A 72089-nucleotide genomic window follows, 5' to 3' on the forward strand; every position below is an offset into this window, starting at 1 on the left:
TAACTCTTCTGGAGCATTCAACTAATTTTGTACTATCAAATATTGGAATAATATTTTTTTTGTTTTAGTACAAAATCATATAATTTTTTTTTATTTGTAATGATAGAATTCATTACTACATTCTCATATTTTTCCTCAAAGAATATTAACATAAACAAAATATTTGACCAATAATCTTTCATATCACATTGATAACATAAGTTATCTTTACCCTTTAAAGAGTTATCTTGAGAACTCTCATTGTTCTCTTATTTATTAATAAGTTCTCACTTTTAGTTGTTTATGATTATATATTTTATTTTCTTTATGTTGGCATTCACTTTGGGGAATGCAACAAATATGGTAGGACAGACTTCTAAATGTCTCCATTGATTTTTTATTTTATAATCACCATTGCAAAACATGCTTGGATTTCAAATCAAAATCTATCTATCATGATTAGTCTCCAATTATAATAAACATGATATAATAAATAAATCATTGTAAAATATACATGACATTCTTTAACATTATTATTATTATTATCATCCTGACTATTATCAAGAGTACTATTATAAGTAGTAAAACAATTTATTTTCGTAATAACATTTATAATACAATAGTAAAAAAATCATTTAATAAACAAAATCAAAATTTTCGTGTACGATGCTTGAAAGTTATCCTATACACATTGTACCAAACTTCAATACCACATATATGTTATAAAATCTTATGATGCTCTAATCAAATATTTATAAATTCAATTTAAAAGATATAATACAATAATTTTAAGCATATTTAATAATAATAATATAATCATTTAATCATCCAAATATCATACATACTATAATTTAATAAAAAAATCTTTAGTTTAAAAGAAACCTTAAAGTAATAATATTTTTTATAAAATAATTTTACCAAAAATCAATCAACAAAGGAGAAAAACATATCATGTAATGATTTTATAAATTTCTTTGCATAATGATTACCCATAATGCGTAGGCCTTAAGTGAAGGTCGAAATAATAGTAGCTCTAGAAGGCAATAGACAACAACTTGAGTAGCAAATTTGAGTGACAGGTTATTACATTGGTTGTTGCTTGAAAGGGGTAAGGCTTGGTGAAAGGGAAAAAAATTGACTTATGGAAAAAAATAATTAAAAGAGAATCGTGCTAATAACGTTTTATAAAATAAAAAGACAGAAAGTAAAGAATAAAGAAAATAAGAGAGAAAAAGAAAGAGCGTATTTATTAATCAATGAAAATATTTACAAAGCTTCTCCAAACTTATCTTGATTTTGATGAACATCCACTTAATAAGATATTTATATATTCATAACACTATCAACCAACGAGTTGTTTTTTGGGCAAATCCTTGATACCAATGATTTTATTTTGAAACTTTATTTCCTTTTCATTTTCTATCAACTTTCTTCTAAATATAATATTTTATAATCCTTTAATTGATAAAAAAATTGACTAAATCAATGGAAAAAACTTTAAAAAAAACTTTACATTTATTATTGTTGTTAACAATATGATATTTCCTTCGAGGTACATAGAAATAATCCTCGAAGTTGGTCCTTAAAATTGAAATTAAAATTAAATCGAGAGTTAAAAATATTACTTTGAAAAATTCAATTGTTTAATAAATAATTATATAAAAAATTATTAAAATTTATTTTTAATAAAAAATTGAAAGAATTAATTGAATTTCCTTTTGTTACATTGGTAATGAATTTTTTTAAAAATTTTATAAGCTAAATACAAGATTATTAAGTTTTTATTTATTTTTATTTTTTTAATTTTGAAATCCACAATGAGCAATACGTATCACTGATGACCTGATTTAGTGTCAAATCATTTACTAAATTAATTAAAACTAAAATTATGCTACCCAGAGTGAAAAATAATTTTTTAAAATATTAAAATATTTATATAATTTTATTATATATTGTATTTTTAAAATTTATATGTTCTATTATTTTTAATGGCATTTAGTTAAATTCTAACACTAACTTCTTACAAATATAAACAAAAAGGGTTATGTATCGAATTGAATAATTTTAACCATAAATAAAACAATTAATAGATATGAAATACCTCTATTTTAAAAATTGAAAGCTTTAGTTAGGAAGTTTGAAAATCAAATTGATAGAATTTAAAAATTTTAAGGGTTAAATTTATTGAATTATTTAGAATTATAATTAGATTGATAGAATAAGTAAGTATTGAAGACTAAATGTGTTATTATACCAATTAGAAAAAGACTTTATGTAATCAATTTGATGGTAGGTGATCAAAATAAAAAAGAATTCAAACATTAGTATCTAAATTTAAAATTTTTAAAATTAGTTGATCAAAACAGGAATACAAATATAGTTGAGTGAAGTTTTCTATAGTTTACCCTATTTTCAATATATTTTTTATTTTATTAAATAATTTTTTTAAGTAATTTTCATGGACTGAATTTGTCATGGAGTTTCGAGTTCTCGTGAAATCATCTCACCTAATAACAACTAACTCCTGTAAGAACTAAATAGTGAAAAAAAATTGCAGCGATGTACTACCAAAGAAAAAAAAAATTGCTGCGATATGGTGTTATGATATATATGAGAGTACGAAATGAACAACAAACGATAACAGTAAAAATATCTTTTAGGACTTTTTAAAGACAATGTGGGACTTTTGTTGGAAGGATTCTTCCCTGTTCTTCTCCGTATCTGTTTTTCTTTTCTTCCTCTAACCATAATGTCTCCAAATCTCCTCATTTCCTCATCGATTCTTTCTTCTTTTACTTCAGGTATTTGTTTACTTTACCTTGTTTTTTTCTTTTACATATGCTGCCATTTTATTTCTTCTTAGTTGTGTCCTCTACCCCAACAAAACAACACTAATCTCTGCTCTTTCCTCAGATCTTCCCAATTTCTTGGTTTTTACTCCAAATGGAGATCTGGGTATCGTTTGTTTTTGTGGTTCAGCCTGTAAATTTGCTTCTTTTATTGTTAAAAATGGAAGGTTTTGATATTCTTATACTACAAAAGTTACAATCATTTGGTTTGTTTTTGAAAAACGTTAAAAATGTAATCGAAATCTTATAATTTGGACTCTAGGTAGAAAAGAGAAGTTCCTTTAGGTGAGCTCATTAAGCTTGTAATATAAGTTTCCTTCTTAGATCTGCTCCATTTGATCAATTCTTGGTGAACAATTAGAATAGGTATCCGTTGCTTCTTTGATTTGGACTGCAAAATTGGTTCTCCAGATTTTAAGTGAATGTAGCAGGAATGTCTTCTTTATTGTATGATGCCTTTCTTAGAGAGTTGTGAAAGTCTACATCTTTTAGTCAGTAGGAATTCCATTTTGGGCTGTGTTCTTTTTTCAGAAAATACTGTAAAAAGAATAACTTTCTAATATTGGATAAGAATTCTCATAATTTTGGAGCTCTTTATGGCCGGTTATTGGATCTTGTCCCCTTTCCTTGATTTTGTTTGAATGTTGATTTGGGTGATTGATTTTGATTCTTTATGTTGTTGATGACTGGAATGGTACTTGGTACATACTTTTATGGAAATTTGAAATGGTGATTCTCTATCAAAATATGAGTACTTTGACTTAATTGATCCTGTTAATTCCGAAGAAACTGTGCAATAGGGGGATAAAGACGGCCTTCCTTTAGCATTTTTCTCACAGCTTTGGATTCTTATTCTCCTCCATGCCTTCAGATCCTTTTCTTTCTATTGTCTTCCGTACAAAATCAAGATGTGTTTATATTTACCCGGGTTTGAATGTGGTTGTTAGATAGATGTCTGGTTCGTGAACTTGTTTTCCTCTCTCACTGTCTGAATTTACAAGCATGCATATCTATATATTGAATGCCATATGCTTTCTGAGTTACAAGGAATACATTCCTATTGGCTAAGACTCCACTAAATTATGTCTAATAAGAATTTAACAATGGAAGTATGTTTGTATTGCTTTGCTTTCATTGTTTTAGTGAGTAGGGATAATTTTACCTTTTTACTTGATTTAATTAAAGCTATGACATTTATTTCCTTTCCTTTCATGAGTTTCACAACTTTCTAGTGGTTATCTTTTCTTGAATACCTTCAGCTTTTATCTTGAGATTTAATATTTTCTTGTCCTTCTGCCAGATTTTTTAAACCATGTTAGCCAAAGGGGTAGGGGCTTCAAGCCTTGGTTCTTTGTTTGGTTGTAGGTTACATTTTGAAGCCCTTTCTGTCCTGATCACTAATATTTTCGAGTCATAAGCTTTCTGGGATTCATTGAGTTAAGCAGTTCTTTATCCAGTTTGTGTAGCTGTGCTGAAATGTGAAGTCAGCCCGTCTAATTCAAGATTTGGAGTTGGTCCCTGTTTTGGATTCTTTGTTCAAGGACATGTTTCTGTTGTGCTTTACTTGCTTGGTTTGATAAATAAATTTGTGTTGCCTTTGTGACGATTATACTGTAATGCAATAATCTCAAGTAAATTAAATCTAACAAGCTGTTGAGGGACATCGTAGAACCTTTGGATTTTATAGCGTCAAATGAGTGATCTTAATTTCTATTTCTGTGTGTTGATATTTAGCAAGCAATGGTATATCTAAAAAGCTGTAATAATGGAAGTGTTATTGGTTAATTGCTATGAACTGGAATTTTCTTGGAGTTAGTTTTCTTTTTTACAATAAGACTCTGTTTATGTGATTCTTCCTTGTCAAACTCTTGTCAAAGATTCTAGCTTTCAAGTCTTATCCTATATTTGGCAAAAGAAGTCCTATCCTTAAGAGAAAGTGGTGTAATCATTTTGATGTTTGTTGTAATTTGTCTAATCTTCTTTGAGATCCTGCTAATTGAATTTGCATGTTTCTGCCATTGAATGCTTTGATCATCCTCCAGATTTTCATATTATTATTGTGTTTCGCCCTTATACAAGATCCTATCTGTTTAGCTAAAAATCTTCCTGCACTAGCACAAATGAAAATCTTAGATAAAATCTAGTTATGAAACCCTGATGCTGCTTTCATATATGTTCAAGGAATTTTGCTTGAATAATAATGTTTTATCATGCATGATATTCATCTATGCTCTCCTTTCTACTGCGATACATGTTTTGTGTTGTTTGCCTCATTCGTGTCAATCAGCTAGTCACCTTTTGATACCTATGTGACAAATCCCATATGGACCAACCCCTTTCTGCTTTCTGTGTTTCCAGGGTGGCTTTGAGTTTCTTATGTGCGCAGTTATTAGCAGTAGTTTTTGTGTGATATTTTGGTACCAGCATTTTACAGAGGAAGCTAGATGGGTTCTAGATTCCCATCTCATAAGCTCCGCAATGGGCTTTATGTATCAGGCAGACCAGAACAGCCTAAAGAAAGGACTCCAACCATGAGTTCAGTGGCCATGCCCTATACTGGTGGAGATATTAAGAAGTCCGGAGAACTGGGGAAGATGTTTGATATCCCTATGGATGGTTCTAAGTCCCGGAAATCTGGGCCTATAAATACTGTTCCTTCAAGGACTGGATCTTTCGGGGGTGCTGCTTCAAATTCTGGACCAATCATGACTAATGCAGCGCCTCGGGCAGGCTATACCACATCAGGTCCTGGTGCCACTGGAGGCATGTTCAGCTCAGCATCATTAAAGAAGTCGAACAACTCTGGACCACCGAATAGACATGGAGATCCTGTAAAGAAATCATCAGGTCCACAATCCGGTGGAGTAATGCCGAGTGGACGTCAAAATTCTGGTCCTATTCCTCCTGTTCTCCCTGCAACAGGCCTTATTACGTCTGGACCCATCTCTTCAGGCCCATTGAATTCCTCTGGGGTTCCTCGGAATGTATCTGGTCCCCTGGAATCTTTTGGATCAATGAAAGTAAAAGATTCTGCTGTTCATAATCAGGCTGTCAATGTTCTTAGCCAAGATGATGACTTTTCTTTCAGGAGGAACTTCCCGAAACCAATATTTTGGGCACTGATACTGCTTTTCGCAATGGGTTTCATTGCTGGTGGTTTTATTTTTGCGGCAGTTCACAACGTCATTCTCCTTCTTGTTGTTGTGGTTCTTTTCAGTGCTGTCACTGCATTATATGTTTGGAACTCCTGTTGGAGGAGAAAAGCTATTACAGATTTCATTGCTCGTTATCCGAATGCAGAGCTTAGAAATGCAAAGAATGGGCAATTCGTAAAAATATCTGGGGTATGTAATTTAACTTAATTATTTGATGTGATATTTCCATGATCCTTAATATTTTTTAACTAATCAAGATTGAAAGGACTAAACAAATTTTCACGTAATTGATTCCAGGTTATTCAATATAGTTTATCTAGTTGTAATGTGCATGCAATGTAGCGATTCCATGTGATTGAGCCTTTAGTAATTCCTGGGATCTTATGTTAATTCTTTAGCAATCACAAAATCCACTTTAAGACTGTTTAACCTAAATTGTGTAAAGCATTCCTTTTATTTTATCTATGTGGTCTGAAGTTTGGTATTAAATGAAGAAATATAATTCAAGTCAATGCCAAGCTGTTGACTCAATGTCCCTACTCCAGCTCTTTATTTTCCTTATGTACCTGTATCCAACTAATGTCCTGACATGGATGTGGGGTATGATTCTCTAAATATATGGAAAAACTCAAAAATAATTGACCATACCTGTTTGTCCACATAGCTTTATCTGACACTTACCCTCGAGCTTGAGTAATATAGAAAGGCCCTATTGTAATTACCATGGGCCTAAATCTGTTGGATGAAAAACATGCACGTATGGGCATGAACAAGCATTTATTTTATGCACATATGATCCCCTGTAACTGTTGCACATCTTCAAACTAGTGGAAATCAAATTACCGGTAGTTTATGCTTGTGCAGTTCATTGAAATAATTTGATTTGAACTGCTTGTTTGTGTAGATGACATTGATTAAGTGCTTGGTTGTGATTTTTGAAGGTGGTAACATGTGGTAATGTACCTCTTGAGTCATCCTTCCAGAAAGTTCCCAGATGTGTTTATACATCTAGTCGTTTGTATGAGTACCGAGGATGGGATTCCAAAGCTGCGAATCATACTCATCGTTGTTTTACTTGGGGACTTCGGTTGCTAGAAGTGAGTAACTGAATTGTTAAATTTTTAAGAGAATTTGTTATTTTCCCTGTTTCTTTGAATTTAGAAGTCATAAAACAAGTCACGGTACTTCACTAGGCTTCTTTCATGTTTGGAATTATCAGATTTATCAGCATGATGCTTCACCAAGTAGTTAAGAAGCTTTGTCAAATAAGTTTTGCAATATAGTTGGGCAAAAAAAATCTCTTTTTGTTGTTTTTGAGAAGCTGGATAATTGTCGTCATATTCTCTTTTCTGTATTCTAAATTCAAATTTATCTAATTGTTATATTAAGAGGGTATTGTTTACTCACTCCATCCTGGGATTTTAGTCGTTGGAAGATGAAACCTTTTTATCTGAGCTTGAATGTCATACTTTTGAATGTAACATTTGTTTATGTCATTTCAACAGAGGCGTGCAGTAGATTTCTACATCTCGGATTTCCAGTCTGGGTTGAGAGCATTAGTGAAAGCAGGCTATACGGCTAGGGTGACTCCTTATGTGGATGATTCGATTGTTATAGATGTCAACCCAGCTAATGAAGCATTATCTCCGGAGTTTGTCAGATGGTTGGGGGAAAGGAACCTCTCAAGTGATGACCGTGTAATGCGAATGAAAGAGGGGTAAATGTTCTATCCAATTCACAGTTTCACCATAATATTAAGTGCCTATGTTGCAGGAAGCTTTGTTATTCAGACTTGGGTGTGAGTGTCGGCGCGAGTATGTACCTGACATGGGTATAATCAGATTTTTTAAAAGTTCTTTTTCCATGTATTTGAAGGATCCTAGGAGGTTACATCCCCATATTCATTCCTGGATACGAGTATTAGACACAGGCACTTAAAAAAAAAAAAAAAAGACAGGAACAATAAATGGTATCTTGAGAGTCTATTAGATTGTTGGCTGATAGGGCTTATTCTCGAGTTTTTAAATTCTTAGAAGTCATTTCCTAAAATTTGTTATTTTCAAGATGGGAGGTCTTGTGTTCTTCTTTAGTTGTAAGGATTAGGTGACTTATTTATTTATTTCGGGTCTTAAGCTGGGATGGGCGAATGAAGCTTGATGTAATATGGCCTGGATAGAGGGGGCAAAAATCTAATTGAACCTGAAAAACTGTTTCGGCGGATCCAAGACTGAACTTGTTTCTTTCCAAATTGAATGAAAAAGTCAGAACAGAATCCGAAACATTTTGAGCCAAAGGCAATTTGAACACTAGAACAGCTTGAAGTTGAAGCAGTTTGAACCCAAAGTAATCCAAACCTGCAATGTCTGATTGAAAGTTGAGACTGATCCTGTTAAAACCCAAAATGACTTGAACTGTAATCAACCTAAGTTTGACCAAATTTGAAACAAACCATATCCAAAATGGTCCACATCTGAATGACTCAAACATATGCTGTTCAAACTCAAACTGCTCAACCTGAAGTGGTTAGAACTCCAAATTGTCAAAACTTAGACAATCCAGACTTGAATTAGCCTGAACTAGAAGATAGATAGATTGACTCAAACCAGCGCAATTGCCACCTCTAGCCCTAACACAAAGATGTACATTTAGCTTAGATCAATGTGGATTGTTAATTATCAAGCTTTGTTATATTGGGCTGTCTTTTGCATCAGCATGGTACTCATTTATGGCTGAGCTGACCCAAGTGTTGCCTGAACTATGAACTAAATGATACTAAATTTAGGGTTGTTTAAGAAGGAAGTGTGGAAGGTTGTTCAGCTTGAGGCTGAGTGGGAAGGTTAAATGCAACTTAGACCAGGTTGTGGTTTTCGCCTAGTTTACACTGTAATAGTCTGTTGAATGTGCACTTATTCCTTTTGAAAATTTCATTTCAATTAAATCAAGGAAGCCTTGGGTGCTCGAGGCGTGGCTCTTAGTAGTTGTAGCTGTAACTTTTAATCATATGAGATGCTATTTTGTTTGTGTTGTAGATAATTTTTTATGAGTTGGCAAGTAAAAGCATTTAAGCTTGGTCAACAACCTCTTTGCTGGGTGGCAAGAAAATGAGCTGTGATGCATGTAAGCTTGGGTTCAAGCCTGAGCAGCCCCACTCCCATTCATAATACTGAAAAATGAAAAGCATTTAAGCTTGTTTATCCTGAATCTTACAATAATTTGGTTTGAAAAACCATGAATCATGTTGTAAACTATTTTGAAATTATGATTTTATGTTTTTATAGGTATATCAAGGAAGGAAGCACTGTTAGTGTAATGGGAGTTATTCAGCGAAACGACAATGTGCTTATGATTGTTCCTCCACCGGAGCCAATCACAATCGGATTCCAATGGGCCAAATGTATCTTCCCTGGGACCCTTGAGGGAATTGTATTAAGATGTGAAGACACGTTGAATAACGATGCCATACCGGTTTAGTAGCATGTGCATTGTAAACTTTCTCAAGTAGAATTCTTTTAAAATTTATGCACTTCCTTTTCGATTCTTATATGGCAACGGTGGTGGCTTTGGTAAAGGTCGGGGCAGGCATTTTCTTATCCTTTGAACTTTGTATAGCTTTTCCAAGTTTCTTTGTTGCTATGCAGTTGAGTATTTGGTTTTTGAGAAGGTTTGTTAGATATTATTATATCGAGAAAGAAAAACATTACATTAAATGTATTATAACGTGTTCAATATCTTTGTGTTTATATGACAGTTTTGGTGGTGTTTATTGGCAAGGGAAAAATAACTAAAATCCACGACAAGTATATTCTTGATACAAGATTTGAGTTTGAAGGTTGGGGATGGTTCATTTGGTTCGATGTAAGGACAAGCAAAGAGCCGTAAGACTGAATGGGGTTGGAAGTATAACGGAAAAAGGATAGACTTGTAACTTATTTGAGAAGATAAGTGAAACAAAAAAGGGGAGTTCTCCCATAGAAGAGAGGGAAAAAGGAGAGGCTTTTTTTCCTTGGCCCTTTTACTCTATGTATAGAGGTTTTTTTGTGGGATTTATGTAATGATGCTCTCTTAAGTGTAGAGTGGTTGTGGAGAATTCAATATGTTTATGCATAACAATTGCTTCTTATTGAAGTGAAGGTTATATTGTTTAGAACAAAAGTATGGATGAAGTTTCTGTCATGGGTGAGGTTTTTTTATAAGAATTTCTTTTGTATAATTTTTTTTGTAAAATATGAAAAGGTAAATTGTAGGAACGAAGTAGATGTTATTTTTAGTTCGTTGCTTTTGAATAAGGACACATTGTACAAGTGTGAGAGTTTCTTAGGGCAAGGTATGAACGTGCTAGGTGTGAATGTGCGAAGCCTTGTAGGTAAAGTACAAATATGTGAAGTGTTTTTGAAAAAGGCTTGTAAGTTTGGAAAACTTACAAATTCCGCTTCATCCCATTTTTGTCTATCCTCTAGTCGTGAAGGGAATGGTACCTCGGTTAGTACAGTTTTTTTGTAACACGCTCACCCGTATTCATCGCCAGAATAGGGTTACAGAGCATTACTAGACTCACAATACAATTAAACATACTTTTCACATACCTTTCATCAAAACATACAATCTTTATTCAATCTCAATCAATGTCCCTAATAAGGGCCTATGATGCTTTAAACATGCTTTAGGAGTGGTTCGGGACTAAACCGATAACTTATAAAGCTTTTACGAAACTTAAATTTTTTTCTCAAAACAGGGGACACACACCCGTATGGTCAGGCCGTGTGCCTCACAAGGCCACCAGACGTGCCCGTGTCACGGGTCGTGTAGACATTCAAAATAGGAGTACATGACCGTGTCCCAGCTTATGTTCGACCCTGTGTAACTCTCTGACTTGGGTCACACGGCCAACACAAACGCCTGTGTGGCAGCCCATGTGCCCTAAAAATGGCCACGCATGCCCGTGTGCTAGGCCATGCCAAACTTGTAAGGTATACTGACTTATGCCACACGGCCAAGTCACACGCCCGTGTATGGGGCCGTGTGGAGCATGCTGACTTGATTTCTAAAACCACACCAAGGGGCACACGGCCATGTACTTCACCGTGTGTCATACACGACTGAGACACACGCCCGTGTGGATAAAAATAGGCTATTTACCAAGCCATTTTGCCACCCACATATGCATATACCTACACAACCAAAATTGCACCAAATCTGTAACATCCTAAAATTGGGCCTAGTCGGAACAGTAATTTCGGGACCACAAATCTGATGTCAAAATATTTATTTTAGGATTATTATGAGGCCTAGAATATGAAAGCAAGCATGTGTTAAAGTTTCATGAATAAATTCTTAGAGTAAGGTGTCCAATTGGAAATTAGGGATCATATTGAATAAATTGCAAAACTTGGATTCTAGAAGAAATTTGCATGAAATTGCTTTAGATTATTAATTAGAAGGTCTTAAAGAGTAATTTTCCAAAATTCTAAGTTTTTCGACAAAAATGGGCATGCATGGAAAATTTTGGAAGTTTAGTAAGGAAGGGTATTTTGGTCATTTGGCAATTAAATCAATAAAAAGGGAAAATGAAGGCAAAAATCAGCCATTCATCTCTCTCTTGCTGCCGAAATTCCAAGGGACACCATAGCTAGGGTTTCTTCACTTTCCAAGCTCAATAGTAAGTGACTTTTAACCCCGTTTTTAATGTTCTTTTTAGTTTTAAGATCCTTGTAACATGTTCTCTCCATTTCCACCCATATTTTTAGCTAGGGTTCATGCATTCAAAATGACCCATGTGGGAAATGTTTGTTCTTTGATGATTTATGGGGGAATATCAAAGTTAGATGTGTGTTAAACATATTTTCCTAAGTGATTTTCATGAAAAACCCCTAAAAGGACCTTTTTGTAAAAGGTACAAAAATATGTGGTAGAAATGTGAAATAGAGGAAAATGTGGGCTAGTATGAGCTTATAATACATTCGGCTAGGCTTGGGTAACTAAGAAATTTGCATGTATTTCATTTTACGAGCCTAGGGACCAAGTTGTAAACTTTTGAAATGTTAGGGGCAAAATGGTCATTGTTCCCGAGGGTGAATTTTAGGTTCGAAATAAATAGTATGAGGTATTAATAATTTATTTTTATTGATACAGACCCCGAGGAACCGATTTCCAAGATCGATCGTGGAAAACGAAAGGTTTCAGAATTACTGAAATACGAAACCTAAGCAATTACCAAGTAAGTTCGTGTAACTCGAATGTAAACTATCTTTAAATACATTAAAGATGTATGTACATGTATGAACTATAATAGTAATATTTATTGTATGACAACTCATGAAATATTAATGTTATGATGAAATGTCCCAGTTGAATAAAAAGGGATGTTTGATGGATTACTTGAAAACGAATCTAGCATCCTGAAGAATATGTGTGCTTTGACAGTTTAGCTCGGACGGGTAATCCGAATAGGATCTGAATTTAGCCTGGACTAGTAATTCAGACCTGAACTCGTAGGAGTATATGTCATTGTAGGGGATTTAGCTTGGACTGGTAATCTCGACATTACTCTGTGAGTTACGTTGTGGGGGATTTAGCCTGGACTGGTAATCCCGCCATAAAAGTTAGGTTCATGGGAGTGCGTATTTAAAGGATCACTTGCATGATTTGATGGTAAACGAGATATCCATCGAGATTCCAAGAAATTCAACGGGATTAAAATGTTAAATGGGAATAGACATGTGTGCATTGATGAGCTCATCTACGAAGGATGTTATATTCTACTAGCATGAGAATAATTTGATGGTTGAGTACATGTGATAGGAAATTTTTCTATGAATGCTTGGCCTGAATGTCTTATATGATTGCATGCTAAATAACCGGTAAGTTTAATTTCCCATTTTCTGGACTTACTAAGCATGTTAATGCTTACCCCCTCTACTTTCCCTGTTTTATAAAGCTCGTGGACTCGTGAAGATTGGAAGAATTGTCAACACTATCAACTTGTTTTACTTTGTTATATAGATACTTTATTTTGTTTCAATGACATGTATAGGTTTTGGTTATCTTGTGATGTGTGTCATTGGTTGGCCTATGTAAAGGCTTAAATATTAAACTTATTCTTTTTGTATATGGTAGTAAGACATGGCTCATTTTGATGTAGGCTATGACCTACTAATTGTGCTTGTTTGTAGTTAAATGTTCTTGTGATGATTAAATATGGTATATTATAAATAGATATATGAAATGTGGCCAAATCACTTGGGATGGGTTGGTCATAATTGACAATGAGTTATAACAATGAGCCAAGTCTAAATGTGTTTTCGAATGAGATGAAAATCCTAAATACAAAGAAGATAAATTAGCATGTGCATAAGCGATGAGATGAGGTTAACATGCAGTAGACCATTTATGGTAGTACTTGGGCATATTTAGGCCATGTTAAACATCATTGAGGTTTACGAATATGAGTGGTTATTGAGGGTGACCATTGGCTTAGATTGGTAGCCTCCAAAAAGGTCCACACGGATAGACACACGGACAGCCCCACGGGCGTGTGGTATGGCCGTGTGTCCCCTGCACCTAAAATTTTTAGGTCAGAATGCATGGCAGTAAACACACGAGAAGAGACACGACTATGTGTCTCAACCGTGTGGAGGACACGGCCTAGCACACGGACATGTGTATTGGCCGTGTGTCCCTAAATGCATGATAACATCATAAATAGAATGCTCGAGTTTTTGGGCACGGGCGACAACACGGGCGCGTCTAGGCCGTGCGAAGTACACGGGAACCTAGGAAATTTTCCAAAAACTTTCTTAAGTTCTCGGTTTAGTCCCAGACCATTCTCAATGTATTTTTTGGGCCTCGTAAGTCCATAATAGGGACATTATGAATATGATTGATTGGTTTTAATTTCAAACAAAATTTTATAGTCCAAAATTTTTCGGAAATGTCATGTTCGTGCACAGTAATGCCCTGTACCTTATCCTAGTCTCGAGTACGGGTAAGGGGTGTTACAAAATTATAGCATAAATGAATATCCAATTTAGCCACAATCAAATCTAATTCATACCATTTCCAATTCTAACAACCAACATGCTTATAACCCAAAATCTTACTCAATTAAAACATACCAAAACACATACAAACCAACTAACTTAACCTTTGCCAAACATATACATTTTGCACCAATTCACAAATATAAGTCATATCTAATATCAACCGTTTAACATATATAATATCAATAACCACAAGCCTCATAATATAAGCTATTCCCATATCCATCCATGAACTCAAACATCAACATATATGCACAAATATGCACATAACCAAATTCACCAAATTACGCCAAATATTTACAAACCAAAACATAAACATTTACAAGCCAATTCAAATGGCCAATATCACTACCAAAACATAGCCAAAATGACTCAAAATCCATATACATGCCATATACTCAGAGGCGAAGCCAGGGGGGCTGACATGGGCCTCGGCCTCCCCTAAAATGTAAAATTGCATTTTAGGCCCTTAATTTTTTTAAAATTTTAAATTAATAAAGGTAAAATTACACTTTGGCCCCCTTAAAATTATAAAAATTTGATTTAATCCTTTACAAATTATAAAGATATAAACTATAAAAAATTAAAATTTCATTCAGCCCCCTTAAAAAATTTTTCTGGCTTCGCCCCTACATATACTTAATATACCAAAGTTCAAAGGTACCAAGTGATAGGTAGATAGTGTGATGCAATCTTCGACGATCCCCGAATCCAAGCTAGCTCGATAACATTGTAAAACATGGGAAAAATAAACAAAGTAAGCTATAAATCTTAGTAAGCTCATATGAAATAAACTTAATACAATCTCACAAATATAATTCAATAAATTGAATAAAACAACATAAAGCTTACTAACGGACAAACCTTTCATATGCTCATTCACAAACTATATAATTTCATCCACATATCTTTGATTCAATGCTAAAATAGTTTATACACATACATGTACCATCCCGTAAAATCTCATATACATTCTCGTCTTACATTTACCCGTTGAACCATTCGGAATAGAATTCGGATACTCAAGGATCTCACATGATAAGTACCTATACCATGGCCCGTAGCTAAATCAAGGTAACTTATCTCTGAAGTTCTGATATGCATGGCCCGAAGCTAAATCAGTATATCTTGCACCCGAAATGCTATATCATGGCCCAAACCCAACTCAATGTATCCCTTAATGACATGTCACTAATATCCTAAAATATTCCTAAGGTTCAACCAGGATTTCAACTGTCGAATCATCGTAAAATCATTTTCAAACGTGTCCATAGTCACATAATCACAATTTATACTATATCAAAGCATATAGAATTCATTTGAAATGGAATTATAACATATGAACTTACCTCGGATGTGTAAACGATGAAATAAGTCGATTAGCCGATAATTTTATCCTTTCCCCAATCCAAGTCTGTATTTCTCCTATCTTGATCTAAATATATTCAAAATTAACTTATTTAATCATCTATTCATTCAATTTAGTCCAAAACACACTTTAAAACACATTTACACTTTTGCCTCTAATATTTCACATTTTCACAATTTAGTCATTATCTCATAAAATCACAAATTAATGAAATTCAAAATATACCCATGCTAGCCGAATTACTATTATGCCCCTAGTAACCCCTATTTTTCATCTATTTCACATTTTAACCACTAACTTTACACATTTCTCAATTGAATCCCTATTTTGCATTTCCACTAAAAATCACTTAACAAAACTTTATAATTCATCAATATCTTTATAATTCACTTAAAAAATATTCATCAATGGCATCATTCAAAATCTTTAACAGTTTTGCAAAATAGTCCCTGGGCTAGCTAGATTAAGTTGCAACGACCTCAAAAACACAAAAATCATTAAAAACCGAGTCAAAATCACTCACCAATTTAGCTTTTAAAGTGTCCGAACCCTAGAATGTTTCTATGGCTTCTTCTTCTTCTAATTTTCTGTGGATGAAAACATAGAAAAAGATGACCACTTTGTGGTTTTGTTATTTTACTTATTTAATTAACCAAATTACCAAATTAACCTTTAATATAAATCATTTAAATCATCCATTTAATGTCCAAATTTGTCCACTTATTATAAAAATGGTCTAATTACCACTTAAGGACCTTAACTTTAAGGTTCTATAGCTATTAGACACCTTTAGCAATTAGAACTCAAGTTTTTCACTTTACGTGATTTAGTCCTTTTTATCTAATTGACCAACCAAATGATAAAATTCCTTAATGAAAATTTCACAAAATCATATACTCATGCTGTAAACATTAAAATAATAATAAAATAAATATTTTGATTTCATATTTGTGGTTCCCAAACCACTGTTTTGATTTGACAAAAAACAGGCTATTACATTCTTTGTTCGGTTCATCTACTGTGGTGGCTACCGTTTCTGTTTCTTGTTCAACATCATTGTTTTGATAAGATTCTTTCTAAAGATCATCAACATCCTCGTTCTCTTATTGAGTGAGGTTATTCGGGCTACTCAAACTTTACCCGAACGGAGCACAATTTCTTTCACGTGCTCTTTTCCTTCCCTTCAAGTATTATTCTAGGTATTGATAGGGATCCCAGTGCTAATTTACTTTTTGATATCTCCCATCATGTTCATCAATTGGCTCATTTGATCTTAGAGTTTCATCAATGTCTTCGTTGTTTGAGTGCACTAAGATTGTACCTGTTTCACTTTAGTTTGCATTGATTGGATTTCTTCCTTGATTTGATCTAGTCTTTCACCAGATACACTACGGTCAGTTGGGTTGTCCTTTTCATGAGGTTTATGAATATATGAAGGTTGGTAAGTAGCATTTTTTTTAACAGGATTAGAAATGTTACCCTTTCCCTGATTTTCGCCTCATCTCAGATTCGAGTGATCTCTTCAGCCAGGATTGTAAGTATTTGAATAGGGATTTCCACCACTATTTCTGATGTAATTCACGTTCTCGGCTGGGTCATCTACATATTGACCAAGGGGTCTGTAACACCCCGAACCCGAGACCGTCGCCGGAGTCGAACACGAGGTGTTAACAGACTTCAAACCACTTATTAAAAATTTCCCAGACAAGCTGCCAATCTGTATACTATTCGCTTTAAAAATCATATCTTGAGTTCTGAAACTCGAAATCCAGTTCCGTAAATTTTCCCTGGAACTAGGCTCATATATCTATATGGTAGAATTTTTGTAGAATTTTTGGTCAGGCCAATTGGTACAGTTTATTAGTTAAAGTCGTCCCTGTTCCTGGGTTCGACTACTCTGACCTTTGTGCATTACGACTTAGATATCTCCCTTTACAGAGCTTCAATACTTATGCCATTTGTTTCTAATGAAACTAGACTCAAAATGGAATCTATACATATAAGGCATGACTTCTAATTGTCTCTGATTAACTTATGGCGAATCTCTAAAGTCGGAACAGGGGATCCAGAAATCGCTCTGGTCCTATTTCACAAGGGTTCAATTATCTCCTAACATACAGCTCATATGGTCGTTTCGTTTCTTCCATATAAAAATAGACTCATCTAGCTTCGATTACATAATTTATTCATTATTTAATTCCATTCCTACTATTTTTTTTTGATTTTTCAATCTCACATCACTGCTGCTGCCAGCATCTGTTACTAAAGCAACTATGCCTATTTCGTGATATCTCCTTGATCTAACTAATAATTCATCATGCATATCACAAATTATGATCATGACTAGCCATGCCAAAGGCTAATCATTGAGAAACATCTCTCTATTACACTAGTGCCATATCATGAATTTTAACACCAAAGTTAATCAACCATGACATATGGCATAAAAATCGATTAGGCCTCAACTATTATTCAACCAAAACCGAATTGGCCCAATATCAGTCATTACCACATTATAAAACCCATTTACTACGTTTTATAACTAAGTATCATAGGACCCATAGTCCAAATTAACATTTATGCCATTTTCGCATGGCTGAAAGTTTACATACCAAAGTTCAAACACAACATAATAGCCTATACATGCCGAAATGTTCTCCTAAACCGACTAAGAAGAAAGTACCAAAACTTGCTAGCTGGTGTGATGACTTCGATGACGGCCCGATCACGCAAAAAGAGACGAGTCCAAGAAACCTAAAATAGGTGACAAGGAAACACCGAGTGAGTATGTAACTCAGTAAGTCATAAGCAATGCACTACCATCCATTAATAACATTATCACAAGAGGAAACAAAATGGAACGAGGCTAGTTACTCCATCCATACCGAACCATGCCATAGTTCCTTAGACCTATCGGTTCAATCTCATACCAAGTCATGCATTCACATTCCATATACTAATCAATAGGATATTTGAGGCATTTTCTTACATCATTTTATTTTCGTTACAATCATACAACTAAACGACCTTTCACCTATTCCACGATAAATCTTATGTACGTGACTTCAATTATAATTGTCACATAGGTTCAAACTTACCAAGCTCAACTCCAAATATAAACATAGCGCCTATTAGCCATGAACTCAAGGTACTTACCCGATCCACTGTCCGTGATCAACTCAATAATGTCACACACTTAGTGTCCATAGTGATTCAAAAATATATATTAAGTCCGCACACTCAGTGCTATATAATCAACTCGCACACTTAGTGCTATATAATCAAACTCGCACACTTAGTGCTGTACAATTTAAACCCGCACACTTAGTGCCAATCTCATGATCATAAATGTTTATACCCGCACACTTAGTGCCGAAATCAACAACTCAATACATCTCACCTCCTTTCTTTTCATTCAACACTTTCATCACCACATGCATACATGTATATAAATTTATCATTCCATTCGGCATAATTACATAGACATTATGTCTATTTAGATCAATACAAAATATATGCTTGGTGACTTACCTTATGTTGAGGAAAACGATTCCAACTCGGCTACTCGATGTTCTTTCCTTTGCCCTTGCTTGCCTCTCCACCTTTAACTTCTTGAGCTAAATCGATAAATTAACTAGTTTAACCGTCTTGCTAAATATTTATATCAAAATATTAATGATTTCATAGCATAGGAGACACATGGCCAATTCTTATCTTTCTACCCCATGCTTTTGAACTATTTGGTTAACAACCATATACTATCACCCTATTGTCGATAATCCAATCAAGGATAGTATAACAATTGTGTACACCCATATAGCCGAATGTGCAAGATTAAATTCAACATCACCTATATACTTAATTAGATGACCGAATATACCAAATTAAACTCAACATTAAATGTCACAAGAACCCTAATCTAATTTGCAAATTGCTTGGCCAAAGACTCACAAGTGCCTTATCTATAACCTATTCGGCCTTACTACTTAAACCTAGCCTTTCATACACTTATATCTAATGTCATAGAGATGCCAAATCCTTAAGTGTTCCAACATCTAACTTACTCAATTCAACACATCGAACAACATTTATACCGATTTTGCTAGCACACAAGCCTTTGGCCGAATGTCATTAACCTCTAGTCACCTAAATTTTTATTCTTTAAAACTCATCCAACACTACATTCGGCACCTCCAACCTATAATTTAGATATTCTCAAGTTCATTCACAAGTACATTTATATGACACATATAGCATTAACATTTTTCAACATGAATCTATAACATGACCGAATACTCATGCACATACATACATAAAGAGAACTCAAATAACACCCAAAAATCTCCTTTCCAAAGTGCATATATAACCATACATACGGCAACTTCCATTCTTATCTCCCAACAATGAATTCACGAATTTAGCTATGGGTTAACTAGACTATACACTTATCAACTTAATCTCAACATCAATTAGAATAAAATCACAATGCATACCTTTCCTTTGAACTAGCCATGGCCGAATGCCTTGGTTTCTTTTTTTCAATCTTTCCTTTCTCAATTTCGGCAATGAAGGAGATGAAAGATGAGCCTTCCTTCCTCTTTGTTTTCTTTACTTTATTTCACTAATATTATTTTTTCTCACATAATGCCATTTCTTATTTTAATAACTAATTAAACATATATATTTGGCCATCAACACCCATCTTGGCCGGCCACTATAAAGAAAATTGGGCAATTTGACATGCAAGTCCACCCTTGTGTTGACATGCACTAATAAACCATTTAAAAGTAGTCTATCATATTTCACCATGTCTCATATTGATCCCTATTTAATAATTTCTCATGCAATTGGCAAAATTAGGGAATGAAACGTCCACATATGCATGTACACACATAATAAGCATAGAATATAACAATTAATTATTTTTACGACTCGATTTTGTGGTCCCGAAACCACTTTCCGACTAGGGTCACATTAGGGCTGTCACAGGGTCTATCTCTGCCAAATATTAAAGATCCTTTAGATGTTGACTCTATTCGATTAAGTTTGTCCTAGATCTGTTGGCATTTATCCTCCTATTGAACAACTTTTACCATAGACAGTTTCTAGCCATATGTAAACTGTTCGTTTGGCTATTGACAGAAATTCATCGCCATGTTTTCAATAAGATCATATGTATCCTCATATGTTCGATTCATCAAGGCTCCTTCTGTTGCTCTATCTAGTCTTGATCTTACATTTGCATCCAACCCATTGTAAACATCTGCAACTGTAACCAATCGACATATCATGATGTGAGCATCTTTAAACTAACATCTTAAATTGTTACCAAGCTTCATGAAAACTCTCTATTTCTAATTGCTTGAATGTTGAAATCTCCCTCCTGAGTTGGATAGTCTTGCTAATAAGAGAAAACTTGTGTAAGAACTTCTCCACAACTTCGTTCCATGTTGTGATAGATCCTAGTGCCTGCGAATCTAACTAAAAGAAAGCGTTATCTATTAAGGAGAAGGGGAACAACTGAAGACAAATAGCATTATTGGCGACTCCATTGAATTTAAACATATCACAAAGTTGGAGAAACTACTTTAAGTGTTGATTTGGGTCTTCCATCATTGTTCCTCTGAATTGTAGATGATTCTGTATCATTTGGATTATTGTCGATTTGATCTCAAAATTATTTGTTGTGATGGCTGGCCCTGTAGTGCTGCCATGCACCATATCTAAATTTGGTAGTGTATAGTCTCTTAAGGTTCATTCCTATTGATCCATTTGTGGGTGTAACGATAATTATGGTGGTGGTAAGTCAGGTATGTCTTATATGTTAGGTTTGTCAAAAAGCGGGTCTACAATAGGTAGATTATTTTGCATCTGTTGTTGTTGCTATTGTTATTGCATTTGATGATTTCTACGAAATATTCTTTTTGGATCAGTGGTTGGCTCTATAGGTGTGCCCCTACAGTGAGTCATACACTGAAACCACGAAAATTAAAAATGTTAGTAAAGAGAAATAAAAAAATCATATCTATAATTTAAAATTTTTCTAATTATTCTATTGAACGTAAAAATTAAAAATAATTTAGTAACGTTGTCTCCCTGACAACAACACCAACAATTTGATCACCTCTGGATGTACTAATATCTAGAGTGTAAATCCTGCAAACAAATATAAAAGTTAGGTAGTTTCCGCAACTATACGGGTTAAGTTGTAATTAGTTTATACAACGAAGTATGGAAGTACTTCGAGGATCATTCCCATGAGAAGCGAATACTAATTTAATAATAACTTCCACATTAATTGACCTAATTAGTATTTAAATTAAATTATATTACGATAAAATATAAAGTGAAGAAAAAATATTTTATAAGAAAAATAAATAAATTGCATGAAAATGAAGATGGAAAACTAATTTATTGACTCAATCAATTTTAAGCATGGTAGATAAACTCACTTCGGCGGTCGAAACTAATTCTTACTTTGGGTTTTATTAAATCAACTAGTGGCTAACCAAGTAGGATCTCTCGATCTACCATTAAACCAATGAGTCGACAAGAACTCATTATCTCTCGAACTTATAATCTAGATTGCGTTGGAGTAAGGTGTTAACGGATAGACAACACCAATTTTGTAACCATCCAAACCCGGCCCAATCGTTAAGGCTGAATTCTAAAAGCTACTTTGACCACCAGAATGGCCTAGAAAAACTTTCGTAGTTTTCAGACATACTTTTGAAACCATTTAAGTAAATCATTCAAAACTGGTGAAATCGAATATTTAACTTAATTTCACAAAAAAACATGAAATTTTAGAAATCGATGATTTTGGTATTCTATTTGTAAAAGTTTGATCGCTATTCAAAATTTTCATAATTCCAACCATATTTCAAATACATTTGTCTTTTCCTTCAAAACTAGGGAACTTGGTTATTCATCATTATTCAGAAAACCATGTTAACTTCATAAAACTCAAATCTCTCCAAAAATCTCATTTGTAAACATTAATAATTTTGAAAACAAAGTCTAGTTTTATTAAAAACTTGTTTCTCATAATTGCAACAGAAAAATGTAATATTGACAGATTTTTATAAAAATTGCAACAAAATTTTTTGCAAAAAAAAACATATTTTGTTAAAAATTAGTATTTCATGAAAATTTGATAAAAAATCAGTAAAAAATTTAAAACCTCAAAAACTAAGTTATATTTTTGTCTGAAACTTATTTTCATTGATACATCAGAAAAGACTGATTTTGTCAGGTTTTAATAAAAACTAAGTTTCATGCATAACCTTATCAAATACTAATTTATACAATTTTTGGAACCTAATGTCATGCAATCAAATCATGCAAATCAGAATAAAAATCCCCAAAGTTATGTCCCATGCCACAGTCCAAAAATAATAATTAAATACTCCAAGTACCAAAATAATAAAGTATAAAAAATTTATTCTAAAATCGTCCGAGTACTTCTCCATCAATAGTGTCCATGTCCTAACCTTGGGGTTTATGAAATGTCAAAAAATCAAGTAGGGGTGAGCTTAAAGATCAATGGGAGTTTTAACACAAGTATTAAACATGAATTTAGTATACAAATCAAAATGTTACAGAGAATTTATACAATTTAATTCCATAAAGTCTTAACTTGGGTAACAACCAGTAATTTAAACACATTTCATAAAAAAAGAAGAATTTATATATCAACACAATTTCTTAGATAGCAGTATGCATGAGGATGTTAATTCAGAGCTTTTTTTCAGAAATTAGTGCAAGTATTACAAAAACATTTCTACTTATCTCCGCTACACAGTAATAAAAAGTTCCCCAGAACTTATCCATCCAATAACACTTCACGTTGTGGCCAATCCACTCAATATCTAAGCCACTAAATAGCGTTGTGGTCAAGCCACTCAATATCACAAACAAGCCACACATTGTGGTTAGGTGAATCAATAACGTTGTGGCCAAACCACTCAATATTGCAGTAAAACTGCCAAAGTCTTCCTCCTTTCATAATCATCCCAACCCCATGAATATGATATGATCTATGAACAATATTTTTAGTGGACATGCCTAACATGTGAATTAGATTTATAATCAGTATAGTGGGCATGCTTAACATGCGTATCATATATCTCAATTTCAATATCAGTGGCATGATTTATATATCATGCATATCATATAATGCCAACATATCACACAATATGAGTATTGGAATGTAAACATATTTTCACAATCAACATTGAATCACATCAACATAATATAATCAGTTCGGAGTACTTACTTAAGAATCACCCTTTTTATGGGCTTAGCATCCCTTTTTGAATACATAGTGTATTCATATTATTTTGCACTATGAAGAACTCAACAGTGTTTTTTATTAATGTAACACGCCTAACTCATATTCGTCGCTGGAATAGAGTTACAGAGCATTACCAGAATATTTAAAACTTAAAACATTCATTTATAAACATGTCATAAATCATGATATAATCCATTCAAATACATGCATATTGTCCCTTATACGAGCCCTTGAGACCCTAAAAACACATTAGAAATGCATCGGGACTAAATCAGAAATGTAGAGAATTTTTGGGAAAAAGTTAGAATTTTTCAAACTGCAGGGTTCACACGGCTGAGACACACGCTTGTGTCTCAAGCCGTGTGGAAATTCAAAGTAGGGACATACGACCGTGTCCTATCCTGTGTCTGTGCTCATGAAACACTTTAACTTAGGTCACACGGCCAAGCCACACGCCTGTGTACCAGGCCGTGTAACAGCCTGACTTGCAATCCTTTGTAAGGTATAGGGGACATACGGTCGTGTCGCGTGGTCATGTGTCGCACACGGCTGAGACACACGCCCATTGATAAATCATAATTTATACATATTTTTACCCCATGTTTAATGCATTTTATGGATGATTTCCCATTAGAATTGGTGAATTCGATGCTCCTAATGCTTTAATTTCATGTTTTATACTTAAGAGAGCATAGGAGAGCGAAAAGAACGAGGAACGGGCCAAAAACGGAGAAAATGGGCCAAAGTACGAAATTAACACGGCCTGGACCTCCTCACATGGGCTGACCACATGGCCGTGTCAATTTGGCAGGCTCGATCACGACCTGAAGTAATAGCACACGGGCGTGTCTCTGCCGAGCCCAGGTTGAGTCCAATTCGGAAAAGGCTAATTTTGAGGGCTCTTGGGCATTCTAAAGCCTATAAATACACCTTAGAGGGGGAAGAAAAATGGGACACAGAATAGGGAGTACGAAATTACTCCAAGGAAGCCGATTGATCCATCTCAGAAGCCGGATTCACCATTAAGACTTAAGATCTCTCCTCATTTTCCCCTTCAGGAGTTTTGGGTTTTCTTTATGTTTTGTATTCTTTATTATTCTGAGATGTTTTCTTATTTAGTTATGAACTAAAACCCCTAAAAACCTAAGGGGAATGAAACCTAAGACGAATCTTGTTATTATTTTCTGAATTGTATGATAAATATTTAACTTGTTCTTAATTATGTGTTCTTAATTCTTGTTTTGATATCCGAGGATACTGATTCAAGATACGCTCTTATTCAGAGGAGGAATAGACCCTGTCTAAGAGTACATTTGTCATAATTAAGTGGAGTTGTTTGGGCACCTAGACATAGGGTGACAAGATTTTGCCGGATTAGGGTGAAACCTAATAAGGGGATCCATAGATCGGGTTAATGAAACCCTAGGGTGTTAATTAGAGAAAGGTCTCAATTATTCCATCTAGGGATTAGACGTTATTATTCTTGAATAGGGATAACAACATAACTTAAGAATCTCTACAGAACAAGTTAAATGAATAAATCGTCCGATTCAGAGCCAGAATAACAAGTACAGTCTAGGTGGATTTTTTGTTAGGTGTTGTCTTAATTCAATCGATTTTCCCAAAAGCAATTCCCCAATTCTATTCTCTGTGAGTTCTTAGTTTAGATAATTAGTTAGTTAAAACAAAAACCTCTTCATTCTTAGGCTAGATAATAAAAAAAACAGTCATTACTAGTACTTTTAGTTCCTTTGGGTTCGACAATCTGGTCTTGCTAAAACTATACTACTGTTCGATAGGTACACTTGCCTACATTGCGATAATAGTTAGTTTCAAGAACGATTAATTATAAATATTTAAAACTTATCACGAAATCACGAGATCAAGTTTTTGGTGCCGTTGCCGGGGAACTAAGATATTAGGAACGCTCAATTTTTATTACTTTAGCCATTTATTTTTCTTGCAATTTAATTTAATTTAATTTATTATTATTATTTATTAATTTACTCTTTTTTTCTCTTTCTCTTGGCAGGTTTTTATAGTTTATGACTAGAAGAAACTTGTTAGGGCTACTACTTTTGACGAAGAAATGGACAGCACAGTTCGCAAACATCAAAGAGAAATAAGGCGAAGCTTAAGATACACAAAGAACGAGCACGAGGACGATACTCAACCCCCAACCGAAGAGATGGCTGAAAACCAAGACAATCAGCTACCTCCTATAATTGCAGTTAATCAAAATCCTGTTCCACACGCTATGTATGATTATGCTAAACCTTCTTTAATAGGAACTAAATCGAGCATAGGTAGACCTGCTGTAGCTGAAAATACTTTTGAACTAAAACCTAACACTATTCAAATGATACAGCAGTTTGTTCAGTTTGATGATTTGCAAGATGAGGATCCCAATGCTCACTTAGCAAACTTCTTAGAACTATGCGATACATTTAAAATTAATGGTGTTTCTAATGATGCCATTCGTCTTCGGTTATTCCCTTTTTCATTGAGAAACAAAGCTAAACAGTGGTTGAACTCATTACCACGAGGGTGAATCACTACTTGGGAACAAATGATCGAAAAATTTCTATTAAAATATTTTCCGCCGGCTAAAACGGCTAAATTCGTAATGATATCTCTTCGTTTGTGTAGATGGACTTAGAAAATCTTTACGATGCATGGGAGAGATACAAAGACTTACTGAGAAGGTGCCCTCACCATGGGTTACCGCTTTGGCTACAGGTTCAAACGTTCCATAATGGCCTAAATCCTTCGATTCGACAAATGGTTGACGCAGCTGCTGACGGAACCATCAATAACAAAACACCTAAAGATGCCTATGAGTTTATAGAGTAGATGTCACTCAATAACTATCAGTGGCAAGTCATGAGGACTAAGCCAACTAAAACAAGAGGCGTTTATAATGTCGATTCGGTTACTATGCTGTCAAATCAGGTAGAACTTCTAAATAAAAAGATTGATGGTTTACTTGGTTCTACTCAGGTACATCCAGTAATGAGGTTTGAGACGAATGGAGGAGGAGCATGCACAGAGTATCAACCCTTCAACCCTAGCATCGAGGAGGAACAAGTCCAATATATGGGTAACAATAACTCTCGATCCTAAAATAACCCATATAGTAACACTTACAATGCAGGTTGGAGGAACCACCCCAATTTCTCGTGGGGCGGTCAAGGAAATCAAAGACCACAACATCCTCTGAGTTTTCAACGACCACCCTATCAACAGGAAAAGAAACTGAACCTTAAAGAGATGCTCTCAAAGTTTATATCGGTGTCAGAAACCTATTTTTAGAACACCGAGACAGCACTTTAAAATCAACAAGTGTCAATCCAAGGGCTTGAAAGTCAGATAGGCCAACTTACCAAACTAATCTCCGAACGACCATAAGGTAGCTTGCCAAGTAATACTGAACCCAACCCAAGGGAGCAGCTCAACGCAATTAATATTCAAGATGACGAAGGAGTCGTTGAGCCTGAACCAGAACCGAGGCAAGAAACTGTGGTAAGCAAAGGTCAAGGTGAGGTAGGTCATAATAAAAACAAATCAGTGAATGTCGAATATAAAACCTCATGTTCCACACCCCAACGCGACAAGGAAAAATCGCTCAGATGAACAATTTGGTAAATTCCTTAAACTCTTAAAAAAATTGCACATTAACTTACCGTTTATTGAAGCTCTATCGCAGATGCCAAACGCTATGAAATTTTTAAAAGAGCTTTTAGCAAATAAGCGGAAGTTGGACGAGGCGTCGCATGTGGAGCTAAACGCAGTGTGCTTAGCTATTCTAAAAAATAAGCTACCAAACAAATTAAAAGGTCCAGGGAGTTTTACGATTCCTTTCTTAATTGGTAGTTTAGATGTTAATAATGCATTAGCTAATTTAGGGGCTAGTATCAACGTCATGCCTTACAAAATGTTTAAGCAACTAGGTCTCGGGAAACCTAAACAGACTAGGATGAGCATTCAATTAGCTGATAAAACTATAAGATTCCCTAGGGGTATTATTGAAGATGTCCTAGTTAAAATCGATAAATTTATATTTCCCGTTGACTTTATTTTTCTAGACATAGAGGAGGATAGCAACACTCTTTTAATTCTAAGAAGGCCCTTTTTAGCAGCTGCTAAAACAATTATTGATGTTGGCACAGGTGAACTCACACTCCGTCTGGGAGATGAAACAATCACCCTTCGAGCTTGTAATTCCGGTAACACATTGGAAATTGAAGGTGATCGTCTAAACCATTCTACTAAAACTAACAATATGGTGTAACCTTCTTTGCAGGAAATGAGTCTGAAAGAAGTACATGAGCCATTCTCAAGCAATACTAGAGGACCTATTCATGAAAATCGAAGGCTACAAATCGAGGAGCTAGACGAATGGAAGACATATAAATCGAGAACACCCGACAAATCGAATCTATGACAGAACGAGCCCAATACCTTTCCAAATCAACTTAAGGTTGGAGATAGAGTCTTATTAGATGCCGCAGATCCTACATTGTCGCTACCACATCGAATGAAGAAATCCCTCTTACGGTACTCAGCATTTTCCCATTCGGTACGGTCAAGGTGAGTCATCCCAAGTTTGGCACTTTTAAGGTAAACAACACCCGTTTAAAACCCTATTTTGATGAGATTGATAGCAGGAATGAGGAGTATAAACTCCTCAAACCATCATGATCATTCAACGGAGAGGTAAGTCGAGCTTAGACTATAATTAATAGCTTCTTGGGAGTCCGAGCACTAACTGTATTAACTTCTTTAAAATTTAAACTTCAACACCTAACTTACTAACAGAGCACTTGAATACAAGCTTTCCACAGAGACACTGCCAAGCACACGGGCATGCTTAGGGCTGTGTGAAAATAGGGCAAAGATATCCTCAAACATGGGCTACGATAAAACGCCACAGCCATGCGACATGGTCGTGGTCGAGCCTGCCAAAACAGCACGGGCGTGAGATACGTCCGTGTGGAAGAATCGTGGGCGAACCTGTTAAAACAGCACGGGTGTGTGACACGCTCGTGTCTATCACCCGTGGTCGAACCTGTTAGATTGACATGGGGGTGTGTCTTCATACACGGGAATGGGAGAAGCAAACAACGCCAGACACGGCTGCACGACACGGCCGTGTGCACCTACACGCCCAAGGAACACGGGCGTGTACAAAATGTCAGACGCGTCCGAATTGAAAATTTGCGAATCACATGGGCTGAAATTGGGGAACACGGGCGTGTTACCCGGCCGTGTGGCCCAAAATCTATAGATACCTTGCACTATTCATTGTCTTCCCCACTCAAAAACCCAAACCCTAGCCGCTGTAATTCCACACGGCCTCCCTGCCACGCCCGTGCACCGCTCCCAACTCCATTTTGGATGCTCAATCCTCCCTTCCTAGCGTTTGTTTACTTCTTTCTTGTCTATTTTAATGATTTCTAAGGCTTTTTATCATAATAATATGCAAGTTTTTATGTTATTTTCATACTTTTAAATGTCATAATCTAGAATTTTTCATTTTTTTTTCATGTTCAAGTTTTTTTTAATTCATTACAAGATTCCTTTATTCCATTTGACTAGTTAAAAGTAAAATATTCATGGCTAGGATAGGTGGAATACTCATGCCTTTTTCAAATATTCTAACTCAATCCTCTTACTTTTCAAATGCTTCTTGTTATTTGCCAATTCTTTTTTTATATATATCTTTTATTATTATTCATGCTATTATCATGCAATGCCATAAAACTATGCTATAAAATGGATTAGTTTGATTAAGAATTGTTAAGTGATGATAGTTGTGGCTGAAGTATTAGTCATAATCTATGACTTTTTGAATTTAGATACATTCTTCCTTGTCCACTCATCAAAATAAAGTCATGGTTTTGATTGCAGGTTCAGAATGTCGTCTTCACGTGGTAAAAATGCCGCTGTCCCTGCTTCAAAAAAAAGGAAAGGAGTGTCATATTTCTCGGGTCTTACTGCAGAAGTTTGTCACCCTTTCCTGAGGTTCCCCATCGGGCCCCAAAAAGAACTATTCCAATTACTCCGGGCCCGACCTTTAATTGCGGGCTGTTGCATTGACTAGGCCGTAGCAGAACAAGTTCAGTTGGCTGAAGCAATTCGGGCCCTCTTAACCACCGACGAGTTTCTCTTTGGGATCATCGAGCCAACATACCTCGAGATCACGATGGAAATATGCTCAACGTTCCATCTTCAGACCGTAATGACAAACTACGATGATCCTGGCATGATCCAATTTCTCTTAGGCGGGTTAGTCCGCTAGCTCAGCGTCCCAAAATTTGGTACGGCGCTGGGTTTATATACGGAGGAATTCAAGGAGAAGAATGACTTACATGTTCTCAATCGCCACATCCATCGTTCTCCTTTACGATGATAGGACGCACTAGTACCAAGTGGGGCCACCTACAACCCTAGAGCTCCAAGGCATCAGCTCTCCCTCCATCTCGGAGGTACCTACACGCCATTTTGGCTCACACGATTACAGGACGACGAGAGAGCACTGGCATCGTCAACACTCATGACGCCTACTTTTTATGATGTATGTCGCACGGGCACATCATCGACCTTGCCTATTTCATCGCCCTCGTGATTCAGCACCAGACGGAGCGGCATAGGAAGGGGGTCATCTCCATTGGCACTTATGTTACTCGGTTGGCTCGGCACTTCGGGCTCCTCAGCACCGCAGTTCAAGAATCATCCTTAACCCTCACTGGCCAGATGTCTCCATAAGGCATCTCGAGCATGCTTAGCATGAGGATGATCGAAAAGTGTCGAGGAACCTACCCTCCTCAATATCGGCTCACCTAATCTACAGAGGAGGAGGCCTACGAGGACATTCCTGATGATGTCCCTCTATAGCACGAGGACCCACCGACTCAGCCACCCACCACCCTCTCATCCAGTTCATGCGGCGGCTTCATATGCTGACATCTCTGAGTGCCTCACTTGATTCGAGCAGCAGTGTTTTCAATGATTTGACAACATTGATGCTACTCTACAGTAGATTTGTTAGCACCTCCACATCTCATCGCCAGTCCCACCTCGCAAACCATCTAGCGATGAAGATGTTTAAAAAAAATTATTTTTTGTTTTTTGTTTTTAATTTTTATTAAAACTACTTTTTATTTTAATTATATTTTAGAATTTTATTTTTAATTATTAATTTCAGTTATTTCTTTATGAGTAATTATTCTTCCTAAAATCCCCTAAAAAGTTCCTGATTTTATCACAGTTATATAGAGCTCTTAAGCTCATCATCGCATAGGAACTAAAAACTCCACTGGGAAAGGTTCTCCATGACTGCATGTCCTGATCGTCCACGACCATAGCTACCACTAGATATAATATTCTTTTGGCACAGAACTTATGGACTAATGAACCTGTACCACCACCGGAGTATCCTCCCCTACTCTCGCATCGATTACTCTCCAAAACTCCAGTTCGAGGAATTCATCATATAGGAAGTTTCACTTCTCTCCCTATCTTATTTTTCTATTCTAATATCTATCTTTGTACATTGAGGGCAATGTACATCTTAAGTGTGGGGGGTATTTATTTCATTATCAGAAAAATCCCTGAATGACTGCCTTGTTCTCTTGAAAAGCTTTCATATCGTATTTAGGATAAATTTTGATTGATTTATGACGTTTATTGATATATCTTGAATTAAAACATAGGCATTTATGCATTGATTGTTTAAACCTCAAGACATTAGAGAATCAAGCATGATAAGTTGATATTTAAGAATTTAAAATCTTAGGTTGTTTCCCCAAAGTTTAGGTATTACTTTGAGTTGGAATTCACAAGTTTTAAACATCAAAAAGCCATAATTTTTGGTGAGAGTTTTGAGCCTTTTGAGCATCTATTAATTCTTTCATGCTCACTTTTATTATTGCTTTGAGTGCATCAGTATTGAACTGTTATTCTAGAATTTGCTTGATTTTGCATGTCAAGACCACACCATTTGATTTGAAATGTCAAAATGATTAAGGCACTTAGGATTAACCCACTCATGCCATGAAAAGCCTACCTCCATGATTAACCCCTAGTAAACCCCCTTGAGCCTAACAAGCCATTTTTTGTATACCCTTAATATTAGCCCTTAACTTATTATTGTTGAAATCCCCTAAATTAATCCCTATTTTTGTCGAGATTTGAGTTGAATAAATTGTTTAGCTATGCCTTGTTCTTAATAGATAGTCTATGTTATTTAACTTGTTCTAAAAAAAATGTATACTTTGTAAGCTTCAGTATTTAAATTCCATATTCTGAGAAAAGCTCTGTTGTACGCAATTGATGACTAGCTATTTTTCTAGTTAAATAAATTTTCAACTCAATCTTGATTCTAACCTTTTCTTTCAGCTTGTGACCACCCCCTAACCAAGCCTCATTACAACCCTCTAAAGACCTTTTGATTGATGTATCATATTAAATTATAGTGGTGGAGATTTGATTTTCATGCAAGCCTACGGTAATGACTTTTCATTATTGACTATTGAGTGCTTCATTTATTGTCATTAAACACCTTGAGTGATTTGAGTGAATCTTTAGTGAGGATGTGATACTCTGTGATATTCTGAGTCAAAGGTAATTACTTAGATGAGGGAAGACACCTATGTTTGTATGATTAAATACTCAACTTGGAATGTTTGAAACTTTTATATTCTTTTAGTTGAATTCTCAATGTATGATTACCCATGGATTATTTTGAGATACTATCGATAGAAATTATAAGTTGAGAAGAATTTATTTTGATTATGAGTTGGGAATTTTGCTTGAGTACAAGCAAATGCTTAAGTGTGGGGGTATTTGATAAACCGTAATTTATACATACTTTTACCCCATGTTTAACGCATTTTATGGATGATTTCCCATTAGAATTGGTGAATTCGATGCTCCTAATGCTTTAAATTCATGTTTTATACTTAGGAGAGCATAAGAGAGCGAAAGGAATGAGAAATGGGCCAAAAATGGAAAAAATGGGCCAAAGTACGAAATCAACACGGCCTGGACCTCCTCACACGGGTAGACCACATGGCCGTGTCAATTTGGCAGGCTCGAGCACGACCTAAAGTAATTGCAGACGGGCGTGTCTCTGCCGAGCCCAAGTTGAGTCCAATTCGGAAAAGGCTAATTTTGAGGGCTCTTAGGCATTCCAAAGCCTATAAATACACCCTAGAGGAGGAAGAAAAGGGGGACATAGAATAGGGAGTAAGGAATTACTCCAAGGAAGCCGATTGATCCATCTTAGAAGCTGGATTCACCATCAAGACTGAAGATCTCTCCTTAATTTTCCCTTCAGGATTTTTGGGTTTTCTTTATGTTTTGTATTTTTTATTATTCTGAGATGTTTTCTTATTTGGTTATGAACTAAAACCTCTAAATACCTAAGGGGAATGAAACCTAAGACAAATCTTGTTATTATTTTCTGAATTGTATGATAAATATTTAACTTGTTCTTAATTACGTGTTCTTATTTCTTGTTTTGATATCCAAGGATACTAATTCAAGATAAGCTCTTATTTAGAGGAGGAATAGACCCTGTCTAAGACTACATTTGTCATAATTAAGCGGACTTGTTTGTACGCCTAGACATAGGTGACAAGATTTTGCCGAATTTGGGTGAAACCTAATAAGGGGATCCATAGATCGAGTTAATGCAACCCTAGGATGTTAATCAGAGAAAGGTCTCAATTATTCCATCTAGGGATTAGACGTTATTAGTCTTGAATAGGGATAATAACATAACTTAGGGATCTCTACGGAACAAGTTAAATGAATAAATCGTCCGATTCAGAGCCAGAATAACAAGTACAGTCTAGGTGGATTTTTCGTTAGGTATTGTCTTAATGCAATCGCTTTTCCCAAAAGCAATTCCCCAATTCTCTTATTTGTGAGTTCTTAGTTTAGATAATTAGTTAGTTAAAACAAAAACCTTTTCATTCTTAGGCTAGATAATAAATAAAACAGTCATTACTAGTACTTTTAGTTCTTTTGGGTTCGACAATCTGGTCTTGCTAAAACTATACTACTGTTCGATAGGTACACTTGCCTACATTGCGATAATAGTTAGTTTCAAGAATGATTAATTATAAATATTTAAAACCTATCACGAAATCACGCGATCACCCGTGTCTTAGGCCGTGTGGACAAGAATTAGGCTATTTTCAAGCTAATTCTTTCACCCATAATGTAACGCCCCAAATCTTTAGTAATTTAATTGCATGTTGGCTTACTTGCTGTGATGGTTAAGGGTCTTGAGTAGTGTGAGATGTCCTGGGTTCAAACCTAGGCTTTAGCAAAATTTTTGTCTTCTTGTTGAATAAACCCTTGCATGTTGATAATGGACTTTCAGATTAAAATGAGTGAATCATGGCAATGATGCGCCTGCTAGCTTAATTGTAAGTGGCGTGGGGGTGTGCCTAGGGGTCTTAAGTTTGAGCTACCCTATGCGCAAGGAAGTAATTTTTTGCTGCTCTCGCAAGGTTGGTAGCTAGGGTTGACCGAAACTCTATTGGTTGGTGTGTGTGGCCGATTGTTAGGGGGGAATTTGAGAGGAGTTTGAATTGGTGGTTTGAGAGATAAGGCAAGAGATTTTAGGAGTAAATAGGGGAGGTTGGGGTGTGAGGTACTGTCATGCCGAAGTGGGAAGCTTATTGTGGAAATTCAGTCACTTTTGTTCTTAGTGTCGAAATAGTGCTAGAGTTTTGGCTCCCTGAAAAAATTGTCTTTTGTTGTTTTCTTTTCGGGTATTACTTGTTGGGTGGCCGAATAGCAATTGTAACCATTCGGGTATTCTAGTTTTGCTCTCCTATACTCTGTTTTACTCAGTCGACTTCTTCTCTTTTCTCCATCTTTCTACTTTCGAATATCGGGTTTCTTTTTCGTTTCTCACTTTCAGTATTGTGTACCCAACACTTCCTTCCTTGAAGCCAAACATTGTTTCGTTCCATCAACCTTCTGCCTAGTCTCTATTGCCATTTCTTTTCTACCTTCCATCTCTTCTCAGATTTAGCTCTCTCCCTCCCTTGCACTCAATCACTTTTGCGTTGCCTAGGGATCGATTGTATTACTCGTGGAGTGAAGGAGTTCGCTTGGATTTCAAGAACAATCAGAATCTTCTTCTCATCTCTCGTCCTAAGATAATCATCAAGTGTCTGATATTAACTTTCATCGGTGTTCTAAGCAGGCTTTATCCACGCTTGTTCAAGCTAAGCATTAGTGGAGTGTGCTTGGGCTAACTTACTCGTTTTCACAACCAGGTGTGTAATCACACTACTTCTAATGTGAAACGGCAAAAGCCGAAAAACTGGCATCATCAAAGTCACATGGGTGTGCGTTCGTTCGTGTGGTCATCTAAATGCAAAAGTGCGAACATGTGATTGTGGAGACCACCAAAAGTGATTTTGTAGGTTAAGTCGTTTTGGGCTACGTTGGGCCAAAATGGGCCGTGTGGGCCCTATGGGCTCATGGGCCCCACATGGATAAACTACCCGGATTGTGGAGATTATTGGGCCGGTTGCATTGGTTACTCAGCCAAGGCCATTATTTGGGCTTATTTGGCCACACGAGCATGTAGGCCCACATGGATCGTATTATGGGCTTGGGCCCATTTTTGCTGTTTAATTATTAAGGTTACACGGGTCGCACGAGACAAATGCGAACCTACAGTTAGGTCGGTAAGTACACCTAGAGCCTAATTTAAGTTATGACTGTTATACCCCTATGAGGTAAATGACGGAAATACCCCTATGTGATATATAAATGTTTAAGCATGTCATCTTATTTGTGTATGTACATTTATATTATGTTGCATTGCATGGGGTGGGACATATGATATTGGAGGAAGTGTACCGAAAGGCTATAAGCCTATTACTGGCAGTTCTGCTACAAATTATTGATAGTGCCGCAACCGGTACTTTATTCTGGAGTGTAGGGATGGGTGGGTCGATTTTATCTTCACATAGAGTGTAGGGCTGGACAGAGTAGAGTGTAGATGATGGATAGGTAGGATCTTTGTATGCATCTCTGATACTGAACTGAAATGGGCCAAGGCCCACACTAATACTACTACTGTATTGGGCTAAGGCCCACACTGATATTGCTACTGATATGGGCTTAGGCCCAGACTGTTCAACTCTGTATGTTTGACTGTTTGTTAATATGGATTACAGACTGAGTTTTTATAAACTCACATTTTCTGCCTATCTGTGCAAGTAATCCTTAGGTGGGTTGGTGCTGCAAGGGACTCGGAGATGGCCACACCACTGATTATGCTCTCGTTTTGAATTTAGTAAAAGTAGTTTTATTTGGGTAAATTTCATGTAATAAGGCCATTTTAATGTTTCATTTTATTTGGGGATTTATTAAAATTGACTTATATCTGCTAGCAGTAGGACTCCAGTTTTCAAAAGGTAAATGGTTTTCAACTATTATGCCACGTAACTGGTTTCAAAAGTTTCTGCAACGAACAATATGTAATAACAATTTTGTACGAGACATGTTTTGCTTAATGAACCTGTAATTTAACAAATAAATTAAATAAGATAGCTTTTTATAAAGATCACAAACAAGGTTTTAACACAATCAGACTTTTTTAATAATACTACATTTTTAAAACTTACTCTAACCGTAACATCGCAGATGCAGCCATAACGTCTAGGCCAGGTTTGGGATGTTACATTTAGTAGTATCAGAGTCAGGTTGCAAAACTCAGCTGTAGATTTGGGTTTTTATAAAAATGTAAATTTTCAAAGGAACTGTTTCAAATAGTTGAAAAGAATTTTTGAAGTGATACTTTTGAATGTGTGGTCTACCGAGTTTCCGGCACCGATCCTGTAAGTTCTCTAAAGCTTCTGTTTGATTGTACTGAAACCTTTGCTAGGGTAACCTAAACCTGTAGTAAGAGTACAATCTGCGAAAAAAAAACTCTGAATTATTTAAGCTATTTTTCATAAAACATCCCTTAATAAACACAGAAACTGTAAAAGTAATGCATAAAATTGTTAATACAGATAATACACAACCCAATTATGAGTACCAGAGGTACTCATGGAAGGGGTACTAGAGGCCGCGATGGAGGTTGTGGTGGTGCTTGGGCTGGGTCTTCCGTATCGGGTCATATGCCTAATGTTGAGGCAAGAAAGGCACCGGGTTCACCTGTGACTGAGACTGGTTATATGATCGGGTAGCTGGGGATGACACACTGTCCCAAGCTATGCTGCAAATTTTGAAAAGGGTCGCTGGGCCCAATAGTAGTATTATAGACCGTGGGTTGGTAACGGAATAACTCAGGTCTAATGGGGTTGAGGTCTTTAGGGGTATCATTGGAGTTACCCTTAATGTGGCTGAATATTGGATAAAGGCCATAGAGAGGATCATAGATGACCTCGACTGTGCTCTAGAGTAGAAACTGATAGGTGTAGTGTTGGTGTGGAGAGATGAAGCCTATCAGTGGTGGCTTACTATGAAAGAGGTTACTCAGCCTGATCGATTGACTTAGGAGTTTTTCAAGAATGTATTCCAAGGGAAGTATATGGGTGTTAGCTATGTAGATGCCCGTAGAAGGGAGTTTCTAAATCTGACCTAGGGGGTTAAGTCCGTGGCTGAATATGAGGCAGAATTTTTGCGATTGAGCCACTATGCGCGAGGCATTATGGAAACTGAATATGAGCGTTGCATGCATTTTGAGGACGACCTCAGAGATGATCTACGAGTTTTGATAGCTCCACAGAGGGAGCGAGATTTTACTGTGTTAGTGGAAAAGGCGAAGATTGCTAAGGATGTGAAATGCATTGAGCGCCAGAATCGTGAGTCAGATAGGGGAAGGAACAAGAAGGTTTGGGAACCCTCAAGTTTAGCTTTGAGGCCTATGAAAAAGGCTAGAGAGTTGATGGGCCAGTCAGAGTTGGGCCCCTTGTTGCTACTTTTGAGTTGTAGCCTTATACTGTTTGTGGGAAATACCATCAGGGCGAGTGCTGGGTAAGGATAGAGGCATGTTTGAGGTGCAGATCTATGGAGCATCTTATCAGAGATTGTCCACGGAGGCCCGATCATATGCAAGCTACTGGTATGGGTACTATTTAGCTATAGAGGGGTTTTCAGCAGCCACTGAGAGGCCGTGGCCTGGCCAGAGGAGGAAATGGTATGGGTCGTGGTCGTGGAGCACTGGGCAGAGGTGCTGGACATACTGAGGCGAGGCAGCAATAATTGGTTTATGTTGCACGTAGTCGAGAGGATGAAGACGCCCCAGATGTTATTACAAGTACGTTCTTTATTCATAATGTACCTTATATCGCACTGCTTGATGTTGGATCTACACACTCTTATATAGCATGCACTGTGTCTGAGACTTTGGGTATTATGGTTGAAAACACTACGAGTGAGGTTACTGTGTTGAGTCTATTAGGGCAGTTAGTGAGAGTGTACAAATTGTTTAAGGATGTACCTTTGGAGGTTCAAGAAATGATCTTTTTAGCTGACTTGATGGAACTCCCTTTTGGGGAGTTCGACATAATATTGGGCATGGGAAGGCTGGTTAAGCATCAGCCAAATTTGGACTGTGCTGCAAAGCGGATGATACTGAGAACTAAAAAGGTTGATGAGGTAATTGTGATTGGAGAGCATCGAAATTATTTGTCAAATGTGATTTTTGCCCTCAGGGCTGAGAAGTTGGTGTGTAAGGGTTGTGAGGCGTATTTAGCCTATGTTAGTGCTTCAAGTTCTGAGGGTTCTGATCGCATTATTTCATGATAGGTTTTAAATATTTATAATTAATCTTTCTTGAAACTAACTATTATCGCGATGTAGGCAAGTGTACCTATTGAATAGTAGTATAGTTTTAGCAAGACCGAATTGTCGAACCCAAAGGAACTAAAAGTACTAGTAATGACTGTCTTTTTATTATCTAGCCTAAGAATAATGGGTTTTGTTTTAACTAGCTAATTATCTAAACTAAAAAAAAACTCACAGAGAATAGAATTGGGGAATTGCTTTTGGGAAAATCGATTGAATTAAGACAATACCTAAAGAAAAATCCACCTAGACTGTACTTGTTATTCTGGCACCGAATCGGATGATTTATTCATTTAACTTGTTCTGTAGAGATCCCTAAGTTATGTTATTATACCTATTCAAGACTAATAACATCTAATCCCTAGATTAAATAACTGAGACTTTTCTCTAATTAACACTCTAGGGTTGCATTAACTCGATCTATGGATCGCCTTATTAGGTTTCACCCTAATTCGGCAAAATCTTGTCATCCTATGTCTAGGCGCGCAATCAACTCTGCTTGATTATGATAAATGTACTCTTAGACAGGGTCTATTCCTCCTCTGATTAAGAGCTTATCTTGAATCAGTATCCTGGGATATCAAAAACAAGAATTAAGAACACATAATTAAGAACAAGTTAAATATTTATCATACAATTCAGAAAAGAATAACAAGATTCGTCTTGGGTTTCATTCCCCTTAGGTATTTAGGGGATTTAGTTCATAACTAAATAAGAAAACATCTCAGAAAAATAAAGAATATAGAACATAAAGAAAACCCAAAACTTCTGAAGGGGAATTGGGGAGAGATCTTCAGTCTTGATGATGAATCTGGCTTTTAAGATGAATCAATCGGCTTCCTTGGAGTAATTCCTTACTCCCTATTCTGTGTGTCCCCTTTTCTCATCTTCTAGGGTGTATTTATAGGCTTTGGAATGCCTATGAGCCCTCAAAATTAGCCTTTTCTGAATTGGACTCAACTTGGGCTTGGCAGGGACACGCCCGTGTAACACGCCCGTGTGCGATTACTTCAGGCCGTGCTCAAGCCTGTTGGAATGACAAGGACTTGTGGGATGCCCGTGTAAGGAGGTCTAGGCCTTGTTGATTTCGTATTTTGGCCCATTTTCTCCATTTTTGGCCCGTTTCTTGTTCCTTTCGCTCTCTTATGCTCTCCTAAGTATAAAACATGAAATTAAAGCATTAGGAGCATCGAATTCACCAATTCTAATGGAAAATCATCCATAAAATGCGTTAAACATGGGGTAAAAATATGTCTAAGTTACGGTTTATCAAATACCCCCACACTTAAGCATTTGCTTGTCTTCAAGCAAAATTCTCAACTCATAATCAAAATAAATTCTTCTCAACTTATAATTTCTATCGATAATATCTCAAATTAATCCATAAGTAATCATACATTGAGAATTTCAACTAAAAGAACATAAAAATTTCAAACATTCTGGGTTGAGTATTTAATCATGCGAACATAGGTGTCTCTCCTCATCTGAGTAATTGCCTTTGATTCAGAATATCACAGAGTTTCACATCCTCACTGAAGATTCACTCAAATCACTGGAGGTGTTTAAGGACAATAAATGAAGCACTCAATAGTCAATAATGAAAAGTCATTACCATAGGCTTGCATGAAAATCAAATCTCCACCACTATAATTTAAGATGATACATCAATTAAAAGGTCTTTAGAGGGTTGTAGTGAGGCTTGGTTAGGGGGTGTGGTCACAAGCTAAAAGAAAGGGCTAGAATCGAGATTGAATTGAAGGATTGCCTAACTAGAAAAAGAGTTAATCTTCACTTGCATACAACTGAGCTTCATCTCAGAATATGGAATTACTGATATGTATACATAGTTTTTTTTAAGAACAAGTTAAATATTCAAAGACTAACTTATTACAAACAAGACATAGCTAAGCAATTTCTTCAATTCAAATCTCGACAAAAATAGGGATCAAATTAATTTAGGGGATTTCAACAATAATGGGTTAAGGGTTAATATCGAGGTTGATACAAAGAATGGCTTATTAGGCTCAAAGGGGTTTACTAACGGTTAATCGTGGAGGTAGGCTTTTCATGGCATGAGTGGGTTAATCCTAAGTGCCTTAATCATTTTGACATATCAAATCAAATGGTGTGGTCTCGACATGCATAATCAAGCAAGTTCTAGAATAATAGTTCAATACTGACGCACTCAAAGTAATAATAAAAGTGAGCATGAAAGAATTAATAGATGCTCAAAGGCTCAAAAATCTCACAAAAATTATGGCTTTTTGATGTTTAGACTCGTGAATTCTAATTCAAAGTAATACCTAGACTTGGGGAAACAACCTATAATTTTAAATTCTTAAAAATCAACTTATCATGCTTGATTCTCTAATGTCTTAAAGTTTAAACAATTAATGCATAAATCCCTATGTTTTAATTCAAGATATATCAATCAAAATCATAAATCAATTAAAATTTATCCTAAATATGATATGAGAGTTTTTCAAGAGAACAAGGTAATCTTTCAAGGATTTTTATGATAATGAAATGAATGTCCCCCACACTTAAGATGTACAGTGCCCTCAATGTACAAAGATAGGTATTATAGAATATAAAAATAAGATACGGAGAGAGGTGAAACTTCCTGTATGATGAATTCCTTGAACTAGAGTTTTGGAGAGTAATCGGTTTGAGAGTGGAGGAGGATACTCCGGCGGTCGTAGAGGTTCATTAGTCCATAAGTCCTGTGCCAAAAGAATATTATATCTAGTGGTAGCTATGGTCGTGGTCGATCAGGACATGGCAGTTGTGGAGAACCTTTCCGGTGGAGTTTTAGTTCCTATGTGACGATGAGCTTAGGAGCTCTATATAACTGTGATAAAATTAAGAACTTTTTAGGGAATGTTAGGAAGAATAATTACTCAAAAAGAAATAATCGAAATTAATAATTAAAAATAAAATTTCTAAAATCAATAAAAATAAAAAGTAGTTTCAATAATAATTAAAAACATAAAATAATAAATAAATATTTTTAAACATCTTCATCGCTGGATGGTTTGCAAGGTGGGACTGGCGATGGGATGTGAAGGTGCTGACAAATCTGCTGTAGAGTAGCATCAATGTTGTCAAATCGTTGAAAACATTGCTACTTGAATCGAGTGAGGCGCTCAGAGATGCCAGCATATGAAGCCGCCGCATGAACTGGACGAGAGGGTGGTGGTGGCTGAGTCAGTGGGTCCTTGTGCTGTGGGGGACATATCAGAAATGTCCTCGTAGGCCTCATCCTCAGTAGATTAGGCGAGACGATACTGGGGAGGGTAGGTTCCTCGATGCCTCTCGATCATCCTCATGCTAAGCATGCTCGAGATGCCTTGTGGAGACATTTGGCCGATGAGGGTGAGGGATGATTCTTGGGCCTCGGTTTTGAGGAGCCCGAAGTGTCACGCCAGTCAAGTCACATAGGGGATAATGGAGATGACCCCTTCTGATGCCGCTTCGTCTGGTGCTGAATCGCAAGGGAGATGAAATAGGCAAGGTCGATGACGTGCCCGTGCGACATACACCATAAGAAGTAGGCGTTGTGAGCGTTAACAACACCCGTGCTCTCTCGCCTCCTTGTAATCGTGTGAGCCAAAATGGCGTGTAGGTACCTCAGGGATGGTGGGAGAACTGATTCCTTGAAGCGGCTAGGATTGTAGGAGGCTGCACCAGGGGTCAAAGTGTGCCAACACTTCGAGGGAGAACAATGTATGTGGCGAGTGAGAGCATGTAGTTCATTTTCCTCCTTGAACTCCTCCGTATATAAGCCTAGTGCAGCACCGAACTCTGGGAAGCTTAGCTGGCGGACTAACCCACCTAGGCGAAACTGGACCGTGCCGGGATCATCGTAATTTGTCATTACGGTCTGAAGATGGAACGTTGAGCATAGTTCCATTGTGAGCTCGAGATAGATCGACTCGATAATCCCAAAGAACAGCTCACAAGGGTCGATGGTTAAGAGGGCCCGAATCGCATCAGCCATCTGAACTTGTTCTACAGCAACCCAGTCGATGCACTGGCCCGCAATTCAGGGTCAGGCCTGAAGTATTTGGAAAAGCTCTTCTTGGGGCCCTCGAGGGAATTGCTGGAGAGGGTGACGAATTTCTATAGTTGGACCCGCAGAAGATGACGCTCCCTTCCTCTTCTTCGAGGTAGGTATGACGGCCTTTTTACCACTTGAAGATGACATGGTACCTATGATTAGAATCATCAAGTCATCTTGATAAGTGGTCAAAGGAAAAGGAATACAATTTGCAAATAAATAAAAAAAGAGCAGAATTTCAACTACAACCAAACATAACTAATATAATAATTTCGTGACCTTATCGTTGTATGAGAATGGGCGTAGTAATGGCATGTGTAGGACAAAAGAGTGAGGCTATTCTAACAGCATGAAATGTATGATAAATAATTGAAAAATGCAAATTAAATGATAGACATTGGCATGGAAATATCATGAGAATGAACATGGTAAAGTCATGGGTATGAGGTTTCTTTAATAACTTGATTTAACATGCAATGTATAATAACTAACCTAAGAATGCAAACTAAATGATAAAATAATGTTTAAAAGAAAAAATGGTTCGAAAGCAATGAAGATTATGCTAATAATAAGCATTAGTAATAAGTAGAATAGAAGTGAAAAAAGTAAACAAATGCTAAGGGAGAGAGATTGAACGTTAAAAACGAAGTTGGAGGCGGCGCACAGGTATGGCAGGGAGGCCGTGTGGAGTTGCAGCGGCTAGGGTTAGGGTTTTTGAATGAGGAAAAAAGTGAATAGTGCAGGATATTTATAGATTTTGGGGCACACGGCCATGGCACAAGCCCGTGTTCCCCAATTTCAGCCCGTGTGATTCGCGAATTTCAAATTTAGGCGCGTTTGACATTTAGTACACGCCCGTGATCCTCGGGCGTGTGGGTTCACACGGCCGTGTCGCACAACCGTGTCTAGCTTCGTTCGCTTCTCCCACGCCGGTGTGTGCAAGCCCCACACCCGTGCTGTTTTAACAGGTTCGCCCACGGTTCTTCCACACGGGCATGTCGCACGCCCGTGTTGTTTTGGCAGGCTCGACCACGGCCATATCGTACGGCCGTAGTGTTTAATCGTAGCTCGTGATGGGAAATCTTTTGCCCTGTTTTCACACGGCCTTAAGCACGCCCGTGTGCTTGGCTGTGTCTCTGTGGAAACACCTGTATTCAAGATTTCTATTAGTAAATTAGGAGTTAAATACCAAAATTTAAAGAAATTAATATTGTTAGTGCTCGGGTCGCCTCCCGAGAAGCGCTTATTTATAGTCTAAGCTCGACTTACCTCTTCAGTGAATGGTCATGGTGGTTTGAGGAGTTTATACTCCTCATTCCTACTATCAATCTCATCAAAATAAGGTTTTAATCGGGTGTTGTTTACCTTAAAAGTGTCGAACTTGGGATGACTCACCTCTACCGTACCTAATGAAAAAATACTGAGTACCATAAGAGGAATTTCCTCATTCGGTGTGGTAGTGACAATGTGGGGATTTGCGGCATCTAATAAGACCTTATCACTAACCTTAAGTTAATTTAGAGAGGTATCGGGCTCGTTTTGGAGTAGTTTCAATTTGTCGGGTGTTCTTGGTTTGTGTGTCCGCCATTCATCGAGTTCCTTGATTTGTAATCTTCAATCTTCAGGAATAGGTCCTCTACTATTACTTGCGAACGACTCGTGTGCTTCCTTCAGACTCATTTTTTGCAAAGTAGGTTGCACCATATTGTTAGTTTTAGTAGAATAGTTTAAATGATCACCTTCAATTCCTGATGTGTTGCTAGAATTGTGAGATTGAAGGGTGATTGTTTCGTCTCCCACCCGGAGTGTGAGTTCACCTGTGCCAACATCAATGATTGTTTTAGCAGTTGCTAAAAAGGGCCTTCCTAGAATTAAGAGAGTGTTGCTATCCTCTTCTATGTCTAGAACAATAAAGTCAACGGGAAATATAAATTTATTGATTTTAACTAGTACATCTTCAATAATACCTCTAGGGAATCTTATAGTTTTATCTGCTAATTGAATGCTCATCCTAGTCTGTTTGGGTTTCCTGAGACCTAGTTGCTTAAACATTTTGTAAGGCATGACGTTGATACTAGCCCCTAGATCAGCTAATGCATGATTAACATCTAAACTACCAATTAAGCAAGGAATAGTAAAGCTCCTTGAGTCTTTTAGTTAGTTGGGCAGTTTATTTTGGAGAATGGCCGAGCAAAATGCGTTTAGCTCCACATGCAATGCCTCGTCCAACTTCTGCTTATTTGCTAAAAGCTCCTTTAAAAATTTCATTGCGTTTGGCATCTGCGATAGAGCTTCAATAAATGGTAAGTTAATATGTAATTTTTTTTAAGAGTTTAAGGAATTTACCAAATTGCTCATCTAAGCGGTCTTTCCTTGTCGCGTTGGGGTATGGCACACGAGGTTTATATTCGATAGTCACTGGTTTGTTTGTATTTTGATCTACCTCACTTTGACCTTTGCTTACCACAGTTTCTTACCTCGATTCTGGTTCAGGCTCAACGACTCCTTCATCATCTTGAATATTAATTACGCTGAGTTGTTCCCTTAGGTTAGGTTCGGTATTACTTGGCAAACTACCTTGTGGTCGTTCGGAGATTAGTTTGGAAAGCTGGCCTATCTGAGTTTCGAGCCCTTAGATCGACGCTTGTTGAGTTTTAAGTGCTATCTTGGTGTTCTGAAAATGGGTTTCTGACACTGATATAAACTTTGAGAGCATCTTTTCAAGGTGTGGCTTCTTTTCCTGTTGGTAGGGTGGTTGCTGGTAGCCCGGAGGATGTTGTGGTCTTTGATTTCCTTGACCTCCCCACGAGAAATTGGGGTGGTTCCTCCAACTTGCATTATAAGTGTTACTATATGGATTGTTTTGAGGTCGAGGATTATTACCCATGTAGTTTAATTGCTCGTTATCCATGTTGTGGCCATTAGGTTGGTACTTTGAATCGTTTGTTCCACCTCCACTTGCTTCGCACTGCATTACTGGGTGAACCTGTGAAGAACTAAGAAAATAATCAATCTTTTTATTTAAAAGTTCTACCTGATTAGAGAGCATGGTGACCGAATCGATGTTATAAACGCCAGCTGTTTTCGTTGGCTTTGTCCTCAGGACTTGCCACTAATAGTTATTTAGTGACATCTCTTCTATAAACTCATAGGCATCTTCCGGTGTTTTATTGTGGATGGTTCTGCCAGCAACTGCGTCAACCATTTGCCGAGTCGAAGGATTCAGACCATTGTAAAATGTTTGTACTTGGTGCCAAAGCGGTAACCCATGGTGGGGGCATCTTCTCAAAAGGTCCTTGTATCGCTCCCATGCATCGTAGAGTGTTTCCAAATTCATCTTCATAAAAGAAGAGATATCATTACGTAATTTAGCCGTTTTAGCCGGCGGAAAATATTTTAGTAAAAATTTTTCGATCATTTGTTCCCAAGTAGTAATTGACCCTCGTGGTAACGAGTTCAACCACTGTTTAGCTTTGTTCCTCAATGAAAAAGGAAACAACCGAAGATGCATGGCATCATCAGAAACGCCATTAATTTTAAATGTATCGCATAGTTCTAAGAAGTTGGCTAAATGAGCGTTGGGATCTTCATCCTGCAAACCATCAAACTGAACAAATTGTTGTATCATTTGAATACTGTTAGGTTTTAATTCAAAAGTATTTGCAGCTACAAGAGGTCTAACTATGCTCGATTCAGTTCTTGTTAAAGAAGGTTTAGCATAATCATACATAGTGCGTGGAGCAGGATTTTGATTAACCGCAATCGCAGGAGGTAGCTGATTGCCTTGGTTTTCAGCCATCTCTTCGGTTGGGGGTTGAGTATCGTCTTCTTGATCATTCTCCGTGTATCTTAAGCTTCGCCTTATTTCTCTTTGGTTTCTATGAACTGTGTGATTGATTTCTTCGTCAAAAAGTAGTGGCCCTGACGGGTTTCTTCTAGTCATAAACTATAAAAACTTGCCAAGAGAAGAAAAAAATAATAATATAAAATTAAATTTCAAGAAAAATAAATGGCTAAAGTAATAAAAATTAAGCGTTCCTAATATCTTAGTTCCACTGCAGCAGCGCCAAAAACTTGATCGCGTTATTTCGTGATAGGTTTTAAATATTTATAATTAATCGTTCTTGAAACTAACTATTATCGCGATGTAGGTAAGTGTACCTATCGTAGTATAGTTTTAGCAAGACCGGTTTGTTGAACCCAAAGGAACTAAAAGTACCAGTAATGACTGTCTTTTTATTATCTAGCCTAAGAATAATAGGGTTTTGTTTTAACTAGCTAATTATCTAAACTAAAAAAAATTCACAGAGAATAGAATTGGGGAATTGCTTTTGGGAAAATCGATTGAATTTAGACAATACCTAAGGAAAAATCCACCTAGACTGTACTTGTTATTCTGGCTCCGAATCGGACGATTTATTCATTTAACTTGTTCCATAGAGATCCTTAAGTTATGTTATTATCCCTATTCAAGACTAATAACTTCTAATCCCTAGATTGAATAACCGAGACTTTTCTCTAATTAACACTCTAGGGTTGCATTAACTCGATCTATGGATCCCCTTAATAGGTTTCACCCTAATTCGGCAAAATCTTGTGACCCTATGTCTAGGCGCGCAATCAACTCTGCTTAATTATGATAAATGTACTCTTAGACAGGGTGTATTACTCCTCTGAATAAGAGCTTATCTTGAATCAGTATCCTGGGATATCAAAACAAGAATTAATAACACATAATTAAGAACAAGTTAAATATTTATCATACAATTCAAAAAAATAATAACAAGATTCTTCTTAGGTTTCATTCCCCTTAGGTATTTAGGGGATTTAGTTCATAACTAAATAAGAAAACATTTTAGAAAAATAAAGAATACAAAACATAAAGAAAACCCAAAACTTCTGAAGGGGAATTGGGGAGAGATCTTCAGTTTTGATGATGAATCCGGCTTCTAAGATAAATCAATCTGCTTCGTTGGAGTAATTCCTTACTGCCTATTCTGTGTGTCCCCTTTTCTCCTCTTCTAGGGTGTATTTATAGGCTTTGGAATGCCTATGAGCCCTCAAAATTAGCCTTTTTCGAATTGGACTCAACTTGGGCTCGACAGGGACACGCCCCTTGTACGATTACTTTAGGCCGTGCTCGAGCCTGTTTTAATAGCATGGGCATGTCGGATTCCCATATGAGGAGGTCCAGGCCGTGTTGATTTCGTATTTTGGCCCATTTTCTCTTTTCTTGGCTCGTTTCTCGTTCCTTTCGCTCTCTTATGCTATCCTAAGTATAAAAAATGAAATTAAAGCATTAGGAGAATCAAATTCACTAATTCTAATGGAAAATCATCCATAAAATGCATTAAACATGGGGTAAAAATATGTCTAAATTACGGTTTATCAGGTTCGTCTGAGGAAGATATCAGAACAGTTAAGGATTTTTTGGATGTCTTTCCTGATGAGTTATCGGGATTACCTCCTAACCATGAAGTTGAGTTTGGGATAGAGCTCTTACCTGGTACAGGTTCGGTGTCTATCACCCATTATAAAATGGCACTGGAGGAGCTTGTAGAGCTTAAGGCTCAAATTCAAGAGTTACTAGATCGGGGGTTCATCCATCCTAGCTTGTCTCTATGGGGAGCACCGGTTTTGCTTGTGAAGAAGAAGGATGGAACCATGCATATGTGCATTGACTATCAGCAACTAAACAAATTAACTATTAAAAATAAATACCCTTATTGAGAATTGACGATCTATTTGACCAGTTTCGAGGAGCTTCAATCTTTTCTATGATTGATCTCCGATCGAGTATCATCAGCTGAGGGTCAAGGAGACTGATGTTTTCAAAACGACATTTAGGACTTGTTATGGTCATTATGAGTTCCTAGTGATGTTCTTTGGACTGACGAATGCACCAACAGCTTTTATGTATTTGATGAACCGAGTGTTCCACCCTATCTGGATCAGTTTGTAGTGGTATTTATAAATGACATTCTGGTGTATTCAAGGGCTAAGGAGGAACATGATGCTCATCTCTGGGTTGTTCTGCCGATTCTGAGGGAGAAGCAATTGTACGCTAAATTTAGTAAGTGTGAATTTTGGCTTTGGAAGGTAACTTTTTTGGGTTATGTGGTATCTGCTAAGGGGATTAAGGTTGATCCTCAAAAAATTGAAGCGGTTCTGGACTGGAAGCAGCCTAAGTCGGTATCTGAGATTCGAAGTTTTCTGGGATTGGCAGGGTATTATAGACGATTTGTTGAGGGATTCTCGTTGATTACTGCACCTCTGACTAAATTGTTACGTAAAGGAGTACCTTTTAACTGGACTGATAAGTAGCAGGAAAGATTTGAAAAACTTAAGAAAGTTCTGACTGAGGCCCCTGTCTTAATACAGTCAGAGTTTGGGAAGGAATTCATTGTCTACAGCGATGCATCACATGTTGGCTTGGGATATGTGTTAATGCAAAAGGGTAAGGTAGCTGTATATGCATCTCGTCAGCTTAAGAAGCATGAAACGAACTACCCGACGCATGACTTGGAGTTGGCAGTGGTGATTTTCGCACTGAAGATTTGGAGGCATTACTTGTATGGTGAGAGGTGTATCATTTACATGGATCATAAGAGCCTTAAGTATCTCCTCACTCCGAAGGAGCCAAACCTTAGGCAGCGTAGGTGGATTAAGCTGCTTATGGATTATGACTGTTCAATTAAATACCATTCTGGTAAGGCTAATGTGGTAGCCGATGCATTGAGCTGTAGAGCTGTTACTAATTTGAGGGCGATGTTTGCTTGTCTCAGCTTATTTGATGATGGTAGTTTACTGGTCGAACTTCAAGTTAAACCGAGGTGGATTGAACAGATCAAAGGTAAGCAGTTGGAGGATGAGTCACTGGGTTCTCGTTTTCGACAGATTGAGAATAGGAAAACTTCAGATTTTGGGCTAAATAGCGAAGGTGAACTTTGTTTCAGTGGGAGAGTCTGTGTATCAAAGTATACTGATTTGAGGCAATCTATACTGCAAAAGGCACATAGTTGTTCTTACACCATGCACCCTGGAAGGAATAAGATGTACCGAGACTTTCGGGAGTTATATTGGTGGCCAGGACTTAAGCGTGAAGTTACTGATTTTGTGAGTAAGTGCCTGACTTGCCAACAGGTTAAGGCGGAACATCATTTTCCTTCAGGGTTGCTTCAGCCAGTGAAGATTCTGCTTTGGAAATGGGAGAGGGTAACTATGGACTTTGTTAGTGGGCTACCTCTAACGCCTTCTAAAAAGGATTCAGTGTGGGTCATCGTGGATCCATTAACCAAGATTTCTCCCTTTATACCTGTCCGTATTGATTACTGGTTACAGAAACTAGCTAAGCTGTATGTGTCTGAAATAGTGCGACTGCATGGGGTACCAGTTTCTATAATATCTGAGATCCTCGCTTCACGTCTCGATTTTGGAAAAAGTTACATGAGGCATTGGGTACAAGGTTGGACTTCAGTACTGCATTCCATCCTCTAATAGACAGTCAGTCGAAAAGGGTGATTTAGATATTGGAGGACATGTTAAGGACTTGTGTGATAGACTTCCGAGGTAGTTGGGAGGATTACTTACTGTTGGCAGAGTTTACAAACAACAATAACTACCAGTCTAGCATACAGATGACACCTTACGAGGCATTATAAGGTCATAGGTGTCGTACTCCTTCTTGTTGGACTGAGTTGGGTGAGTGATAAACCGTAATTTATACATATTTTTATCCCATGCTTAGCACATTTATGGATCATTTCTCCTTAGATTTGATGTATTCGATGCTTCTAATCCTTTAATTTCATGTTTTATACTTAGGTGAGCATAGGAGAATAAAAAGAGTGAGAAATGGGCCGAAAACGGAAAAAATGGACCAACATGAGAAATCAACACGGCCTGGACTTCCTCACACAGGTAGTCCACACGGCCGTGTCCATTTGACAGAATCGAAGCACGACTTACATGGGTAGACCACACGCCTGTGCCTATTTAACAGCCTTGACCACGGTCTAAAGCAATCCTGTCGAGCCCAAGTATAGTCCTATTTGGAAAAAGCCACTTTTGAGGTCTCTTAGGCATTCTAAAGCCTATTTAAACATTGAGGAGGCACTAGGAAAGGGGACACGGAGTAGGAGTCAAGGAATTACTCAAAGAAAGTTGATTGATCCATCTTAAAAGCTGGATTCTTCGTCAAGACTGAATATCTCCTTTCAATTTCCTTCAGAAGTTTTGGGTTTTTCTTTATGTTTTGTTATCTTTACTCTTTTGAGATGTTTTCTTTCATAATTATGAACTAAACCCCCTAAATACCTAAGTAATGAAACCTAAGACAGATCTTGTTATTATTATCTCAATTGTATGATAAATATTTGACTTGTTCTTAATTATGTGTTCTTAATTCTTGTTTTAATATTCCAGGATATTGATTCAAGTTAATGCGCTTATTCAGAGGAGCAAAAGTCCCTGTCTAAGGGTAAATTTGTCGTAATTAAGTGGAGTTGATTGCACGCTTAGAGATAGGATGACAAGATTTTTCCGGATTAGGGTGAAACCTAACAAATGAGTCTATAGATCGAGTTAATGCTACACTAGGGTGTTAATTAGAAAGAGATTTCAATTAATCAACCTAGGGTTAGATGTTACTAGTCTCGAGAGAGATAATAATATAACCTAGGGATTTCTACGGATCAAGTCAAATGAATAAATCGTTTGATTCAGAGTCAAATAACAAGTGAAGTTTAGGTGGATTTTTCCTTGGGCATTGTCTTAATCAATCGAGTTTTCCCAAAAGCTTTTCCCCAATTTTTTCTCTATGCACCCTTAGTTTAATTAATTAGTTTAGATAAACAAATCCCTTAATTTTTAGGCTAGATAGTAAAAAGAAAGTAATTACTAGTACTCTTGGTTCCTTTGGGTTCGACAATCCGGCCTTGCTAAAACTATACTACTGTTCGATAGGTACACTCTCCTTCATCGTGATAATAGTTAGTTTCAAGAGTGATTAATTATAAATTTTTAAAACCTATCACGAATATCACGTATAAAGTTTTTGGCGCCGTTGCCGGGGAACTAAGATATTAGGAACATTCGATTTTTATTATTTTAGCGATATTTACTTTTAGTGCAATCTATATTTAGTCTAATTTCACTTTTCTAACTGTTATTTTATTTTCTTCTGATAGGTTTTTCTAGTTTATGACCAGAAAAAACCTGTCAGGACCATTACTTTTTGATAGTGAGATCGATCGCACAGTTCGCAGAAACCGAAGAGAAATAAGGCGAAGCTTAAGATACATAGAGGAAGAGCAAGAGGATGATATTCACACCACAACTGAGGAGATGGCTGAAAACCAAAAAAAATTGCTACCTTCTGCGATTGCTGCTAATCAGAATCTTGCTCCACGTACTATGTATGATTATGCTAAACCTTTTTTAACAGGAACTGAATCAAGCATAGTTAGGCCTGCTGTTGCTGCAAATAATTTTGAACTGAAACCTAACACAATTCAAATGATACAGCAATTTGTTCAGTTTGATGGTTTGCAGGACGAGGATCCCAATGCTCACTTGGTGAATATTCTAGAGTTTTACGATACATTTAAAATCAATGGCATTTCTGATGATGCCATTCATCTTCGGTCATTTCCCTTTTCATTGAGGAACAAACTAAACAGTGGGTGAACTCGTTACCACGAGGGTCAATCACTACTTAGGAACAAATGGCTGAAAAGTTTTTATTAAAATATTTTTCACCGGCTAAAACGACTAAATTACGTAATAATATCTCTTATTTTGTGCAGATGGATTTAGAAACACTCTATGATGCATGGGAAAGATACAAGGACCTTTTGGGAAGATGCCCTCACCATGGGTTACCACTTTGGCTACAGGTTCAAACGTTTCACAATCGCTTGAATCCTTCGACTTGACAGAGGATTGACGCAGTTGCTGGTGGAACTATCAATAATAAGACACCTGAGGATGCTTATGAATTTATAGAAGAGATGTCACTGAATAATTATCAATGGCAAGTCATGAGGACAAAGCCAACGAAATAGCTAGCATTTTTAACATCGATTCGGTCACCATGCTCTCTAATTAGGTAGAACTTTTGAATAGAAAAATTGACGATTTTCTTGGTTCTACACAGGTTCACCCAGTAATGCAGTGTGAAGCAAGTGGAGGTGGATCAAGCAATTCAGAATACCCACCCTATGGCCACAGCATGGAGAACAAGCAGTTAAATTACATGGGTAATAATTCTCAATCTCAAAATAATCCTTATAGTAACACTTACAATGCAGGTTGGAGGAACCACCCAAATTTCTCATGGGGAGGCAAAAGGAATAGAGACCACCACCTCCATGCTTCCAACAACCACCCTACCAGCAAGAGAAAAAGTTGAACCTTGAGGAGATGCAAACAAAATTCATCTCGGTGTCAGAAACTCATTATCAGAATACTGAGACAACACTTAAGAATCAACAATGGTCGATCCAAGGGCTCGAAACATAGATAGGACAACTCACCAAATTAATATCTGAATGACCACAAGGTAGCCTGCCGAGTAACACTGAATCTAACCCAAGGGAACAACTCAATGTAATTACCATCCAAGACAAGGAAGGGTTAGTGGAACCTGAACCAGAACCAAGGCAAGGAATCATGGTAAGTAAAAGAAAAGGTGAGGTAGACCACAGTGAACAAACACCGGTAAGTAAAGAGTACAAACCTCGTGTGCCATACCCTAATACGACAAGGAAAGACCACACAGACGGACAATTTAGTAAATTCCTTAAATTATTAAAGAAATTACATATTAACTTACCGTTTATTGAAGCTCTTTCATAGATGCCAAACGCAGTCAAATTCTTAAAGGAGCTTTTAACAAATAAGCGGAAGTTGGATGAGGTGTCGCATGTGGAGCTAAATGCGATTTGCTCAGGCATACTACATAATAAGCTGGCCAACAAATTAAAAGATCTAGGAAGTTTTACGTTTCCTTGTTTAATTGGTAGGTTAGATGTTAATAATGCTTTGGCTGATTTAGAGGCCAGTATCAATGTCATGCCTTACAAAATGTTTAAGCAACTAGGTCTTGGGAAACCTAAACAGACTAGGATGAGTATTTAATTAGTCGATAAAACAATCAGATTTCCTAGGGGTATTATTGAAGATGTACTCGCTAAAATTGACAAATTTATATTCCCAGTTTATTCCGTTGTTATAGACATAGAGGAGGATAGTAATGTGCCTTTAATTTTAGGGAGGCCCTTTTTAGCAACTGCTAGAACGATAATTGATGTTGGCACCGATGAACTCACACTTCATGTGGGTGATGAAACAATCACTCTTCAAGAGCTTAATTCGAGTAACACCTCAAAAATCGAGGTTGATTGCATAAATCATACTACTAGTACTGGTCATGTGGTGAAACCCTCTGTACAGAAAATAGGTTCGAAGAGCGTACATGAGCCATGTTCAACCAACAACAAATGACCTATCTATGAAGAACGAAGGCTACGAGTTGAGGAACTAGATGAATGGCGGACACATAAACCAAAATCAACTTAAGGTTGGAGGCAAAGTACTACTGGATGCGGCAGATCTTCGTATTGCCACTTTTGAATCTAATGAAGAAATTCCTCTCACGGTACTCAATATTTTTCCATCTGGTATAGTTGAGGTAATTCATCTTAAAGTTGGTATTTTCAAGGTAAATAATACTCGTCTAAAACTTTATTTTGATAAAATTGATAGCAGGGATGAGGAGTGTAAACTCTTGAACCACCATGACTATGCGAGATCAAAGTAAGTCGAGCTTAGACTGTAAATAAGCACTTCTCGGGAGGCAACCCAAGCACTAACAATATTAATTTCTTTAAAATTTAAGTTTTTAACATCTAATCACTAACTGAGTCCTTGAAACACAGGTTTTCTAATCAACACGGCTAGGCACAGGGGCGTGCCTTAGGCCGTGCTCATATCACGGGAGGGAACACGGCCGTGCATTACGGCTGTGTAAAAATAGAGCAAAAACGTTTCCCCAACATGGGATTCGATAAGTTGCCACGGCCGTGCGACATGGCCGTGGGCAATCTTGCCAAATTAACACGGGCGTGCAATATACCCGTGCCCACCGACCGTGGTCGAGCCTGTTAAAACAGCACTGGTGTGCGCCTTCATACACGAGCATGGGATCAATGAATGAAGAATGACACAGCTGTGCAACATGGCCGTGTGCACCAATGCGCCTAATTTTAAAAACCACGAAATGCACGGGCTGAAATGAGGGCATACGGGCGTGCCCCATGGCCGTGTGCCCCAATTTATTTATAAACACCTATTATTTTTATTATTTTTATTTTTATCTTTATTTATATGTTGAAATTACTTTTTTATTTTCCTTTAATGCTTTTTTTATTTTATCTTGAGATTTTATAATTTTTATTCGGCTATTTCTTTACTAGTAATTATATTTCTTTATATTTCCTAAGAGAAGTTCCTGATTCTATCATAGTTATAAAGAGCTCCAAAGCTGGAAAAGCTTCTCCACAACTACCATGTCTTGCCCGACTACCACGATAACTTCTTCGCTAGACACTGTGGTTATGGAACCAACCTTTACCACCACCGGAGTATCTTCCTCCACTCTTATCAGGGCATTTGGCCGATTATTCTCCATAACTCTAATTCAAGGAATTCATTCATCATTCAGGAAGTTTCACTTCTCTTCCTATCTTATGATCTTATATCTATGCTGTCGTAAATCTAACTTTGTGCATTGAGGGCAATGTACATCTTAAGTGTGGGGGGGTCTTTTATATCATTATCAGAAAAGTACCTGAATTTTATCTTATTCTCATTTGATCTTCTCATATCATTATTAGAATGAATTTTGATTGATTTATGATTTTCTATTAATATGTCTTGAATTAAAACATAGGCATTTATGCATTGACTATTCAAACTTTAAGGAATTAGAGAATCAAGCATGATAAAGTTGATTTTTGAGAAATAAAATTTTTTAGGTTGTTTCCCCAAGTTTAGGTATTATCTTGAGTTGAAATTCACAGGTTTAAACATCAAAAAGCCATAATTTTTGTGAGATCTTGAGTCTTTAGAGCATCTATTATTTCTTTCACGCTCACTTTTATTATTGCTTTGAGTGCGTCAATATTGAATTGTCATTCTAGAACTTGCTTGATTATGCACGTCAAGACCACACTATTTGATTTGATATGTCGAGATGATAAAGGCACTTAGGTTTAACCCACTCACTCCATAAAAAGCCTAACTTCACAATTAACCTTTAGTGAACCCCTTGAGCCTAACAACCCAATCATTGATTTACCCTCAACATTAACCCTTAACCCATTATTGTTGAAATCCCCTAAATTAATTTGATCCCTATTTTTGTCAAGATTTGATTTGAATAAATTGCTTATCTATGTTTTATTTTTAGTAGATAGCCTATGTTATTTGACTTGTTCTTAAAATAATAATAATACAATACGTATATATTAGTAGCTATTCATCATTTTTTTTGAGCTTAAGTGTTAATTGAAGCTCACTTGTATTCAATTAATGATTAGTTATTTTTCTAGTTAGGTAATTTTTCAATTCAATCTCAATTCTAACCTTTTCTTTTAGCTTGTGACCACACCTCCTAACGAAAGCCACGTTACAACCCTCTAAATACCTTTTGATTGACATATCATCTCAATATATAGTGGTGGAGATTTGATTTTCATGCAAGCCTATAGTAATAATGTTTCATATTGACTAATGAGTGCTTCATTTATGGTCCTCAAACAGCTCGAGTGATTTGAGTGAATCTTTAGTGAGGATGTTAAACTTTGGGATATTTTGAATCAAAGGTAATCACTTAAATGAGGGGAGACACCTATGCTTTCGTAATAAAATGCTCAACTTGGAATATTTGAAACTTTGATGTTCTTCTAGTTGAATTCTTAATGTATGACTACTTATGGTTTATTTTGAGATATTCTCGATAGGGATTATAAGTTGAGAATAATTTATTTTGATTGTGAGTTGAGGATTTTGCTTGAGGACAAGCAAACGCTTAAGTGTGGGGGTATTTGATAAACCGTAATTTATACATATTTTTATCCCATGCTTAGCACATTTATGGATCATTTCTCCTTAGATTTGATGAATTCGATGCTCCTAATTCTTTAATTTCATGTTTTATACTTAGGTGAGCATAGAAGAATAAAAAGAGCGAGAAACGGGCCGAAAATGGAGAAAATGGACCAACATGAGAAATCAACACGGCCTAGACTTCCTCACACGGGTAGTCCACACAGCCGTGTCCATTTGGTAGAATCAAAACATGACTTACACGGGTAGACCACATGCTCGTTCCTACTTAACAGCCTTGACCACGGTCTGAAGCAATTGCACACGGGCGTGTCACACAGGCGTGTCCCTGTCAAGCCTAAGTATAGTCCTATTTGGAAAAGGCCACTTTTGAGGGCTCTTAGGCATTCTAAAGCCTATTTAAACATCTGAGGAGGCACTAAAAAAAGGGACACGGAGTAGGAGGCATGGAATTACTCAAAGAAAGCTGATTGATCCATCTCAGAAGCCGGATTCTTCGTCAAGACTGAATATCTCCCTTCAATATCCTTTAGGAGTTTTGGGTTTTTCTTTATGTTTTTTTATCTTTACTCTTTTTATATGTTTTCTTTCATAATTATGAACTAAACCCCCTAAATACCTAATGGGAATGAAACCTAAGATGGATCTTGTTATTATTATCTGAATTGTATGACAAATATTTGACTTGTTCTTAATTATGTGTTCTTAATTCTTGTTTTAATATTCCAGGATATTGATTCAAGTTAATGCGCTTACTCAGAGGAGCAAAAGTCCCTGTCTAAGAGTAAATTTGTCGTAATTAAGCGGAGTTGATTGCATGCCTAGAGATAGGGTGACAAGATTTTGCCGGATTAGGGTGAAACCTAATAAGGGAGTCCATAAATCGAGTTAATGTAACACTAGGGTGTTTATTAGAAAGAGATTTCAATTAATCAACCTAGGGTTAGACGTTATTAGTCTCGAGAAAGATAATAATATAACTTAGGGATTTCTACGAATCAATTCAAATGAATAAATCGTCTGATTCAGAGTCAATAACAAGTGAAGTTTAGGTGGATTTTTCCTTGGGTATTGTCTTAATCAATTGAGTTTCCCCAAAAGCTTTTCCCCAATTTTCTCTCTGTGCACCCTTAGTTTAATTAATTAGTTTAGATAAACAAATCCCTTAATTTTTAGGCTAGATAATAAAAAGAAAGTAATTACTAGTACTCTTGTTTCCTTTGGGTTCGATAATCTGGTCTTGCTAAAACCATACTACTGTTCGATAGGTACACTTGCCTTTATCGTGATAATAGTTAGTTTCAAGAGTGATTAATTATAAATTTTTAAAACTGTCACGAATATCACGTATCAGTGAGCAGTGTGTTCTGGGCCCTGAGTTGATTTCTGATATCAAGGATAAAGTGAGGTTGATTCAGGATCAGCTGAAGGTGGCATCCGACAAGGCAGAAGTCATATGCGAATCTAAAGCGTAAGGAGAATGAGTATTCGATGGGGACTTGGTGTTTCTTAAGGTCTCACCATGGAAGAAAGTACTGAGGTTTGGTCGGAAGGGCAGGTTAAGCCCTAGGTTTATTGGGCCATATTGTATATTGAAACTTGTGGGACCAGTTGCCTATCAACTTGAGTTACCTCTAGAGTTGGACCGGATTCATGATGTGTTCCATGTCTCTATGTTGAGGTGATGTCTTTCTGATCCTACACACATTGTTTCGGCTGAGGAGATAGAGGTCAGACCAAATCTGACCTTTGAGGAAAAGCCGGTTCAAATTTTAGACCGCGATGCGACAACAATACCCTATCTGTTTTGATTAGGTAAATTTCGAGGCCTAAATTTTCTTTTAGGGGGTAGAGTTGTAAAGCCCCAAATCCTTAGTAATTTAATTGTGTGTTATGTTGCATGTTGGCTTACTTGCTATGATGGTTAAGGGTCCTGAGTAGTGTGAGAAGTATTGGGTTCAAACCTAGGCTTTAGCAAAATTTTTGTCTTCTTATTGAATAAACCCTTGCATGTTGATAATGGACTTTTAGATTAAAATAAGTGAATCATGGAAATGAAGTGCCTGTTAGCTTAATGGTAAGTGGTGTGAGGGTGTGCCTAGGGGTCTTGAGTTCGAGCTACCTTATGCGCAAGGACATAATATTTTGCTGCTCTCGCAAGGTTGGTAGTTGGGGTTGACCGAAACTCTGTTGGTTGGAGCGTTTGAGGGAGAGTGGTATGTGTGGTCAGTTGTTAGGGGGAATTTGAAAGGAGTCTGAATTGTTGGTTTGAGAGATAAGGGGAGAGATTTTAAGAGGAAATAGGGGAAGTAGGGGTGTGAGGTAGTGTCATGCCGAAGTGGGAAGCTTATTGTGCAAATTTGGTCACTTTTGTTCTCAGTGCTGAAATAGTGCTAGAGTTTTGGCTCCCTGAAACAATTGTCTTTTGTTGTTTTCTTTTCGGGTATTGCTTGTTGGGTGGCCGAATAACAATTGTAATCATTTGGGTATTCTTGTTTTTCTCTCCTATATTGTGTTTTGCTCAGTCGTCTTCTTCTCTTTTCTCCATCTTTCTCCTTTCGAATATCGGGTATCCTTTTCTTTGCTCACTTTTGGATTTGTGTGCTGAACATTTCCTTCCTTGTAGCCAAACATTTTTTCGTTCCATCAACCTTCTGCCTAGTCTCCATTGTGGTTTCTTTTCTACCTTCCATCTCTTCTCAGATTTGACTCTCTCCCTCCCTTGCATTCAATCACTTTTGCGTTGGCTAGGCATCGATTGTATTACTCATGGAGTGAGGGAGTTCGCTTGGATTTCAAGAAATATCGGAGTCTTCTTCTCATCTCTCGTCCTAAGATAATCATCAAGTGTCTGATATTAACTTTCGTCGGTGTTCTAAGCGGGTTTTATCCACGCTCGTTCAAGCTAAGTGTTCGTGGAGTGCACGTGGGCTAATTCGCTCATTTTCGCAACAAGGTGTGTAATCACACTACTTCTAATGTGAAACGACAAAAGCTGAAAAACTGACATCATTGAAGCCACATAGGCGTGCACTCATTCGTGTGGTCATCTAAACGTAAAAGCGCGAGCATGTGTTTGTGGAGACCACCACGAGCGATTTCGTGGGCTTAAGTCATTTTCGGCCACGTTAGGCCTAAATAGGCCTTGTGGGCCCCACGGGCTTGTGGACCCCACACAGGTAAGCTGCACAGATGTGTGGAGATTATTGGGCTGGCTGCGTTGGTTACTCGGCCAAAGCCATTATTTGGGCTTATTGGGCCACACGAGCGTGCGGGCCTACATGGGCTGTATTATGGGCTTGGACCCATTTTTGCTATTTAATTATTAAGGTTCACAGGTTGCACGAGACGACTGTGGATCTACTGTTAGGTCAGTAAGTACAACTAGACCCTAATTTATGTTATGACTATTATACCCCTATGAGGTAAATGACAGAAATACCCCTATGTGATATATGAATGTTTGAGTATGCCATCTTATTTATGTATGTACATTTATATTATGTTGCATTGCATGGGGTGGGACATATGTTATTGGAGGAAGTGTACCGAAAGGCTATAAGCCTATTACTGGCAGCTCTGCTGCAAATTACTGATAGTGCCGCAACTGGTACTTTATTTTGTAGTGTAGGGATGGGTGGGTCGATTTTATCCCCACATGGAGTGTAGGGTTGGGCGGAGTGGAGTATAGAGGATGGATGGGTAGAATCTTTGTATGCATTTCTGATTCTGAATTGAAATGGGCCAAGGCCCACACTGATATTGCAACTGATATGGGCTTAGGCCCAGACTGTTCAACTCTGTATGTTTGACGATTTGTTAAATATGGATTACACACTGAGTTTTCATAAACTCACCTTTTCTACCTATCTGTGTAGGTAATCCTTAGTCGGGTTGGTACTGCGAGGGACTCGGAGATGGCCACACCACTGATTATGCTCTCGTTTTGAATTTAGTAAAAGTAATTGTATTTAGGTAAATTTTATGTAATAAGGCCGTTTTAAAGTTTCATTTTATTTGGGGATTTATTTAAATTGACTTATATCTACTAGTAGTAGGACTCAGGTTTTCAAAAGGTAAATGTTTTTCAACTGCTATGCCACATAACTGGTTTCAAAAGCTTCCACAACGAACAATGTTTTAAAACCTAATAATGATTTTGTACGATACCTGTTTTCCTTAACGAACATGTAATTTAACAAATAAATTAAATAAGATAGCTTTTCATAAAGATCACAAACAAGGTTTTAACAAAACCGGACTTTTTTAATAATACTACGTTTTCAAAACTCACTCTAACCATAACATCGCAGATGCGGCCATAACTTCTAGGCCGGGTTTGGGGTGTTACACATAATGGGAACACTTGTGCAACTCAAATACACCCAATTCAAGCTTCAAAAGTTTACCTAAAATGTGCATAATCAAGCTAGCACAATATGGTACCTAAACATACAACCAATATGCCAAAAGACACCTCAATTTTCATGACATTACATATACTCAAACATAAGCATAACTTAACTATTAAAAAACTCATTAATTGCAACCAATTTCCACACCAATATTTACCAAAATGACCATACCAAAATCACATTCAAATATACCTAAATAGTCACTAAAACATACATCAACTTGACCATTCCAACACCAAACACAAAAAGCATCAAAATGCCAAATTATCAACCATCATAAAACTACATATATACAAGCCAAATTGACAACTAATTCATTAACCAAAATACCACATTTACAGACCAAACATAATGGCTATTTCATCAAGCACAAAACACCTATACATGCCATCATAATTATGACTTAAAGACATCAAAATCTACCGATATAGCCGATGGATAGTGTGTTAGGTCTCTGACAAACTTCCAACCTGAACGAGCTTCCAATTAACTACAAAACATAGAAAAATGAACACAAGGTAGGCATATAATACTTAGTAAGTTCCTAATTCATCAACAATGCTTACCAATACAATGCATAAGCTTAAAATAAATATGAATCATTCCAACGCAAGCTTGACACAACCTAGGTATCACCAACAACCCAAATTAGTGCTTGATCACATAAATTCAATATCAACACATGATAAAATAACTTTCCACAAATCATGAATACACATGCTTCCTACCTTTCATAGTAACAAGTAACTTGCATCAAAACTCTTACCGAAGCTCACATAAAGTGGAATCATGATGGTTGTCACCATCCTTTTTCATATATCGATAACCGAAGCTATCCCTTTTAATAATTTTGGTGGTCGTCACCATCCCTTTTTATAGTTGATGGTTGTCACCATCCCTTTTCATAATTTGATAGCCAAAGCTATCCTTTTCATAATTCGATAGCCGAAGCTATCCCTTTTCATAGTTCAATGGTCATCGCCATCCCTTTTTCATTGTTGATGGTCGTCACCATCCCTTTTCATAATTTGATAGCTGAAGCTATCCTTTTTTCATAATTTGATAGCCAAAGTTATCTCTTTTCATAATTCGATAGCCGAAGCTATCCCTTTTCATTGATCGATGATAGTCGATATCTCATAGGAATTTTCCATAGAGACTAAAATTGATATTATAAAATAATCATTTAAAACATAACTTAAAATGCTATTTAAATGTACAAGCTTACCTCGACGATAAAGTGTAGAAACTAAGTCGATTAATTCTAAGCTTTCTGTTTGCCACGATCTAAAGTCGTACAAGGTCTATCTTGATCTAAATGAAAAAATTCAATCAATTTAATAGCCATTCTATTCAATTCCATCCAAATTCACATTTTTGAAAAATTACGCTTTTGCCCCTAATGTTTTATTTCTTAACAATTTAGTCCTTAAACTTGTAAAATGAAATTCATGCAATTTCATCCCTACCCAAGCCTATAAGAATTTCATATAAGCTCATAGTAGCCCATATTTTCATTATTTTACAAATTACACCATGAATATTTTTCATTTTTCAATTTAATCCCTAATTGCAAATTCATCAAAAATCACTTTACAAAAGTTATTTTATTTAACAAAAAAGATTCATTTTCTACCACCAAACTTCACTAACAACATATATAAATTCATGGGAAAACCCTAATCTTTTAATGGTTTTGCAAATTAATCCCTGAGCTAGCTAGATTAAGCTACAACGACTCAAAAAACATAAAAATCATTAAAAACAGGACAAAACCGCACTTACATGCAAAGATGAACCATAGCCGAAACTTCAAGCTTCATTCATGGAGTTTCCTTAGCTAAATTTCGGTGGAAGATGGACATAACAAAGATGGTGACTTTGTTTTTAATTATTTTACTTAGTTTATTTTATTAAAAAACATTTTTAACCTTAATATATAACTTTTAAATTAATTAATAAAGTGTCCATATATGTCCACTCACACTATGGATGGCTTAATTACAACATAAACCCTCCAACCATTTAATATCATAGCCATTAAATCCCTTTAGCTTATAGAAATAAAGTTTTGCACCTTTTGCAATTTAGTCCTTTTTATCAAATTAAGCATGCAAACGGTAAAATTTCTTAACAAAATTTTTATACGATATTACTAACATACTGTAGATCTCCAAATAATAACAAAAAAAAATATTTTCACATCAAATTTGTGGTCTCGAAACCACTATTCCTATTTAATTAAAAATTGGCTGTTACAATTAATAAATGTAAATAATTTATTTAACAATGAATCACATTCATTTATTTAATAACAAGTTAAACCCACACTTGATCTAAGCAAAGCTGATGCGAAAACTACTTCTAACGCCCACTTCCATATTTAATTAGATCGTTCTCGGATCTAACACAAAATGAATAATCCATCATTAAAACACCCCTAATAAATATTTGATAAATTGTTAGGCTATGGCTTCTATGAAAATACTTACTCCTGTGATGTTTAAATTAGAGATATGAATCATATCCGATATTACTAACATTCCAAAACAACCATATTTGGTCCTTCATCAATAAAACATTGTAGGGGAATTAGAGTAAAAAAAAGATGTCAATAACATATATATATATGTATATATATTCGGTTACAGAAGGAAAAGGATAGATGTAACATGAAAAGATAAACTAATAACACCTTACTTACGCTTGTTCTATCTGAAAATGAGTTGAATCAATTTGATCTAATGAAATCGAGAAAGATGGATGATAAGATGAAATTTTTATTTTGGAAATGATAAAATTCCAACAAAGTTTTTAAAAGAATAAGTATACATAAATGTGGAGAAAAAATCATTCAGTTGAGAAGTAGAGAGAAAAAGATAAGGAAAATGATCACGGTGGTGGTGCGGCGGTGGTGAGGTGGTGGTGCAATGATGGTGAGGTGGTGGTATGGTTCATTAATGGTGGCGGAAGTTGGATGAGCATTAGAGAAAAATAAGTAAAATGGTGGTTTAAAGAAAAAGAAACTGGATGAGAAAGGAGGAGCAAGGACGGAGCAATGGAGGAGTGGGTCAAGAGAGGAGGAAGGGAGTAACAAAATGAAAAAAAGTGTTAGAATGGTGGCTTTTTTGGTGGGATAGACGTTCAAGCTAGCCAAGGAAGGAAAATTGGTAAGTGGGGGAACATAGGAGCAAAATGAAGATCATGAAGGGAACAAATGGGAGTGATTTAAGGGTTGACCCTAATCACCTCTTCCTTCAATTTAGGATGACTTTTAGATACATTATCCAACTAAACGGTTGAATTGTTTTTTTTTAAATATGCCAAGGGGATTCAAACTTGGGCTACTTTAAAAACTCCACACAACTCTTTACTACCTGACCACTAGGCCAATTCACTTGCTTGTTAATATACCTACAACATTTATTTATAAAACAAGGTGTGAAACTAACAAGAGTTTAAAACAAATTTGTACCAGATAGAAAATAATGTGAGAGAAGGGATTCGAACTTGGGTCTTTAAGGACCGCTCTACTAAATCACCAGGCTTGATACTTATATATTATCAAATGTGCCAAGGTCATCTTAAAATCTTCCAGGCATAACTAGTCTCAGTTCATTAACCCAATTTTTAGGATGTGACAACTCTCCCCTCCTTAAAAAATTTCATCCTCGAAATTCCCATAATCAAGTCAATACACTTATCCATAGGATTCATAACTCTTCTTTCCAAACTGACCACCATGCTTACACTGTGCAACTCAAATTCCAATGCAGTTCCAATACTTATCCTAAAATCTTCAACGGACTTCCTATTTGTTATCACGAATTGTCTCAATGGACTATCTGTAGAAATATCACTAACGATTTCCTTAATACCAGATTCTCAGTTTCATAGATACGCTATTAACAACAAAGAATTGTGTAGAACCAAATCTGAATCAATTCAAGGTACAATTAGAATGTATTGTAAAAGTACTTGCATTGATGCCAGATGGGTCTTGATCCTCTCGACGCCTAGTTGAATAAACTAGTCTCTGATTATGCTTCTAAGCTGAACCCTGCATCTAAGTAGGATGGCGTTGTGGACAATTCCTAACACAATGCTCTGCGAACCCATATTCAAGCATGATCTTGACTTTTCCAACACTTACCCGAATGGTGCTTATTACAGTACTTACAAACTAGAATTTCTCGTTGATCTAATAGAACCTCCAGTATTAGCTTTTACAACATTCTGTTGTGGTTTTTCCTTTTTGGCTTGCTTTAAATGTCATGATAGGACCAGGACCTCTCTTATTCAACACCTTAGCCTTTTTCTTCATTTTCACTCTTTGAGCATTTATTCGTTTCCACTATTCTAGTCCTTTTAACCAAGGTTTTGAAAACTCTTTCTAAGACCCCCAACATCACTTGGGATAGTACATCATCCCCAATTTTTTGGTTTCCATGTCACATTCCAAAAATCAAGTTAGTAGAAATTGGGTTAATGAACCGAGACAAGTCACGACTGAATTTTTATTTAGATAATATTTTACTCATTTGATAATAAATAAATATCAATAACAGTGATTGAGTAGTGGTGGAGTTGTCATTGATGATCTGAGTTCGAATCCCTTCGCTGTCATTAATTTCATTTTGGTAGAAATTTTTTTAAACCCTTAGCAAATGTCATCCCATGCTTTTAAATTTTTTTTGGTGAAAATAAAAACAAGGAAGTGTGTAGTCTAGTGGTTTAATAACTCCTTAGTTATCCTAGTGGTCCTAAATTTAAGCCCTTATATTCACACTCTTTTTATTTAGTTTTTAGACAGTTTTCCATGTACTTTTAGTACTTGTCGTCCACCCTATTTTCACCATAAATAGGAGGATTCCTTTCCTCTAATATAGGTCAAACTTGCCTCAAGTTGAGGGAGCATGATCCCCCTTTTCACTCCATATCTTCCCCTTCTTGCCAAAACTTCTTACCTTGCCTTTAGTTGATGTTCATTGAACCTAGTCATAGTTGACCAAGCTCTCACCACCCCTTTGCCGTCCCTACCTCCCTCTTGCTCCCATTTTCTTTCTTTTTCATTTCTTCTCTCATCCATTTTCTCTCCATTTTTCACAATAACCACCACCATTTCTTTTAGCTTTTTCTCCTTTCCTCCACCGTGACTGAACCCTTCATCACTGACCATCACGCCTCGTACCCATCTCACCTCCTCTCATCCTCTTTTTCTCCTCCTATTTCCATTGTGATCGCCGCCACAGTTGTGAGTCTCTTTTTTCCTCCATTTCTCTCCTCCTTTTTTATTTTTTTCTCCAACCTTGTTGCGTCGAAACATATATAGTTTCTTTTCTTCAACCATTGTAAGACCATCACTCCTTCGTCATTGGACCACCACCGAGTCGCTGCCATCACCATCGACGACTGTTAAGTTTATTCCCTTTTCTTTCTTCTCTATTTTTCCATTCCACATATTGATTAAACTTATATTGGCTTTACTCTAACAATTCTTTTAGATCGCTCAACTCATTGATCTCATTCCTTTCTCAATTGATTGTCCATCCTAGTTTAACTAGGTTGTAAGTGTGGGTTTTTTGGATCATAAAATCCTTCTCTTGATGATTTCATATCATAGTCGAATGATATAGTAGCCATAAAGACAATGTTACATTTTATTATTATTTATTATTTATTTATTACCATACTAATACTATTCCTTATCATTTGAAGGACCAAACAATAATCATAGGGGAGACCCTTAAGTTCACATTAGAAATGATGTTTTTGAGAGTCCAAAATCGTGGGGTAATTGTTGATGAGACTATTAGTAATCAATCTTTAAGTGATAAATTATTTTCAAAGGATCATAACTAATAAACATTACTCATGTGTTAGATTCGTCTTGCGAGTTACATCAAAGTGAAATCGTTAATAAGTATTGTTGAAAATTGAATCTTTGATAAAAAGGTGTGGGATTGTTACTATTCTTTGTATGTGCTATAATTATTTTATTATATTAATAACTTAATTATAATAAATCATGAGAAAACTAAATATTCAAAAAGAGTTGAAAAAATTATCAAGATGTACACCAAGTAAGTGACTTTAACTGAGTGATTCTATGTAACACATGATAATTGATGTGATTATGATTGTGGCATGATGTATGTGTAGATCTCAACCTCATGATATGTGATGTATGGCTTATGTGATATATGTGATGATTTAAACATGTAAGAATTATATATGTGTATGTTAAAAATACTGAGGTCCATGATCTAATGTGAAAAACATGTTTAACATGTTAAAAGTGATTATCAAGTTATATGTGATTATGAGAGCATGTTTACATGCACAAGTGTAAAAGTGACCGTATGTGATAAAAAATGAATTTGCCATATCACATGCATGGGATGGGTAATTTTGAAAGGTGGAAGCAGCGATAGTATATCTGCAGATCAGTGGTGGCTTGTCTACAAATGGTGTTTTGGATGGACGACTTCTGGGGAACTCGATATTGGTGTGTAGCGGAGACGGGTAGGAAATTTTATAAATGTGCAACATTTTAAAATATACATCGACATGTTCATGCATAAGTATCAGTGTTATAATTTATGAGTATTATAATGATTGATATGTCGAGATTGATATTTTGTTATGTATGTGATTATGCTTGCGCTGATCTCACACTAAGCTCTTTAAAGCTCACTCAATCTACTTATGTGTTTCAGATATCCTCGTGGTTAGGACTCTGATTTAGTCATCGGAGATGCTCTCGGAAAATGGCTTTTAAATAAATATGGGCTTTTTTTTATGATTTGGATTTGTATGGACTTTATTTTTATTTCAGACTTTTTATGTTATATTATGGTACTATGGCATGAGACTTTACTTTGGGGATTTTATTCTAATTTGTTGACTTGATTTCATGACATTAAATTTTAAAAATTGTATAAGTTAGTATTTGATAAGATTTCATATGAAACTCAAATTTTAAAATAAAATCTATCAGTAATATATTTTTCCACTGCATTTCTTAAAAAAATGAGTTTTAAACAAAATTAGACTTAGTTTTCAAAATTATAAATGTATACAAATGAAAATTCTAAAGGCATTTGATTTCTGAAGTTGTTATACAAATGATTTAGAAGTATGATTGAAAATCCAAAATAGTTTTGAATAAAATATTGAATGTCTACTATTGAGATATTAATTAGTTCAATTCCTGAAATTTGCACGGTTTTTACAAAATTAAAATAAACACTTTACTTCATTTGTTTTGAATTGATAAGTCAATAGATTTAAAATATTTTTTTTTCAAAATTTCGAAAGTCTATTCCAACCATTTTCATGGACAAATGGGTTTGATAACATTTGATTTTACTAGTTTTGAACGAACTGGGCAAATGGTTTAAAAAGTACATTTGAAATTACGAAAGTTTTTTTGGTCCATTCTAGTTGCCAATGTAGCTTTCCAAATTCGGCCATAATGACTAGGTCGGGTTTGGAGTATTGCATTCCACCTTTAGCAATAGACGCATTAACATGTCATTTGTCTTAGGGTCAGATACAAGTCCTTGAAAAGCTAACAACTAATCTTGAGCTACTCGACATTGCGTTCATCGAAATCACATACCATGAGTTCTCATACCTTGGCTTTTCATATCATTTTCTTGAGTCTAAAGTTTTATATTAATCTATAGTGTAGAAATTGAACATCTAATTATTTCCTGAGTGTTTACACTCTAAAGTTTACAGTTTATTTCTAACCAAAATAATCTTAATGTTTTTCTACAATTTAGTAGTAATAGTACTAACCTAGGAACGACATCGGAGTTCTCAGATTTAACTTTTCGAAGATCTTGTGAAAATTTTATTATGGTATGGTTCCCAAAATACCCCTTTAAAATATGCATGCATAATCAAAACAAAAATCCACAGTCAAAGTTTTGAATCGAGCTTTGATATCATTAAATGTTACCTCCCAAACTTAGCCCAGTAGTTATGGCTGAATCCGAAAAGCTACTTTGACCACAGAAATGGCCCAGAAAATTTTTCGTAGTTTTCAAACATAATTTTTAAACCATTTGCGTAAGTCATTCAAAACTAGTTAAATCGAATATTTAACTTAATTTTGCAAAAATATGAAAATTTTAGAAATCGATGATTTTGGTATACTATTTATAAAAGTTTCATAATTCCAATCATATTTCAAATTCATTTGTCTTTTCCTTTAAAACTAGGGAACTTGATTATTTGTCATTATCTGGAAACCATGTTAACTTCAGAAAAATCAAATGTCTTTGAAAATTTCATATGTAAACATTATTAATTTTGAAAACTAAGTCTAGTTTTATCAAAAACTCGTTTCTCAGAATTGTAGCGGAAAAATGTAATATTGACAGATTTTTATAAAAATCGTAACGAAAGTCTTTGCAAAAATCATATTTTGTTGAAATCAATATTTCATGTAAATTCGATAAAACATCAATAAAAAATTTAAAACCTCAAAAACTAATTCGTATTTTTTTCTAGAACTCATTTCCATTATCGTAGTGGAAAAGAGTGATTTTGTTAGGTTTTAATAAAAACCAAGTTTCATGCATAATCTTATCTACTACTAATTTATGTAGTTTTCAAAACTTAATGTCATGCAATCAAATCATGCAAATCAGAATAAAAATCCCCAAAGTTATGTCCCATGTCACAGTTCGAAAATAATAATTAAACAATCCAAATACCAAAATAATAAAGTATAATACATTTATTCAAAAATCGTGCGAGTGCTCCTCCATCAACTATGTCCATGTCCTAATCTCGGGGGTTATCTGAAATGTTAGAAAATCAAATAGGGGTGAGTTATAAAGATCAGTGTGTGTTTTAACTCAAGTATTAAACAGGAATTTAGAGTACAAATCAAATATTACAATGACTTTATACAGTTTAATTCCACAGAGTCTTAACTTAGGTAACAACTAGTAATTTAAGCACACATTTTATAAAAAAATAGAATTTATGTATCAAAACAATTTCTTAAATAGCAGTATGCATGAGGATGCCAATTCAGAGCTTTTTTAAGAAATTAGTGCAAGTTTTTCAAAAACATTCCTACCCATCTCCGCTACACACCAATAAAGAGTTCCCTAAAACTTGTCCATCCAATAACACTTCATGTTGGGGCCAAGCTACTCAATATTGCAAAGAAGCCACTCAATAGTGTTGTGGTCAAGCCACTCAATAACTTTGTGGCCAAGCCATTTAATATTGCAGTAAAACTTCAAAAGTCTTTCTCCTTTCATAATCATCCCAGCCCTATGCATGTAAGATGACATATGAACAATGATTTCAGAGGGCATGCTTAACATGCAAATCAGATTTGTAATCTGTACAGTAGGCATGCTTAACATACGTATCATATATCTCAATTTTCGTATCAGTTGCATGATTTATATATCTTGCATAACATATAATGCCAACATATCACACATCATGAGTATTGGAATGTAAACATATTTTCACAATCAACATTAAATCACATCAACATAATTATATGATCTCAAAATAATCAGTTCGAATACTTACTTGAGAATCACCCATTTTACGGGTTTAGCATCCTTTTTTGAATACATAGGCTATTCATATTATTTCGCATTATGAAGAACTCAATAGTGTTTTTGTTATTAATTAATTTATTTAAAAATGAATTACATTCGTTTATTTAATAATAAGTTAAACCCACACTTGATCTAAGAAAATCTGATGTGAATTCTCCTTCTAATGCCTATTTTCAGATCTATTTAAATCTATCTCAGATCTAAACACAAAATGAATAATCCATAATTAAAACATCCTTAATAAATATTTGATAAACGATAAGGCTTTGGCTTCTATGAAAATACTTACTCTATTGATATTTCAATAGGAGATATGAATCACTTTCGAAATTACTGATATTCCAAATCAACCATATTTGGTCCTTCATCAATGAACATTGTAGAGGGAATTAGATTCGAAAAAAGATGTCAATAACATATATAGTAATATATATTCGATCAATGAAGGAAAAAGGATGGAAGTAACGTGAAAAAATCAACTAAATAACATATTACTTACACTTGTTCTATCTGAAAATAAGTTGAATCAATCCAATCTAAGAAAATTGAGAAAGATGGATTATCAGATGCAATTTTTGATTTGGAAATTGTTGAACTAACATTGATAATAGTAATATAGAATGATCGCAAAGCAAAAAGCAAGAAAAAAAAGGACCACACTGATTTTACGTGGAAATCCTTTCAGGGAAAAATATCATGGGCAGGGGAGAAGAAAAATCACTAATGTTGAAATTTGAATGATACAAAGCGAGTTTAGATTGCATCTATTTATAGGCTGAAAAACTTTATTCTAATCAATGTCAAATAGATGAAGTGTAGTAAGGTTGAAAAACCTTATTCTAATCAATGTAAAATAAAAGAAGTATCATTCTATATGAATTTTACTTTTATTTTATTTTACCGCTGCATTTTATTTTAACAAGGATTTGAGTCACTCAACTCTAACAATCTCCACCTTGACACGAATTCTCAATGAACAAGTTCTTCACCACGAACTCTCAATGAAAAAGTTCTCCACCTCTTCCATGAAACCCCTTAATGGGTGTTCTTCAACAATGAACACCATCCAAGTCCAAGCAATGCTCTAACTTGGTTATAGGAAGTGACTTAGTCATCATATTTGTAGGATTTTCATGAGTACTAACTTTGCTTACAACAATATCACCATGAGCAGTAATATCACGCACAAAATGATATTGAACATTAATGTGCTTTGTTCCCTTATGAAACATTTGATCTTCATAAGAAAGATGACACTCTAACTGTCACAAAACATTGTACTACTTTGAAGGTCTTTACTGGGTTCACCAAAGAGTCCCTTTAACCAAATAGCTTTTTTTACAAGCCTCAGTAATCGCCATGTACT

General features: G+C 36.1%; 1 protein-coding gene and 4 non-coding genes across 6 annotated transcripts; 3 read left to right on the plus strand and 2 right to left on the minus strand.

Annotated features, from left to right (window-relative positions):
- Positions 1–2355: 2355 nt before the first annotated feature.
- On the plus strand, positions 2356–10135 carry LOC107952053 (uncharacterized membrane protein At1g16860). Of its 2 annotated transcripts, XR_005903601.1 has the most exons (6): positions 2498–2780; positions 5187–6172; positions 6925–7080; positions 7489–7700; positions 9262–9620; positions 9732–10135. XR_005903601.1 is itself a non-coding variant. In XM_041079335.1 (5 exons), the coding sequence occupies exons 2-5, from the start codon at positions 5273–5275 to the stop codon at positions 9452–9454; spliced, it is 1461 nt and encodes a 486-aa protein (XP_040935269.1). In that variant the 5' UTR covers positions 2356–2780; positions 5187–5272; the 3' UTR covers positions 9455–9694. The 2 variants fall into 2 exon arrangements, 1 of the variants encoding a protein (XP_040935269.1); XM_041079335.1 differs by lacking the exon at positions 9732–10135 and having other exon boundaries at positions 2356–2780; positions 9262–9694.
- Positions 10136–20672: 10537 nt separating this feature from the next.
- On the plus strand, positions 20673–20779 carry LOC121217609 (small nucleolar RNA R71). The gene has a single exon (XR_005913758.1). It is a non-coding gene; the product is annotated as a small nucleolar RNA R71 (small nucleolar RNA).
- A 5522-nt stretch (positions 20780–26301) lies between these two features.
- Positions 26302–26407, minus strand: LOC121217512 (small nucleolar RNA R71). Its single transcript, XR_005913602.1, has one exon. It is a non-coding gene; the product is annotated as a small nucleolar RNA R71 (small nucleolar RNA).
- A 19432-nt stretch (positions 26408–45839) lies between these two features.
- On the plus strand, positions 45840–45946 carry LOC121217274 (small nucleolar RNA R71). Its single transcript, XR_005913376.1, has one exon. It is a non-coding gene; the product is annotated as a small nucleolar RNA R71 (small nucleolar RNA).
- A 6403-nt stretch (positions 45947–52349) lies between these two features.
- On the minus strand, positions 52350–52456 carry LOC121217083 (small nucleolar RNA R71). Its single transcript, XR_005913304.1, has one exon. It is a non-coding gene; the product is annotated as a small nucleolar RNA R71 (small nucleolar RNA).
- Positions 52457–72089: the final 19633 nt, after the last annotated feature.

The sequence above is a fragment of the Gossypium hirsutum genome, chromosome A02, assembly GCF_007990345.1.
Source record: "Gossypium hirsutum isolate 1008001.06 chromosome A02, Gossypium_hirsutum_v2.1, whole genome shotgun sequence".
NCBI lineage: Eukaryota > Viridiplantae > Streptophyta > Magnoliopsida > Malvales > Malvaceae > Gossypium > Gossypium hirsutum.

What these genes read in the sequence shown, in the direction of transcription:
- LOC107952053 (XM_041079335.1), top strand. Translation starts at nt 5,273, where the DNA reads ATGGGTTCTAGATTCCCATCTCATAAGCTCCGCAATGGGCTTTATGTA. An exon ending in AATTCGTAAAAATATCTGGG is followed by an intron (nt 6,173 to 6,924) that starts GTATGTAATTTA and finishes TGATTTTTGAAG; the next exon opens with GTGGTAACATGTGGTAATGT. An exon ending in GGGGACTTCGGTTGCTAGAA is followed by an intron (nt 7,081 to 7,488) that starts GTGAGTAACTGA and finishes TCATTTCAACAG; the next exon opens with AGGCGTGCAGTAGATTTCTA.